The sequence below is a fragment of the Urocitellus parryii genome, chromosome 11 (genome assembly GCF_045843805.1).
Source record: "Urocitellus parryii isolate mUroPar1 chromosome 11, mUroPar1.hap1, whole genome shotgun sequence".
Classification (NCBI taxonomy): Eukaryota; Metazoa; Chordata; class Mammalia; order Rodentia; family Sciuridae; genus Urocitellus; species Urocitellus parryii.
The window spans coordinates 7,886,928-7,959,016 of record NC_135541.1 but is presented as its reverse complement, the minus strand read 5'-3'; the positions used below and the strand labels follow the sequence as shown (position 1 = coordinate 7,959,016).

The 72,089-nt window shown below is 44.3% G+C and overlaps 1 protein-coding gene and 1 pseudogene across 1 annotated transcript; both read left to right on the top strand.

Annotated features, from left to right (window-relative positions):
- Window positions 1-20,640: 20,640 nt before the first annotated feature.
- LOC144249159 (PRAME family member 12-like) lies at window positions 20,641-55,306 on the top strand. Its single transcript, XM_077791365.1, has 6 exons — window positions 20,641-20,942; window positions 21,314-21,895; window positions 22,725-23,273; window positions 53,301-53,448; window positions 54,313-54,458; window positions 55,243-55,306. The coding sequence occupies exons 1-6, from the start codon at window positions 20,641-20,643 to the stop codon at window positions 55,304-55,306; spliced, it is 1,791 nt and encodes a 596-aa protein (XP_077647491.1).
- A 10,070-nt stretch (window positions 55,307-65,376) lies between these two features.
- LOC113178254 (PRAME family member 7 pseudogene) lies at window positions 65,377-67,272 on the top strand (annotated as a pseudogene).
- Window positions 67,273-72,089: the final 4,817 nt, after the last annotated feature.

Genomic DNA, 72,089 nt, shown 5'->3' with positions numbered 1-72,089 from the left:
CTGTCCTTCCTCCATATCATGCTTTTAGCCCCTTTGTCAAATATAAGATAGTTATAATTTTGTGGATTGGTCTCTGTGCCCTCTATTCTGTACCATTGGTCCACCCGCCTGTTTTGGTACCAGTACCATGTTGTTTTTGTTACTATTGCTCTGTAGAATAGTTTGAAGTCTGGTATCGCTATACCTCCAGATTCACACTTCCTGCTTAGCATTGTTTTTGCTATTCTGGGTCTTTTATTTTTCCAAATGAATTTCATGATGGCTTTATCTATTTCTACAAGAAATGCCGTTGGGATTTTGATTGGCATTGCATTAAACCTATAGAGAACTTTTGGTAATATCGAAATTTTGATGATGTTAGTTCTGCCTATCCATGAACAGGGTAGATCTTCTTCTATTTCCCTCTTTAGGGTTCTGTAGTTTTTAACTGTCTAAATCTTTCACCTCTTTTGTTAGTTTGATTCCCAAGTATTTTTTTTTTTTGAGGTTATTGTGAATGGGGTGGTTGTCCTCATTTCAATTTCAGAAGATTTGTCGCTGATATACAGGAATGCCTTTGATTTATGAATGTTGATTTTATATCCTGCCACTTTGATGAATTCATTTATTAGCTCTAGAAGTTTCTTTGTAGACCCTTTTGGGTCTGCTAGGTATAGAATCATGTCACTCGCAATTAGTGATAATTTATGTTCTTCTTTTCCTACTTTAATTTCTTGTGTCTGTCTAATTGCTCTGGCCAGTGTTTCGAGAACTATGTTGAACAAAAGTGGTGAGAGAGGGCATCCCTGTCTTGTTCCAGATTTTAGAGGGAATGCCTTCAATTTTTCTCTGTTCAGAATTAAGCTCCCTGAGGCTTAGCATAGATAGCTTTTACAATAGTGAGGTATGTTCCTGTTATTCCTAGTTATTCTAGTGTTTTGAACATAAAGAGATGCTGTATTTTGTTGAATGCTTTTTCTGCATCTATGGAGATGATCATATGGTTCTTATTTTTAAGTCTATTGATGTGGTTAAAAACATTTATTGATTTCCATATATTGAACCAGCCTAGCATACCAGGGATGAATCCTACTTGATCATGATGCATGATCTTTTTGATGTTTCTGTATCCGATTTGCCAGAATTTTATTGAGGATTTTTCCATGTATGTTCATTAGATATATTGGTCTGTAGTTTTCTTTTTTGAAGTGTCTTTGTGTGGTTTAGGAATCAGGGTGATGTTGGCCTTGTAGAATGAATTTGGAAGTTCTCCCTCTTTTTATATGTCCTGAAATAGCTTGAAAATATTGGTATTAGTTCTTCTTTAAAGGTTTTGTAAAACTCTGCTGTATACCCATCTGGTCCTGGGCTTTTCTTAGTTGGTAGTCTTTTGATGGCTTCTTCTATTTCCTCAATTGATATTGGTCTGTTTAGGTTGAGTATATCCTCCTGACTCAATCTGGGCTTACAATATGACTTAAGAAATTTGCACAGTCTGGTTGGGCACAAATCACGAGCCACTGAAGCAAGAACAGACTTTATTTTTTTACTGCAAGAGAAAAAAATCCTCACACACGCTCCTGGGGAATCCTCCCGAAAGCCACGAGGCTCCTGCAGGAATCCCCCGCCGGAAATATCTCCCCGGGAAATCCCTCCTCCTGCACTTCGCCAACCAATGGGAACTCCCGGGGAATCCCGTGAGAACTAAAAATAGCGTGAAAACTCAAAAATAGAGCTAGAACTCAAAAGTAGCTGCTGAGGCGGATATTAACGCCTTGCCTGTCAATCAATACTGTTGGCAAAATGCCAGGGGCCATACAGACTCAGCTGTGACTCTCAGCAGAAATTTATGGATGCCTTCACTAACTTCTATTTTATTAGAGTATAAAGATTCAAAATAATTTCTAATTATCTTCTATATTTCTGTAGTGTCTGTTGTGATGTTGCCTTTTTTTCATCCCGTATGCTAGTAATTTGAGTTCTCTCTCTTCTTCTCTTCATTAGCATGTCTAAGGTCTGTTGATCTTATTTATTTTTTCAAAGATCCAGCTTTTAGTTTTGTCAATTTTTTTCAATCGTTTCTTTTGTTTCAGTTTCATTGATTTAAGCTCTGATTTTCATTTTTTCTTGCCTTCTACTACTTTTGTTATTGTTTTGCTCTTCTATTTCTAGGGTGTTGAGATGAAGTGTGAAATCATTTATCTGTTGGCTTTAGCTTTTTTTAAAGAATGGATTCCAAGCAATGAATTTTCCTCTTAGAACTGCTTTCATTGTGCCCCATCGATTCCGATATGTTGTGTCTGTGTTTTCATTTATCTCTAAGAATTTTTTAATTTCCTCCTTGAAGTTTTCTGTAACCCATTGATCATTCAGTAACCTATTGTTCATTCTCCAAGTGATGCAGGATTTTTCCTTCCTTCTTTTATCATTGATTTCCAGTTTCATTCCATTATGATCAGGTAGGATGCATGGTATTATCTCTACTCCTTTATAATTTCTAAGAGTTGCCCTGTGACATAATATATGGTCTATTTTTGAGAAGGATCCATGTGCTGCAGAGAAAAAAGTGTAACTGCTTGATGTTGGGTGGTATATTCTATATATGTCAATTAAGTCTAGGTTATTAATTATATTATTGAGTTCTATAGTTTCTTTATTCAACTTTTGTTTGGAAGATCTGTCCAGTGGTGAGAGAGGTGTGTTGAATTCTTCCATAATTATTTTATTGTGGTCTATTAGACTCTTGAACTTGAGAAGAGTTTGTTTGATGAACATAGCTGCACCATTGTTTGGGGCATATATATTTATGACTGTTATGTCTTGTTGGTGTATGGTTCCCTTGAGCAGTATGTAGTGTCCTTCTTTATCCCTTTTGATTAACTTTGGCTTGAAGTCTATTTTATTTGATAGGAGTATGGACACTCCTGCTTGTTTCTGAGGTCCATATGAGTGATATGATTTTTCCCAACCTGTCACCTTTAGTCTATGTATGTCTTTTCCTATCAAATGTGTCTCCTGTAGGCAGCATATTGTTGAATCTTTTTTTTTTTATCCATTCTACTAGCCTGTGTCTCTTGATTGGTGAGTTTAAGCCATTAACATTTAGGGTTACTATTGAGATATGGTTTGTACTTCCAGCCATATTTGTTTATTTATGTTACTTAATATGATTTGTTTTTCCTCTTTGATTATTTTTTCCTTTACTGCACTACCTCCTGCTTTTGGTTTTCATAGTTATTTTCCATTTCCTCTTCCTATAATGTTTTGCCAAGGATGTTTTGATGAGCTGGTTTTCTAGCTGCAAATCCTTTTAACTTTTGTTTATTGTGGAAGGTTTTAATTTCATCTTCAATCCTGAAGTTAATTTTTCTGGATACATGATTCTTGGTTGGAACCCATTTTCTTTCAGCATTTGAAATATGTTGTTCCAGGATCTTCTATCTTTCAGAGTCTGTGTTGAAAGATAAGCTGTTATACTGATTGGTTTACACCTAAATGTGATCTGCTTCCTTTCTCTTGTAGCTTTTAAAATCCTCTCCTTATTCTGTACATTGGACATCTTCATTATAATGTGTCTTGGTGTGGATCTCTTATGATTTTGCACATTTGGTGCCTTGTAGACTTCTAGGATTTGGAATTCTCTTTCATTCTTCAAGTCTGGGAAGTTTTCTTGTATTATTTCATTGAACAGATTACTCATTCCTTTGGTTTGGACCTCTATACCTTCCTGTATCCCAGTAACTCTTAAGTTTGGTCTCTTTATGTTATCCCATATTTCTTGGATGTTCTGCTCATGGTTTCTTAACAGTCTTGCTGAGCTGTCTATCTTCTTTTTAAGTTGAAATACTTTGTCTTCATTGTCTGATGTTCTATCTTCTAAATGTTCTACTCTGCTGGTAGTACTCTCATTTGAGTTTTTAATTTGGTTTATTGCTTCCTGCATTTCTAGGATTTCTGTTTTCTTAACACTCACCATTTTGTTTTGAACTTTCCTATTTAGTATCTTTTTCTGATTTCTCTACTCTTATTCTCTGAGATGTAAACCAGGTTCTTGATCTGCTGCAGAACCGAGCTGGTAGCCACACCCACCAGTTGGTGTGTTTTAAGGGTTGATGGGATTTTCCAAGATGAGTTCCATCAGTTTTTCTCATAAAGTGTTTTATGAGGAAGGGGGTGTTGGGGAAACCTTATGTTTGTCTAGAGCTCTGTCAGGCGACCACATGGGCCAGCGGCTTGGCCCCTCCTCCAGTTGGGGTGGTCTATCTACCGTGCCGGTGGGTGGCTGTGTCCCTGTAGTCTGTTTTACCTGACAGGAGTCTAGCCATTCCTGCTCTAGGTTGGTTCCTTCATGTGGAATATCTTTTTATCCCTTCACTGTCACTCTGTGTGTGTACTGAGGTGAAGTGACTTTCGTGTAGACAGCAGGTAACTCAGTCCATTGAAAAAGAAAATATATTGGGGAGTTTATTCCCTTTAAATTCATGGGTTTTTTTGAAAGATACAGAATTATTTCTGACTGGTCTTATTTGTTTTTAGTATCTTTTTCTGATTTCTCTTTAGTTCTTTTTCTCTCTTTTCCTCCCTACTCTCTAGTCTGTTTCTGTGGGTTGGTGTTTTCTTCTGGGATAAGTTTGGATTTCCTTCTTTGTCCTTTGTGTACATGCTGTCATTTTTGGTTTTTCCTTTGGGCTTCTTCTGGGATTTAGAAAATTTTTATAGTTACCAAAGAGCATTTTAACCTGAACAGAACCTCCCTCTGATACCAGTACTCTGGATTCCGTCTTTTTCCTTGTAACTTGTGCTTTGGTTGCCTTGGTTTCTTTCTCCTGATTTCATGCATTCCTTAACCTCTTACTGTAGCCATGCTTAACACTCACCATTTTGTTTTGAACTTTCCTATTAGTTATTTAAAAGATTAAATATACCTGTTATGTAAGCCAGGCACACTTCTGTAAACATGTAAACCCTCAGGAAACTGTGGCAGGAGGATTGCAAATTGAAAGCTATCCTCTGCAACTTAGCAAGGCCCTAGACAACTCCATGAGACCTTGTCTCAAAATAAAATATAAAAAGGGCTGACTTCCCATTAGATCCAACACCTTCAAGAGCCTGTACTCTTGCCTGTGGCCTGCACTGCCAACATATGCTGTGTTCCCTTCCTGCAGAAAGCTGGCTGTGAGACACAGCAAGAAATCACACAGCACAGAAATAATTTTGAAATGCAAGTGTTGGCCAGCTCTGAGATATTAAGGGTGCTGCTTCCACACTGGAAGGAGAGAGAGAGAGAGAGAGAGAGAGAGAGAGAGAGAGAGAGAGAGAGCATTTTTTTTTCCCATGGGGTATACACAAAGGCTTTTCCATAGAATATGCTTCACCAAATAAAGCAATGAGTGGGTTGTCCCAGCTTGACAGGTAACACCCAACCCCAGAGCCACAGAGCAGTCTCTATAACTGAGGGAAGACTGAGGTCATGTGCTTTCTGTAATAAGCCATGGAATGACTTGCAATGCCAAACCAAAATCTCCTTGGTTTCAATGCTGAGTAGAGACTATGCAAATGGCTCAGAGATAGCCCCCTACACTGGCCTTTAGTGCAACAGTACTGGCTGGAGTGGGAGGACAGCCTGGGAGAGTTAAAAATGGATATGCACACATAAATATGTGGAGAGGTCTGTTCCTGTACATCTCCATCACGTTACCCTTCTCTGAACTCTCAAGAACTCTGGCTAGGGAGGACAGCAGGACACTTCAGGGGTCATAGAATAGGTTAGAGATGGTGCATACATGCATGTATAGATAGGAAATACGTGTTAGGTTTTGTTTGTAGCTGAGGTGTAGTTTAGTTGGCCTCTAAATGAAAGCCCTTCCTGTGTCAAGGAATTCCCCACCCAACATGGGAGTCTCCAAGTAAGACAGGGTCCACCATCATTTGATAGGAATGAAAAAAGTCAATTTTATTTTTCTTCCTCCTGATGTGGTTTGGGGTTAATGCCTAAGATGTGGCCTGTACCCTAAATGTGCTATGTCACCTGGCAGCAGGTCCTAATCAGGGTGTGTGTGGGGGGTCCAAGCTGTGGTCCAGGCTGGCTGTAAGGATGGCCTTAACCTAAGAATGGCCTCAGCCTAAGTAATTCCAGTTGAAAATGAACTTGCAGGTCCACCAGGCACAACCTCCAGAGCCCTCTAGTATGAATCAGGCACAGCTGATAAAGACAAGTCTCTTTCCACAACGCCATTAAAACTCAGAGTGAAGTCACGGTCATTTGTCTGCACCCTGATGGGAGTCAGAGGTGAGAGGTCAGGGCAGAAACTGTCAAACCAGAGGTCATGACCTCAGAATGTAAGATGTCACTAAGAAACAAGGTAATAGCTGATAGGGACTGAAAGGGTGAGCATGTTTAAGGTCAGGTGTAAATGATGCAGTGTTTGCATATAACCTATGCACATCCTCCTGTGTGCTTTAAACCATCTCGAAGTTCCTTATAACATTTAATACAATGGGAACTACATAGCTGTTTACACTGTGCTGTTTAGAGAATAATGACAAGAAAAAAGTCTCTACACATACAACCCAGATGCACTTATTTTCAACCATGTTCAATCCAAGATTGATTGAGTCCAAAGATGAAGAGCCTACAGCCTCAGAGCCCAGACAAGAGACGCAGTAGCACAGAAGTATGAGCAGAGGCCGAAGTGAACAGAGACATCAGTTACAGAAGATGACAAAGAACCAGGAAGAGCAGCCTTAAGAATTAGAAGCACCACAGCTCTGACATCTGCTTAGTGTCGGCACAAAGACACCTGCACCCCTGGGGCCACTAAAGGCATTTCTGAGAGACAAATAAGACTAGTAAAATGCAACTGGTAAATTTCATTCAGTGCCTAGGGTTCAGTAATGCAGGAAATTGTGTCTCTATTAATTTTTCAATGAAACAGTCCAATGTTTCATCTTATCTCAAAGCAATAAGCTTCAGGAATCAGGAAACTGAACTAATAGAAAAGGCCTAATTGCCCAACATTTTGTATAATTAAACTCTTCATTTCCTATAACTTGTATTACTGAACTTAAAAAAAAATGCTAGAACTGTGGCTCAGTGGTTTAGAGTCCTTGGGTTCTACTCCTGGTACAAAAGGGGGCGGGGTAAGAAGAGAGGTACAAAACAAAAGTACCTTGTTCTTTGCTGAATAAAATTTTGGGATGGGGAGTTTTAAAAAATGTGGATTGTAGTGGACACAGTGGCACAACCTCTAATCCCACCAATTCAGGAGCTGAGGCAAGAGGGTTGCAAGTTCACGGACTTCCTGGTCAAGTTAGCGATAACCTCTCTCAAAATAAAAAATGAAATGTACTAGGGAGGTGGCTCAGTGTTAAAGTACCCCTGGGTTCAATGCCCAGTTCCTCCAAAAAAGGGATAGTTGGGGATGTGGTTCAGTGTGTAACAGGGGTTTGCTTGATGCTTTCACTAAATCCCTTGTGGCTTTGAATCTTACATATTTTTTCCTTTCCCCCAAATCTTCTCCCTAACGTCCTCCTCCGTGATCTTCTTGTCCCTGATGTTCTCCTTCCTGGTTTCTGCTCTCTAATCTAATTTTATCAGAATCATCTCTTTCAAAACAACCTGTTCAGCAGTAATCTCTAGGGTATATAAAGAACTCAAAAAGCTAAGCACCAAAAAAAACATGTAATCCAATCAACAAATGGTCCAAGGACCAGAACAGACACTTCTCAGAAGAGGATATGCAATCAATCAACAAATATATGAAAAGATGTTCATCATCTCTAGCAATCAGAGAAATGCAAATCAAAACTACTCTAAGATATCATCTCACTCCAGTCAGAATGGCAGCTATTATGAAGACAAACAACAATAAGTGTTGTCGAGGATGTGGGGGAAAAGGCACACTCATAAATTGCTGGTGGGACTGCAAATTGGTGCAGCCAATATGGAAAGCAGTATGGAGATTCCTTGGAAATCTGGGAATGGAATTACCATTTGAAAAAGCTATTACTCTTCTCAGACTATTCCCAAATGACTTAAAAACAGCATAGTACAGGGATACAGCCACATCAATGTTATAGAAGCACAATTCACAATCACTAAACTGTGGAGCCAACCTAGATGCCCTTCAGTGGATGAATGGATAAAAAAATGTGGCATATATACACAATGGGATTTTATTCAGCTTTAAAAGAGAATAAAATCATGGCATTTGCAGGTAAATAGATGGTGTTGGAGTAGATAATGCTAAGAGAAGTTAGAAAATGCCCCCGAAAACAAATGCCAAATGATTTCTCAGATAGAAGGAGGCTGACTCATAGTAGGGTAGGGAGAGAGACCATGGGAGGAGTAGATGAATTCTAGATAGGGCAGAGGAGTGGGAGGGAAAGGGAGGGAGCAGGGGATTAGCAAGGATGGTGGAATGTGATGGACATTATTATACAAAGCACATGTATGAAGACACGAATTGGTGTCAACATACATTATATACAAGCAGAGAAATGAAAAATTGTGCTGTATGTATGTAATAAGAATTGTAATAAATTCTGCTGTCATTTATTTTTTAAAAAAATCAATTAAAAAAAAAAACCCTGACAGCCTTTGGGACAGAAGACCCTCTGTTTTTTATTTATTTATTTATTTTGCTACCAAAATAGTAAACATTCCCTTTCCTTTTTCTCAAAACTGTGTCCTCATTATTACATTAGCATCAGGGATGAGAACAGAGCATTTGGCACATGTGGTGTAGTGGTGTAGGGCAACTGAGCTCAAAACAGAACCTTTAGAGGGTCTACACTCAGACAGTCTTCCCTAGTGACCTACAGCCAAGGAGTGGCAGCACATGCCTGCAAACCCAGCAACGCTGGAGGCTGAGGCAGGAGAAGCACGAGTGGGAGGCCAGCCTCAGCAAGTTAGCAAGATCCTGTCTCAAAATAAAAATAGAAGGAGATGGAGATGTAGCTCGGTGGTAGAGCACCACTGGGTTCAGTCCCCAGGACCAAAAACGAAACCCAACATTGTGGCACATAGTTTGTGATGCAAAGAGAATATCACATTTCTTTCTCTTCAAATGACCAGAGGTTCAGACTTAGTGTCTCTACATGCAGTTTCCCATCATCCCAATAGTTTTGATTTCTGCTTTGGTTTAGATCATATGAAACTTCTTTCCTTCTGTTTTTCTTTTCCTTTTCCTGTTGTATTTTTTGTTTTGTTTTTGTGCACTACACCACAGAGCTATATCTCCTTTTCATTTATATATTTTCAGTTTGAGACAGGATCTTACTAAATGGATTGGGGTCTCACTAAATTACTGAAGCTGCCCTGGAACTTGTGATCCTCCTGCCTCAGCCTCCTGGGTAGATGGGATTAGAGGTGCAGGTCACCAAACCTGGAACCACACAATATTTTTCATAGGCTGGACTCTATTCTGATCTATTTCTTTCCCAGGACTCCACTCCAAAGTGGCACGTGGTCACGTGTACAAGATACACATGACAATCAAGCCTCATCTCAGAGTTAGCATTTTCCATCTCTTACTTGCAAATGTTCTCAAATAGTATATGTGGCTTTTAGCATTGCTTACATTTAAACTGAGCATGGTGGTACATGTCTATAATCCTGCTATTTAAGAGGCTGCAGCAGGATGATCATGAGCTTGAGACGAGTATGGAGAACAAAGTGAGATCCTGTCTCAGCATAAGATAGGGCAAGGAGCCAGATATGGTGGCCTATGATTGTAATCCCAGCAGCTTAGGAGGCTGAGGCAAATGATCACAAGTTCAAAGCCAGCCTCAGCAACCTAACAAGGCAATAAGCAGCTTAGAGAGATCTTGCCTCAATAAAAATAGAAAAGAGCTGGGGATGTGACTCAGTAGTTAAGTACCCTGAGTTGTAACACCAGTACCAAAAAAGAAGATGAAGAATCGAGAGGAGAAAGAAGGGTAAAAGGAGAATAAGGAGGAGGAGGAGGAGGAGGAGGAGGAGGAGGAGGAGGAGGAGGAGGAGGAGGAGAAAGATAGAAAGAAAATAAAAACAGCTAAGGGGAAATGGGCAACCCTGACCTAAGGCAGAGTCCACCCACAAGCTGCCCATTCCCTCTACTGGGCACAATGACATCTGGCTCCAGAACCCAGCAGTAGAAAGTTACTTGATAGGAAAGGAGACACACTGGGACAAGCCTGCCCTCTACTGGGTCATTGGACACTGATTTCTAGGTGGCTCTTGCTTCACATTACACTTTTCTGTGATTGGCGCTGACTGTGGAGAGCAGCCATAAAAATTAATTCAAAACAACCTCAAAAGTGATTTCCTGTTTATTTTTGTTACTGGACGGTGTGTAGGGGCTGGTGGTGCACCTGGGTAGAGGCATCCTGGCGGGCCCTGGGGAGAAGAAACTAGAAAACTGGACCCTGGCTGTGTGTGAATCTAGCTTTCCTGCTGGGTGTTGTTTCTTCCTGGACTAGAGCTCCTGAGACCCCTGGTGCAGGCAGAGCCTGGCTGCCTGTGGCCCCTGGGAACCCAGGGCCTCAACTCCCCAACTCCCCCAAGGCCAGTCTTACCACCCTTGCCACTGCAGGTTTCTTCCCTGCCCAGGAGAAGCTTTACTCCTCTGTGTGGTGCAAAAGGGCAACCTCGGGTCAAGTTGCCCAGGGCCACCTCCAGGGTCTGCCAAGCTGCCCAAGGTCACTCAAGTGCAAGCCAGTCTTTCTCACCTTGGTGGCAATGATTCCTCTGATGGTGTCTCTGTTTCTTGTTGATTCCCTCTGGGGAGCATGGTCCTCTCAACAGCCTTCTGGAAATGGAAACAGAGCTCAGGCCATGTTCCAAGCCTGCCCAAGCCTGCCACTTGCCACGTAGCAAGCCCTGCCTGGGGCCACCTCTCCAGCCCCAGTTCCCTGCTCTCCCCTAGTTCCAGGTGATGAGTGGTCTCCTATGTGCCTTCTGTGGGAAGCTCCCAGCCAGACATTCTGGTCATCCCCCGACACCTTTTATCACTCCAGTGGCTTGGGTCATAAGGTAATCTAGAGAGTCCTGACAAGGTATCAGCCTGAAAGACTGTAAGACAGAAAGGACAGGACTCTTGGAGTTTGGAAAAGACATTGGCCAAATAAAAGCTCTGGAAAAGACCCAGGAAGACCCCTGAGGAGGAAAGTTGAACTGTGTTCTGGTTGGAATGGCACCTCCCTGGGTTATGGAAACCCAGCTAAAACCAGTCATTGTCAGAGGACCTCAGCAGCCAGAGAGGGCTTCTGAAACTGCATTTTGTCAATGGTTATCTAGGATTGAGGAAATGCTAATTATCAGAATACACAGAGAGAGAGAGAGAGAGAGAGAGAGAGAGAGAGACAGAGAGAGAGACAGAGAGAGAGACAGAGAGAGAGACAGAGAGACAGAGAAAGAGAGAAAGAAATATACCCATTTGATGCATTAATCCACTGATTGGATTAGATCTCTCATGATCTGATCATGTCACCTCCTGCATTAACACAGAGGCTTTTGGAGGACACCTCATATCCAAACCATATCAGAGACACTTGCCTTTGACTCATATCTTCTGCTCCCCAACTTCCCAAAGAGTTCACAGTTCCCACCCTCAGTGGATAGTGGAGACTGGACTCTCATATGTAACCATACAATGGGACCCCAACCTGGGTGACTCTCCTGAGGAGAGCAATGGAGTTCCTCTTTGGGAAGTTCCTTCAGGGAGGAATAAGGCCCTGTCATTTGTCTATGTTCCCTGAATTCTTTTCACCTTTAATCAGCAGGACCACCTCTGGAAGAAGGCCAGGAAGGTTTTTGAAGGTCCATATTTGTTAAATTCATAATTGTGATCTGATACGCCTAGGTTAATATGATTTTCTGATTACATTCTGCCTTGTTCTAAGGCCAATTGACAAGGGTTTATTCTCAGTCTAATAGGTTTTTAACAAATAACCTACAAGGCTTTTGTCGGTCTGTTTTGTGTAGGTGCACCGGTGTACTCTCCGTCTACATGTATTGCCGTGTCTACATATATTTGATACTAAAATTTGACATATGACCTCATAAATTAAAATTTTAAAAATGGATCCAAATACCTTTGCTTCATACGATTTAAAATGTTCAATTGAAATTGGGTAAATAAATAAAGGTAAAAACGTCTTTAAAGTTACTAATGCAACTTAAACAAGTTACAGATTTGTTTCTAGGTGGTCAAACAATTGTTAATAAAATGTTAATGTCTATAAAGTATCTAATATCGATTGTCTCTAGGATTTTTCTTCAATGGGAAAAAATTACAAATGCTATTCTATGCACTTCTCTTATACCTTTTAAAAAATGCAAATAACATCTGACCTATATGAAATTAATCATGGATGTGTTGTTAGAGACATCTCATTGGTTTACAAAGTTTAAATGTTAACTGTTAAATATGATATCAAGTAATCTTAACTCCTTAAATTCCATAAGGTAAAATATTTATGCACTGTTGGTGTTTCCATATATTGGTAAATTTAAAAAATTTAAAATTACTTTATGTTATCACAAAAACAAGGTTACTAAAAGTTAAAAGTCCCAGCGGGTATAATTCTATATACAAAAATGTCAAGAGGTTTCAACTGCATTTCAATTAGAGTACTGTAAATATATTTCCTATTATTAAAATGGATTAATTTATCTAAAGTCAGAAATTGATAAGAGTTATTTTAAGGTATAAACAAAAAGAGGGATCCATGGATTAAAAATTATTAAAAGGTTCTAAATATAAAAAACATATTTAGTAAAAAAAACATGTTTCCAGGTCAGAAAATCTTTATGTGGTGATATATAATTATAATACATCTAAGTAAACAATAGGCTCTAAGTAAGGAAAATAAACATATATAAATAAAGCTTAAATATTACAATGTTTCTTTATACTAAGTTGTTTATATATGTAACAAAAATAGTTAAAAGTATTCAGGATTATTCCCTAAGAGCAAATATTAATATGCTGATATAAATCAAAGTTTGATTTACATATTAAAATGACAAACACTTCTTAAAATATTAATTACATTGTATCTGTTAAGTTTTACTCTCTAGGGCAACTATCTGGACAAATGAAGGTTTGGACATCTCTGGTGAAACAGCAACTGTTATTTTAGAGCATTGTTCCACCTTACAGAGTCTAAAACCTGGTTAGTATAAAAACATCAATAAAATTATAGTGCCCTGCTCTTCTTTTCATACTCTATGTGCTTGCTTACATTGGCTAGACCCCAAATCTCCCTTTTGTGGCTTTTGGCTTAAATATGAGGCATCACTGAAGGTGGTGTGCTACTCTGACCATCTTGCTTTTAGAGACTAGAGTGTCTGCTGCTGGCCAGCAATAAAGGCTTAATTGGAATGGCAATGTGTGGTCTGAGAGTTATTTGAGGGTCTCCGTATTGGTGTAACATTCATCGAGAAGAATTTTGAGTCTGAGGCTATTATTCTCCTTTTAGTTATGGCACTTGTTCCCTGATGCAATGTAATCTCTTGAGAGTTTTTAATGCTCAATGGCCAGGTACCGAGGTGCACACATACAATCCCAGTAACCTGGGAGTCTGAGGCAGGAGGATCAGAGATTCCAAGCCTGCCTGGGCAACATAGTCAAACCCTGCCTCAAATAAAAATATAAAAAGTTTTGGAGGGTGTAGCTCAGTAGTAAAGTGCCACAAGAACACAATCCCTGGTACTACACACACACACACACACACACACACACAGTCCAGCAACCTCATGCATGCCAAGTGATTGCCATCAGATTTAGACAACTCAAGGGAGCCAATACTGACCATGTAATGGCTTAGAATATTCTGTGGCCACAGTGTCCCAGCTGATGATGCTACTGTGAAAGACTGCAAAATCAAAATGGAATTATTTGTACCAAAACCTCACAAAAGTGGAGGGCAGGGGACCATGCAGGAGAAGGTCCTTGAGCTTGAAAGTTTGATAATAGACTTACAGGATGACTCTGACAAAACCACAACATTACACACACAAAAAAAAAATTGCTTCTAAACTCCTTACTCTCCAAACAAGATCATAGGATTTTTATCATTGGCTCTCAAGAGATTAATAAAACACAGAATGGGACCTGCAAATTCCAAGAAACTCCAGGAGAGCCTTTCTTCTGCACTGCAGAGGAGTCTATTATGGTTCCTTCTCAAGCACATTTTGAAACTGGTGGGCAAATGATTCCAAAGACAATTCAAAACAGTAATGGCTTCCTCCTGGAATGTTCCAGTTGAACATCCCTCAAACAGCTGCTCTTTAAGAAGTACATTTTAAACCAGGTGAGGTGGGCCATGCCTGTAATTCCAGATTCTCAGGAGCCTGAGGCAGGAGGATGGCAAGATTCAGGCCAGACTTGGCCATTTGACAAACCTGTTTGAAAATAAAACAAAGAGAACTGGGCAGGTAGCTTAGTGGTAGAGTGCCCCTGGTTCAATGCTCAGTACTGGAGGAGGGGAGAGTAAGTTTTAGGCTTCAAGTTGTTTTTATCAAGTTCTCTGATTACATGGGAAAAGGAAAACTGAATCATCTCCGTTAAAAGTTGAAATATTATTTCATAGGACATAACTTTCCTTATTCACTTTAAATATCTTTCATGACTCTGGTTAAATGACTTATCTTTTATAATGATCTAGGACCCCAAGTTTCATGAAGTGCTTTAAACCTTTGGAGATTATTTAGTAACTTCTCTAGGATCAAAGTCTAGATTGTCACTTGACCTTGAGCTAACATTGGTATGTTCTAGAGAATTCCATAGTTGCTCAAGGGATTTCTAGAAGAGAGACATTAAGGTAATTATCCTCATTTGATGTGATGGGAAGTCCTGTCAAATATGAGATAACATTTTCAAGTTATATTTATTTGGATATTTTATTAATATTTGCTTTAAAATGGCAAAAATTCATAAAATATCTCATATGTTCTCAGACATAATTCTGGACAATATATTAAAATGTATGCCAATCAAATCACCTTGTTAATAGCTGGTTATAGTAAATTCCCAACAGATTTTTAACCATGTTAAAAATCTAAATTTTTATCATCAAGAGCTATCATTTGGATTTTTTCCCTGAATATAACTAAAAATCAGATTAATTGATTAAGAAGAAAAAAACCTCTAACAAGTTTACTTGAACACAGGTCTCTCATCTATATATCTATGTATTTATTTATTCAATTCTTTATTGATTGTTGGTAGGGATCAAACCCAGGGCCTCATGAATGCTAGGCAAATTGTCTAACTTTACAAATTATAATTTAAAAAAGGTGTGGTGGTTAATACTTGTAATCCCATCTGCTATGGTATGAACTGATAAATATAATCAATACGTGTGTCAATTATAGGTTCTAGATTAGTAAAAAAAAATATGGATGATGGATATAAAGTTTTGACAAGTGAGACAAGACAATTATAAGGTAAGAACTGTCATAGGCATGCCTGAGACTCCATTTTGCTGCCTCCTATGAACACCTGTTACAAGAGCTGTTTCTGAGAAACTGAAATGACTGCTGTTTTTTTTTTTACTTTAAAATAATTGCCTTTCTGTACTTTGTACCCCACAGATTGTACCCTACTCAGGATGCAGTGGTGGTCATGGAGAGCTACATCCAGGGCTTGAATGCTATTGTGGGTCTACATGACTTTGAAGTACATTCTCGCCCTGCTGACCCGCTCCCCCCAAAAAAATTCACAATGTGATGGTCTAGCTCTGCTTGAACCCATGACCCTGCTCAACTGAACTGCAAAGCTAATGTGCTGGCTTGCTGACTGGAAAATTCTGGTCCTGCCTAGAGCCCAGAGGCCCCACTTATTAAGTTTTAATATCTATGATTGGTTGCTTACGATAAGCAAGTCACTGAGTTGTGGATTTTGTGCTTATATTGTCTTTGGATGGACCAGGAGGCTGCTGTCCTCTCACAGAGCCTGAGTCTCTGTGGTGGGTGACAGTCCCTAGTCAGGTAAGTAAAGCTCTCTTTTGATTTCAAATTCAGACTTAGAGTGCTTTCTGGAGGGACTCCCCATAACACCATCTACTTAGCAGGCTAAGGCAGAAGGATCTCAAATTCAAGGCCTTTCTCAGTAATTTAGTGAGAACCTGTCTCAAAACAAAATTTTTTTTTAAAAAATGGGCTGGGAATGTAGCTCAGTGTGTAGTTCCCCTGGGTTCAAACCTTGGCACCCAAACAGAATAAATGAATAATTTAATTAACTAAGTAATGAATTAAAAAAATGAAAAAAAAGCTGAGGATGTAGCTCAGTGGTAAAGCTTTCCTGAGTCCAATCCCCAATGCCAAAATATAAAAAATAAAAATAAATAAATTCTAGGCCTAAATATTTTTTAAAAATGAACACCTGTACTCATAAAATTTCTGCAAAAGTCTAACTCTTCATAGAATAATAAAGGCTGGAACTTGGAGATGAGATAGCCAAGGCCTAATGAACAGGCAAAATTGAATTTAACAGTGACTTCCTGGTGGAGAGCCACTCCCTCCAAACCCACCTTGTTCAAATGTGGCTCAATGAGTTTCAGCATTGATTCCTACTCATCTATTCATTCCCTCCAATGGGAGACTGGACCAACCAGGACAAGTCCATCCTGGCACCAAGAGAGAATCAAACCCTAACCATTGTGTGATGCATCCAGAGGAAAAAACTTCATCCCAAGGGGGAAACATAATGGTGCTGAAATCAACAGGCAGGAACTGTGTCAAATCCTGATGAAGAGGAAGCAGGGTGCTGTGAAGGGAGGGTCCCTGGGCAGCCCTGCCTGATGGCAGGAACTATCACAAACCAGTCAGCCACAACCTCAGCTGTGCAAAAAATCTACCCCAACCTGTACCCCCATGTTTTCTAGGAGGACACCTGGCCGGTCACTGCCTGTTGTCCTTGAACTGAGGCCACTCTTGGTACTGAATCTGTGGAGCCAGTGGTAATTGACTCAAAGCTGCCTCTGACACCCTGTCTCCCTTTGCCTCCTGGATGGGGCTCTGACTCATCTTTCTTTGGGTGTCCTGCATTCCTGCCCTATTATGTCTGACTACCCTTGTTCTTTGGAGAGCCACTGTCTGTTGTGACTCAGGTTGACAGTAACATCTACCTGCCTCCTGCACCAAGTCAAGGGTGGTAAGAGAAGGCAGGGCTGTGGCGTGAAGTCACCCTTTCAGCTGGCTACACACAGACAAATGGCAGGGAAATTTAGAATTCAGTCAGAAACTAGATTTCAATTGTTGTGGAGCCTGAAGAGCAATAACGGTTTAGATTCTGTGTTTCCCAATAGCTCACATATGACACTGTTTTCCAGGAGAAATGATTGGTTTAGAGCCTTCACCTACTCAGTGAATCAATCCCTGATGGGATTAGGGATAAGTGGGGGTGGGTAGAGTGTGGCTGGAGGAAGCTGATCATTGGGGTGTGAATATGGGTGTATATTTTGTATCTGGCAAGGGGCCATCTCTCTCTCTCTCTCTCTCTCTCTCTCTCTCTCTCTCTCTCTCTGCTTTCTAATGATGTGAGCCACTTCCCTCTGCCACACTCTTCCACCATGATGTTCAGCCTCACCTTGGAGGTGAGGCCACAAGCAATGCACTGCAGTCTGTGGATTGAGACCTCTGAAACCATGAGTCCCCAGATAAACTTTCCCTCCTCTGTAGTTGTTGGGGTTGGGTGTTTTAGTGACAGTGTGAAAAAGCTGACTAACACAAAGAGAGAACAACAAAGCAGAAATGCAGTTCTGTAACTGCTGCCAATCAAACCATTCCTTCTACATCTTCCCTGTAAGTCCTCCGCTCACATGGCTCATCATCCAAGCACTCCCTCTCTTTCTGTCTCTCTGTCCTCAATTCATGAATTATGCTTTTCATACTCCTCATATTTTCCTCTGTGTACTTCTCACAGCCCAAAGGGCCCTGGAAACTGCCTGGGGCCAATTTTACCTGAGAGATGTGTCCTGGGGGGTCCCTGATTCTAAGGGAATGCTCTCAGGTGGTGGCTGTCCTGAAGTCAGGGACACCTGGTATCCAAACCTGTGTCTTTCTGTCCAACGTTCCAAGTTGCCCACAGTTTCCACCCTCTCTGGATTTCAATTTTTCCATCTGGTGGGGCATGGTGGCCCATGCCTGTGATCCCAGTGACTCTGGAGACTGAGGCAAGAGGATGGGAAGTTTGAGGCCAGCCTCAGAAACTTAGTGAAGACCTAAGCAATTTTGTGAGACCCTGTCTTAAAATTGAAAAAAAAAAAGAGAGAGAGAGAAGCACTAGGATGTGGCTCAGTGGTAGAGCACCAACGGGTTCAATCCCCAGTTCAAACAGACAAACAGGACAAGTCTTCCCCCAAGTCTAGAAGACTGATTTCACCCTTGGTGTCCATTCTTCCTCCTGAGTGGCCCTGATCTACTGCAACGTAATGTCACACCTATGTGACTGTTGGACACCTGGTTTCCATCTGTTTTCTTCGTGAATAACGCTAGTATCTTCAAAAAGCTGTTTTTACTATGGAATCTTTAGGAAATATTTAAAAAAATATTTTGGATATGGCAAAGATATCACAATGATATTTGGGGTGTTTTGTTTTTTCTTACTGTAGGGATTCAGTGCTTTTCTGTCTTCCAGGCAGGATCAGGAGAGTCACATATGGGCAAAATTCAGTCCATCGTGTGGAGTGCATGGAAGGCGGCAACCCTGGCCCTCACTCTCCCTGATTCTGCCCTCCTGCAAAAACATGGGATTCAATCAATTAATCTGGAGAAAGAAAATCCGATCAGGATTACGTGGGTGGAGATTGGGGAATGTGATTAGATACTGCTTTCTGATTGGATACTAGTCAAAAGGTGGAGGTGGGGGCGTGGTCTGGGAGGTCCATAAATGCTTCTGCGGAGTCAGAGGAGAAACACAAGAGTCCTGGAGCCCAGGGAGAACCATCACCACATGCTGAGGCTTTGAGCACCCTGCACACCTGGAAAGATCCCGTAAGTCCCACACCGCCCTGAGCACCACCGAGTCACCTCCTCACCTGTGCGGATTCAGGAACAATTTTCTGTTTTTTCTCAAGAACCAATTTAGGACTTAGGGTTTGCCTCTCAATGTAGTTTTTCGTTTATCCTGAATATTAAGATTTCCATTTTAGTTTATGTCTCTTTCAATTTTCATTATTTCTTTCTTTTTTTTTTTTTTTTGGTTCCAGGGATTGAACTCAGGGACACTCAACCACTGAGCCACACCCCAGCCCTATTTCATATTTTATTTAGAGACAGGATCTCACTAAATTGCTTAGCACCGCTCTTGCTGAGGCTGGCTTTGCATGCATGATCCTCCTGTCTCAATCTCCGGAGCCCCTGGGATTATAGGCTTGTGCACGCATGTCTCGAATTTAAAAAAATAAATAAATACATAAGTTTACATGGACGGCATTCTTTTATCTATCTATTTATTTGGAAGTGCTGGTGATTGAAACCAGGGCCTTATGCATATGAGGCAAGCATATACCAACTGACCTAATGCCCAGCCCACCATTTATTAATTTTTATGTGCTGCTGAGGATCAAACCCAGTGCTTCACACGTCCTAGGCAACTGCTCTTCCACTGAGCTCCAGCCCCACCCACTTTAAAACTACTTAAGTAGATTGCAATCCTGTTACAATCTAATTGATTAGAATTATATTTTCTTTTATTTAAGGAAGATTTATTTATTTATTTTTATATAATATTTATTTTTTTAGGTTTAGGTAGACACAATATCTTTATTTTTTATTTTTATGTTGTGTTGAGGATCGAACCCAATGCCTCACCCATTCCAGGCGAGTGCACTACTTCTTCAGCCATATCCCCAGCCCTGGAATTCTATTTTCTGACAATAAAAATATTTATATTGTGCATCCTTAAAATTATACTTTTTGCTGTGCTTGGTGGCACATGCCTATAAAACCAGCAATTTAGGAGGTTGAGGAAGCAGGAGGATTAGTGTTCAAAGCCAGCCACAGCAAATTAGCAAGGCCCTAAGCAGCCTCAATAGAAAAAATAATAAGAGCTGAGGATGTGGTTCAGTGGTTAAGTACCCAGAGTTCAATCTTTGGTATCAAAAACAAACAGGGCTGGGGATATAGCTCAGAGGTAAAGCACCCTGAGTTTAATCCTGTGCCACAAAGTTAATATATACCAAAAAAAACCCAAAAGGGGTAAGGGTGTAGCTCAGTGGTAAGCTACCCCTTGCTTCAATCCCTAGTATCACCAAAAAAACGAAAGAAGAGTATAAGTAAGCAAGTAAATTAATTAAAAATTGCTCATTTTAAAAATGAAAACCAATGACACCCACTTTAGTTATTTATTGACTGAAGCTAGGGATTGAACTCAGGGGCACTCTACTACTGAGATACATCCCCAACCCTATTTTATTTTTCATTTTGCTACATGGTCTCACTAAGTTCTAGGCTGGCCTGGAATTTGTGATCCTCCTGCCTCAGTCTCCCAAGCCATGAGGTTATAGGCCTCAACCACCAGGCCTGGTTTGCCACCCAAAGAGTAAAATTGGATCAACCTATTGCCAAAGCATCCACTTGGCTGAGTGGTTTCCTCGGGTGGGTATAAGGTAGAGCTATGGAGCTTGGCTGTGAATGATGTGTTTGGGTGGGGCATCCCCCAGGATCCTACCATGCAGACTCCAGAGGATGAGCAGCGGACCCCACCCACACTGCAGGAGCTGGCAGGGCGCAGCCTCCTGAAGGACAAGACCAGGGCCACCCTAGCTCTGGAGGACCTGCCCATACAGCTCTTCCCACCACTCTTCATGGAGGCCTTCAGCGGGGGACACACTGAGGTCCTGAGGAAAATGGTGCAGGCCTGGCCCTTCACCTGCCTGCCCCTGGGGGCCCTGATGAAGAAGCCACAGCTGGGGATAATCCGAGCGGCACTGGATGGGCTGGATATGCTGGCTGCCCAGCAGGATCGCCCCAGGTGAGGGGGACCCTGGAAGGCAGCGCCTGGGCTTCCAGGGAAGTGATGGCTGTGGGCAGGGAGAGTAGGTGCTGAAGTGTGCCCCGCAGGCTTCCTGTGCTGCCAGCAAGGGGGGGGTGGAGAGGCCTTGGCCATGCTGAGCCCCACCTGGGAGGGGCTTCCAGATGTGGAGGTGCTTGTGGCAGCTGTGCTGACCCCTGAAGGAGGTTGTGCTTGCCCCTCCCTCAGCTGGTACAGGTGGGGGCACCAGGCTGGATTGCAGGGAAGTGGGTGGAGAAAAGCAAGACAGAAGGAAGAGGTGGAGCAGGGAGCAGCAGCTGAGAGGGGAAGGAAGGGGCCTCAGGGCTGAGACTCTGCTGTGGTCCCCGCAGGAGGTGGAAACTGCAGGTGCTGGATTTGCGGAATGTTCATGGGAACTTCTGGAGGATGTGGTCTGGAGCCGAGGTTGATGCCTGCTCACCAGGAGTCATGAAGGAGAGGCAAACAGTGAAGGCCTCTCCAGACACAGGGCCTACTCTGCCCTTGAAGGTGTTAGTAAACCTGTGCTTCCAGCGAAGATCCCTGAATGCATTCTACTCCTTCCTCTTTCGCTGGGTGGATGAGAGGAAGGGTCTGATACAATTGTGCTGCAAGAAGCTGCAGATGTGCCCTTTGCCTGTCCGTACCATTGAGAAGATCTTGGAGAGGTTGGATCTGGACTTCATCCAGCAGTTGGACGTGCAGTGTCTCTGGAGCCTATCCACCTTGGCTACTTTTGCTACCTATTGGGGCCAGATGAGCAACCTGAGGCAGCTCTTCTTCTCCCAAGTCTATGTGTCTGCCTGTGCTTCCCAGGAGGAGAGAGATCAGTTGATGGATGACATAACCTCACAGTTTGCCAAGATGGACAGCCTCCGGAGGCTGTACCTGGATGGTGTCTTCCTCCTAGAAGGCCGTCTGTGCCAGGTGCTCAGGTGAGGAAGCAGAGGGATCTGTCCTAGGACATCAGAGCAAACTCTTTGTCACATGAAACTTCAGCTGGCACCTGCTGTGTGCCAGCCATGGTGACTTAACATTGATGGAGATGTTAGAAAGTCAATGAAGTGTTTGTTTCCCTCTGTCCTGAAGCCAGGTCTCACCTAACCCCCCACACAGAAGCAGATCCTAAACAGGGTCCGTGGTCTGGGGAGCAGAACTCTGCTGGGGAGCCCGTGGGGGGAGAGGAGCTAGTGAGTGGGTGTGAGGTTCCTTCCCTGGGAGGCCTGTCCAGCAAAGGTGGGGATAAGCAGGGTGGAGGGGAGGGCGCTGGAGGAGGGAAGCCCCCAAACCTGCACCTTTCAACAGAGAAGCTCTGTGCTCTCCAGCGGGGAGCAGAGGAGCTGCTGCCAATGCCCCCCATGGGGAAGGCTGCTCTGAGCCCTGGGTGGTGATTCTGGACTGGAGGGTGAGGAGCAGGGGTTGAGGGTACAGGTGTGAGCCCCGCAGGAGAGCAACCCCAGTTTGTGCGGCTCCATCTTGCCTGGGTTTGTTATTTGTGCATGTCTCACCCTGACCCCCTCTGCTACAGCTGTGGCTTTCTGCTTGGCAGCCAGGAGGGGCACCTTAGAGGTGATGGACCCACCTGGTCACACAAGTGGGGGTGAAAGGCTCAGCATGAAACAGGGTGATGGGAAGGAGCAGATTCTGCAACAGGCAGAGTCCTGGATGGAGACCATCATCAGAAGGTCAGGGTGACCTTGGGCCAATTTGTCTTCTTCCACCTTGACATCACTCCTCAGAACTAACTGCTTGATCTTTGCTTAGGCTCCTGAAGACCCCCCTGGAGACCCTCTCAATAACCGACTGCCTGCTCTCAGATCCAGACTGGAATGATCTGTCGGGGTCTCCAAACCTCAACCAGCTAATACACCTGACGCTGCGGGGCAGCAAATTGACGAGTTTCAGTCCTGAGCCCCTCGTAATTCTGCTAGAGAATGCTGCAGCCACCCTTGAGACCCTAAACTTGCAGGACTGTGGGATCACCAACTCCCAGCTCCAGGCCATCCTACCTGTCCTGAGCTGCTGCTCCCAGCTCAGGGTCTTGAGCTTCAATGGGAATGACATCTCCATGTCAGTCCTGAGCAACCTGCTGCTTCACACTTCCAGGCTGACCCGGTTGAGCCTAGAGAAGTACCCTGCCCCTCTGGAGAGCTATGATGCCCAGGGTGCCATCCACCCGGGGAGACTTTTCCAACTCATCGATGAGCTGATGGAGACACTGAGGGATGTGAGAGAGCCAAAGAACGTCCTTTTCTATACTAAACCCTGCCATAGATGTGGCAACTGGTTTATCTATAACCTGCCCTCCAGTCCGTGTCACTGTTGGCTGCCTGCCTAGTGGGATGCATATATGAGAAATGTTCTCCTGTGCACTTGAAAATAAAGATAAGACATGAGTGTCTCTCCAAGGGGAACAGGATGCCAGGGCACTGCATAACATGAGTGGGTACAGAAAAGCTGATGCAGGAGGCCTGGGTCACAGAGGCTTGATTCCCGTTGGGAGACTTGGAACCCATGGGGACATGTGTCTTAGGAGTCAGAAACAGGAATCTGAATTTCTGGAAATACATTTGTGCTGAGAGATACACAGGGCATGACCCCCTGCATGGATGGCTGCAAATGAGCGACTTGCAAATGAGCCCCTTGGGGAACTTGTGGCAGAGCCTCTGCTGTCCTCCATGGTTTTCAGCTTAAAAAAGGTCAGGAAGCTAACTCAGTGGCTGATCAGTGCTGATCAGTGACACTGGAGCCGAGGACCTCATGTCATCACAATAGTGCAGGGCCATTCTGAGTATACCCTCCATTCTTTACTTCTCTCTGGGTGTCATTCCTTCCAATGCATGTGGCTGTTCGATGGGGTAATGTGCCTGTGGTTCCCCATGGAACTGAGAACACTAACCTGCTCTCCAAAGGAGTTCATCTGAGGATAGTAGGAGACTTCCATCTGAGTTATTCAGGTCATAGTGGACCACAGCTTTATCCACAAGGGCTGAGGTTCTTGGAAAAATAGTCTGAGTCTTTGTGTGTGTGTGTGTGTGTGTGTGTGTCTGTGTGTGTGTTGGGGATTGTACCCAAGGGTGCCCTACTACTATAGAGAACTTCATAGAATACAACTTATAAATCCTTGTACGATTTAACAACCCATCAGTCAAGAAACCTAAAGGGAGGTTGGACATGTACACAAGAGTTAGGTGCAATAGATAAAATTATAAATGCAAGATTTCCTGCAATTCCAAACCCCAGCACCTGTCATCTAATGGGTCTGCAGACTCCAAATGGTTCGCAGCAGACACCTTCACTCTGCTGTCTCTGGTACCCAGTTGATAAGCAGAGCCAACACTGTTGCCTTCTGAAAAATCAGCAATAAACCCAGACTGGGAATCTACACATGTGCCCTGAAACCCCACATCACCCCTCTCAGGCATCACGCCAAGACCTCTCAACCATACAATGTCCTAGAAATGCCTCTCACTCAATTTGCAAATGATTTGTTTTATGGTCTCCTACTGCGCAGGATTCTAAAATAGTTTTTCTTCCCCTTTGAGAGTGGGTGGCAAATGAGAGCAATAAGACCTCCTTGGATAAACTTGTGTTCTCTGCAGAAGAAATCCATTATGCCTGGAGCAGTGGCACATGCCTGTAATCCCAGCAGCCCTGAGGCAGAGGGATTGCAGGTTCAAAGCCAGTCTCAGCAAAAAGTGAGGCACTAAGCAACTCAGTGAGACCCTGTCTCTAAATAAAATACAAAATAAGGCTGGGGATGTGGCTCAGTGGTCCAGTACCCCTGAGTGAAATCCCAGTACACCCCCCCCCCAAAAAAAAACAAAGAAAAAGTCTATTACTTAGGTTATGCTCTGATTATGCAGGAAATTTCCCTCTTACCTGAAGAAGAAAAGACATCCCAGGTCTCCCTAAACCCAGAACTGAGATAATTAAGAGGTTTCCCTTCCATCTCTAAGATTCAAATCCTCTACGATATTGTAACCCAGCTTTTATAATTTCTCTCTAAAAGTTTTTTTTTTTTTCAGTTCTTGGGTTGGAACCCTGAGGCTTTCTAGCACTGAAATACAATCTCAGTCCTTTTAATAATTTTATTTTGAGGTAGGGTCAGTTGCCTGAGCTGCTCAACACAATGGCACAGAACTAAAAGCCCAGCAACTCAGGAGGCTGAGGCAAGAGGATCATAAATTCAAGGCCAGCTGCAACAATATAGGGAGACCTTGCCTCAAAAAAAAGGGCTGAGAATGTGACTCAGTGGTATACCCCTGGGTTCCATCCCCAGCACCATAAATGAACAAATAAATTGCACTTGCTATACCCCGGCCACTGGTGATGTCAGGGAAGGAGATGCTGGAGAGTGACCGAGGGACCTCAGGGTCTGGTCCCCTGTTTAGTCCTGAAGGATGCACTCATCACCACCCACACAGAAGCAGAGGGCTAAACAGGGGTCTGTGGTCTGCAGAACTCTGCTGGGAAGCCAGGTGGTGGGGACAGGAGCTAGTGAGGTGGGTGTGAGTTTCCTTCCCTGGGAGGCCTGTCCAGCGAATGTGGGGAGAAGCAGGGTAGAGGGGAGGGTGCTGAAGGAGGGAAGCCCCCACACCTGCACATTGTAACAGGGAAGCTCTGTGCTCTCCAGCAGGGAGCAGAGAGCCACCTCCAATGCCCCCCTGGGGAAGGCTGCTCTAAGCATCATGTGGTGATTCAAAGTCGAGGGTGAGGAGCAGGGATGGAGGCCTTGCAGATGGTGGACCTACCTGGTGTAAGGCTTACCCTGAAATGGGTGATGTGAATGAGCAGATTCTGCAACAGGCAGAATCCTGGGTGTTGACCATCATCAGGGGTCAGGGTGACCTTGGGCTTGGGCCAGTTTGTCTTCTCCTACCTTGACGTTGCTCCTCAGAATTAACTGCCTGGTGTCTCCTTAGGCAACCCTTCCCACCAGATGCTCTCAATTACTAACTCGCTGTACTTAGAATCAGAGTTGAAGCATCTGTCCCTGGGCCTGGGTATCAGAAAGAGAACTGCAAATTCAAGGCTGACCTCACCAATTTATCATGGCCCTAGTAATTTGGCCAGAACTTGTCTCAAAGTAAATGAAAGGACTGGGGAGGAAGTTAAGTGGTAAAGCATCACTGGGTTCCATCACCAGCATTTAAAAAGGGTGGGGAGAATGAAGATGGCAGGCCAGAGGGAGGCAGCATTCTGTGTTGGTCCCTGATCCAGATCTCACCTAGTTGGAATACTGCATCTCAGAGAGTGTTAGTGAAAAACCAGCCTCTACCTCAGAGCAAAGCCTGTCCAAGGAAGGGACATCACCTTTGCCCTTGGAAAAACCCACAGAGCACTCCTAGGCACATTCCCACCCTGCTAAGTTGTTTATCTACAAATAACAGGAGAGATCTGCTGAACCAGGTGTCCCTGACTCAGTCAGGCTAGATGGGGAAGCATACCAACCCCCTAGCAGCCACCAATCAGCATGAGACAGGGAAATACCTGGGATGCCAGTTGACCCTCCCAGTAGTTTATGGTGGTTGATAACATGTTGGGAAACCATTTAGTTCAGCAGGTACACCCCTTTGGGCTTAAACCAATCAGTTCAAATGAATACCCCTTTTGTACTGACCAATCACCTTTACCCAACTTGTTCCCTCCAGTGAATGTGCTAATCATGTTTTAGAATTGTTATTTGATTTTTCCTCCGTGTGTGATGATTGGCTTAGAGATGCTATGATGTATGTGAAGTCCCTGCCTTCTCCAAAGAATGCATAAAACTGTTGCAAACCCTGGGCTCAGGGCCTCTCAGCTTCACCAGTTGCTGTGTGTGAGCGGAGGACCAAGCTAGCTCGCAATAAACACCTCTTTGCTGTTTACATCGATCTTGGGTCTCTGGTGGTCTTTGGGAGTCCTGAATTCGAGCATAACATTTGAGGACTCCTAAACAGCTGCTTTCCACAGAAATCACCAGCGCTGTGACCCCGCACAGGGCTCCAGGCCTCAGCATTGGAGCAGGAATGAGTTAAAAAAAGTGCCCTATATACACAATGAAATTTTACTCAGCAATAAAAGAGAATAAAATCATGGTATTTGCAGGTAAATGGACGGCATTGGAGAAGATAATACTAAGTGAAGTTTGAAAATCCCCCAAAAAACAAATGGCATTCTAGTGTTTTCTGTGATATAAGGTGAGACACTCATAGTGGGGTAGGGAGGGGGAGCTTGGGAGGAATAGATGAACTCTACATAGGGCAGAGGGGTGGGAGGGGAAGGGAGGGGGCAGGGGATTAGCAAGGATGGTGGAATGTGATGGACATCGTTATCCAAAGTACATGTATGAAGACATGAATTGGCATGAACATAATTTATATACAACCAGAGATATGAAAAATCGTGCTGTATATGTGTAATAAGAGTGGTAATGCATTCTACTGTCATTTATTTTGAAAAAGCCAATTAAAATAAAAGAAGAAAAAAAGGGTGGGGGCTGGGGAGGCAGAGCCAAACTAAAAAAGCTTGGTTTCAAATGCCAGTACCATAAGTAAATAAATGAATCTAGTTATCATGGAGTTTTAAAAAGTAGTTACTATTATATAATATATGTTAAAAACAGTTTTTGCCAGGTGCTGTGTCTTATGCCTATAATTCCAACAGTTTGGGAGGCTGAGGCAGGAGGATCACAAAAATGATCATCATTACCTCAGTAATTTATCAAGGCTCTCAGCACTTAGTGAGAACCTGTCTCAAAATAAAAAATAAAAAGGGCTAGGGTTGTAGCTCAGTGGTAAAGGCCCTGGGTTCAAACTCCAGTACCAAAAATAAATAAATAAATAAACAATGGTTTGTGTGGGTCTTGGTGGTGAATGCCTATAATCCCAGCTACAGAGGCTAGGGCAGGAGAATCCAGAGTTCAAAGCCAGCCTCAATAAAAGTGAGACACTAAGCAACTCAGTGAGATCCTGTCTCTAAATAAAATACAAAATAGGGCTGGTTATGGGGCTCAGTGGCTGAGTGCCCCTGAGTTTAATCATCAGTAGTCCCGCCCCGTTGCAAAAAAAAAAAAAAAAAAAAAAAACCAGGCCAATTTGGGCAACTCAGTGAGATCTTGTGACTCGGTGTTAGAACACCCTGGGGTTCAGTCCTTGGTAGAGCAAACAACCAATCAGAACCAAACAAAGATGAAATCAATTTGTTCTTGTACTGTATTTTATGAAGTTGTTTTTTAAAGGCTCAAACAGAAGTGAATATGTGAGAGAAGGCTGGAGACTGTCGGGAGCAATTATCATAGACCTTTCTCACTGCTTTAGTACTTAGAGCCAGTACCCCTGGTGGGGAGGGTTTTTTCCTTTCTTTCTTTCTTTTTGCTAAAACGTTTGATATTCAATGTACCTGAGCATGCCTCCTGCTTGCCCTGCTTCCAGAATGTTCTCAACTGAAGTCTTCCATTTCCCCTAACGAGGGCTAAACCTGCGAGGGAGATCTAGATGAGCTGCACAGGGGAAGCCACCGTGATCTCAGCAGCCGGGGACATGGCACCCTGTGTGTGAAGAGGAGTCCACTGTGGAAAGACATTGGTCTTCAAAAGAAGGTGGGAAGGGGAGGGCGGGGGAGGGGGCCAGGGGGTAGGAATGATGGTGGAATGAGTCAGACACCATTAGCCCAAGTACATGTATAAGACACGAATGGAGAGAAAATACTCTGTGTACAATCAGTGTCTTGAAAAATTGCGCTCTATATGTGTAATAGGGAATGACTGCATTCTGCCATTGTGTATAACAAAATAGAATTAAAAAATAATAAAATAAATGAACTAGACATTCCCTCAATATTTTCAAAAATTGTTCATAATATTAGCTTATTTAGAGAGTCTGCTGGGATTACGAGAGTCTGTACCTCAAGGTACAATTGACAGATATTTCTTTATAACTCAGGTTAAATATGCACAACTGGCTGAAATGCTATGAAATCAATTTTAAAAAGGCAGATCCGGGGGGAAACAGCAGAAGCAGCAGAGGCTGCGGCTCTGCAGAGAAAATAAATGCTTCCAAGGAAGGTAGCAGGAGCTCTGTGCCACCTGGCAGGACACTGTGGCTATGCCTCTGGTGGACAATGTGGGCTGCCACTGGGAAGGTTTCACATGGATTGTCCGAGGACTGGGGTGCACCAGAGATTCCCAGAACTGGCAGTAAAGTGGATGCCAGCCCCAGAGGCCGACCAGAGCACCCAGATATTTTCTGTAGTTCATTCAGGACATAAATTGTGATAAGGACCCATAGTTCCTGAGTTCCGCCCAGGTCCTTGAGCATTTTAATAATACTTTGGATGCTCTTCCAGCAGTGTGATCTGAGGTGAATAAATTGGGCTCATAGTATTTTTTGCTTTCTTTTATTTTATTCCATTCAACAGAAAGAAACTTGTACCCTAATTGATGAAAAGTAATGTTTTCCTGTCAACAAAGCAAGCATTACTACCCTCAATTTTATTTTATATTTTATTTCTTTTTTTTTTTTTTTGTACTAGGAATTGAACTCAGGGGCATTCAACAACTGAGCCACATCCCCAGCCCTATTTTGTATTTTATTTAGAGACAGGGTCTCTCTGAGTTCCTTAGCGCAACAGCCTCCTTGCTGTTGCTAAAGATGGCGTTGAACCCATGATCCTCCTGCCTCAGCTCCCTGAGCTGCTGGGATTACAGGTGTGTGCCACCATGCTCAGCTTTTATTTTTTATTTTAAGACAGGGTCTTGCTAAGTTGCTGAGGGCCTCGTTAAGTTACTGAGGCTACCCATGAACTTGTGATCCTCTTGCCTCAGCCTCTCCTGTCTCTGTGAAAACAGGCATGTGCCACCATGCCTGGCATCACCCCAAATTTAAACACCTTGAAGAACAAACTCGAGGTTTTGATCAGATAAGCAGGCCTCCACCATTGATTTATTAGTTGGTTAAATCATGTCATTTTTTTAAAAAAAATTATAAAGTTGTATTTATTTGGGATATATTTTTTTTTTCTTTTTTGATATTATGGATTGAACCCAGGGGCTTGACCACTCTGCTACCTTCCCAGCCCTTTTTGCTTTATTTTGAGACAGGCTCTCACTAAGTTGCTTAGGGCCTTGCTAAATTGCCCAGGCTGTGATCCTCCTGCTCAACTTCCCCAGTTGCTGGGATTACGAGTGTGTGCCATCGCACCTGGCCAGGGAATGTCTTTCAATGTGGAGTTCCCCAGTTCATGGATTGCTTTTTACTCGAAGAAAGTTTTTTATCTTGTAAATGCATTCGATTTTAATATTGAACATTATGGCTTTAGGAATGTTCTTTCCTGAAACAAGAAAAGAGTGTTCATTAGATTAAAAGAAAATACCCATATTGGGTGGGGATGTAGCTACATTGTAGAGGAGTTGCTCACTGCAAAATAAAACAGAAAACTGAGCCTGATGGCGCACACCTCCCTGTAGTCCCGACCACTTTTGGAGGCTGAGGCAGGAGGATCACACACTCAAAGCCAGCCTGGGCAACTTAGTGACAGCTTTTCTCAAATAAAATTAAAAAGGATTGGGGATATAGCTCAGAGGTAGAGCACTCCTAGGTTCCACAAAAAACAAAACAAAACAAAACAAAAAAAAAAACAGTACCACAAAAACCCCCAAAGGCAGCAAGAGCAGAGCTTGAAGTAGATTGACAGTTTCAAACTTATTGTCCCTGTAAGGAGGGGCAAGAGGTGGAGCAAGAGAAAAATCACTGATTGGTTAACCCCAGACTACTTCAAGACACTTTTTTAGGGGTTAAAAGATGAAGTCTCATACTCCCATACCCTAGACACCTCTTTTTCCTGTAGTTAAATGGAATTAAAGGTGTAAGGGTTTTCACACTTCTGCTTTTCTTAAAGCAATGAAGGTTTTCTAGTTTTGTTTTATTTTTTTTTCTGTTTATTTAGTTTACAGTGCTGGGGATCCAATCCAGGAGTGCTCCACCATTGAGCTCTCTATGCCCAGGCTTTAAAAACAAAACTGTTGTTGTGGGACAGGGTCTCCCTAAATTGCCCAGACTGTCCTGAAACTTGATATCCCCCAGTCGAAGTCCTCTCCCTGGACACCAATCTAATAACAAAGATAAGGTCTTGAGAAAAATGAAAAAGAAAGTTTATGGCTGTGATTTTACCTATTCACAGGAAAGGGGTAGGGGATATAGGTGATTCAGAGAAAAGGAGATTAAGGAGGAGAGATCAGGAAGAAGAAGGTCAGGGAGAAATTAAGGGAAAAAAAAAACATGTAGGTTTCAAAGCCCCAAGGGCTATATAGTCAAAGCATCAAGTGAGCCCCTGTTACGCTCCTGTATAATTTAATGTGGCTACTTTGTGTCCTTCCCATATTTTCAAATAGAGACTGATGCAGTGGTGCACATCTCTAATCCCAGCAAACTGGGAGACCAAGGCAGGAGAATTGCAAATTCAAAGTCAGCAATTTAGGAAAACTCTGTTCAAAAGAAAACAAAAAACAAACTAGAAAAGGGCTGGGGATGTATCTCAGTGGTACAGCACCTGTGGATTCATTCCCCAGTATGAAAAATAAAAACAAACAACAAACAACAAAAAAGAATGAAAGGAAGGAAGGGAGGGAGGAAGGAAGGAAGTGGGGAGGGAGGAAGAGAGGAAGGAAGGAAGGAAGAGAGGGAGGCAGGGAGAGAGGGAGGGAAGAAGGGAGAAAAGGAAGGAGGGAGGGAGGGAGAAAGGGAGGAAGGGGTATAACATTAAACTGAAGTCAGGCATGGTAGCCCAGTCCTATAATTTGCTCCCCCGAGGCTCAGCAGAAGGATTCCAAGAACACTGCCAGCCTGAGCAACATTGTGAGGCCCCTATCTCGAAACAAATTAAACTTAAGAATAATTGAATTATTTAAATGTGTTCGTACACATGTGCACCATTTTTAATGATTCTAGACAGATGATTTTTCAGAATTTTTTTTTAATTTTAAATTATCTTTACATCTAGAATCAAGTGAAACATAACTTATATCCTGGACTTAGTTTTATTCCATCTGATAGGGCTTCATGAAACAAGTTGATCTAGTTAAAATAAACCTTAAATATTTCTGAGTGAGGAAGACATGGTAAAAAGAGTAGTTTGTTGGTTGGGCACAGTGGCACATACCTATAATCCTAGTGACTTGGGAGACTGAGGCAGGAGGATGGCAGCTTTGAGGCCAGCCTGGACAAGTTAGACTGTCTCAAAATATGCTAAGAGCCACAGCCAAGTAATATGATGCATGGCATTTTTGGTTGAAAGGTGACACCAGCTAGCCATTGAGATGATATGATTATGTTAAGATTTGCATTCATATGGCTATTGGACTCCTGCTCTTCACCTTGGCCTGCTACGGGACTCCTGGAGAGTTCCCATTGGTTGGGGAAGTACAGTAGGAGAGAATCCCTGGGGGAGGAACTTGCTCCGGGGTGGTGGGAGAATGCCACATGGGTCTATCGGGATTGTTCCCGGGGCGTACGGGGTACTGGCGGCATTTTCAAATAATAAAGTTTGTTCCTGCTTGAGTGGCTCCTGATTTTGTGTCTAGCCAGACTGCGGCAAAAATAAAAAATAAAAAAGGCTATGAATGTAGCTTAGTGGTAGAGCACCCCTAGATTAAACTCTAATAAAACACACACACACACACACACACACACACACACACACACACACAGAATGATTTCTTTATCCATGTTCTTCAGTTATTCCCCTGCAATAGGTAATCTGTACATAAATGGGGTAGGAGACTAAATGTTCCCAGGAAACTGTGTTCCAAAATAGTGTGGAGGACCAGAGGGCTGCTGCTCTCTGAGTCTGGGCAACACAAGAGTGGTCATCAGTTTTTAAGAGTAGCCCTCACAATCCACAGAATTCTATCACAGAATATACCATAAAGTTATGTGGCTTTGGGGGAGGTACGGGAGATCAAAACCAGGACAGCACACATGCTAAGCACATGCTTTACCACTGAGCTATACCCACAGCTCAAAATACTCATGATGTTGGTCAAAACTTATGAGACAAAGCCAGGCATGGTATCACACACCTATAATCCCAGCTTCTTAAAGACTGAGGCAGGAGGATCATAGGTTCAAGGCAAGCCCCAGCAATTTAGCAAGACCCTAAACAACGTTCTGAGACCCTGTCTCAAAATAAAAAATAAAAAGAACTCGGAACATGGCTCATTGGTAAAGCACCCCTGGGTTCAATCCCCAGGATACATTAAAAAAAAAAAGATAGTAATTTTGCTAGCAGGTTTTTGTTTTGTTTTGTTTTGTTTTGTTTGGTACCAGGGATTGAATCCAAGGTTTTACACACGCTGGGCAAGCACTGTTCCACTGAGCTTTTTCCCTAACCCTGTTATTGATTTTTTAAATTTATTTTTTGGTACTGGGGATTGAACTCAGGGGCACTCGACCACTGAGCCACATCCCCAGCACTATTTTGGTATATTATTTAGAGATATGGTCCCACTGATTGCTAAGAGTGCCTCACTATTGCTGAGGCTGGCTTTGAACTCAAGATCCTCCTGTCTCAGCCTCCTGATCCACTGAGATCATAGGCGTGCGCCACTGTGCCTGGCTTCCCCAGTCCTTTTCATTTTTAAACACGAACTTGATATGCTGCCGATGGTCTTACTAAATTCAAGTGCTGAGGCAGGCTCAAACTTGCAATCCTCCTGCCTCAGCTTTCCCAGTTTCTCAGACTACAGACCTGTACCACCATGCCTCGCTATTATCGAACACTCTTTAAAATGTCATTGTTCCTTAGACTTTGCTTTTATAGGATAAAGGACCCTGACACTGTGTGGGGCTCAGCATTGCCTGGGAAATGCCCCTGTAGGAAGAACCCTGACACTGAAAGGCTCCAGGTGGTGGCTGCCATGATGAGAGGGACCCACACTTTGACCTTCATTTCTTGCTCCCCAACATCCTGAGAGGTACCCACAGCTTCCACCCTCAGTGGCTTCAGACATGGAAAAGTGGCCTTCCCAGGGCTGGTAGTCGAAGCTGCTCTCTGGTCTCAGGTCCCAGCTCATATTTGGTGACAATATTCTCAAGCCAGTTTGCTGAGCTGATCCCCCTGAAACACCCTTTACCTTGTAAGGGAACAAAAGACTGCTTCTCCCTCCCTGTCCTCCAGGGTAGCCAGAGCTTTTAGGAGTCTCTGTTGTGTCTCTAGCAACTCCTTTCCAATTTCTTTTCTACTGAGCCACTTTTTGTATTTTATTTTGAGACAGGGTCTTGTTGAGTTGCTCAGGGCCTCGCTAAATTGCTGAGGCCAGCCTTGAACTTGCAATCCTCCTGCCTCAGCCTCCAGAGCTAATGGGATTAGAGGTGTGTGCAGCCATGCCCAGCTTCATAAAGCATTTTTGTTTTTGTTTTTGAGATGGGTTCTCACCCTGCTGACCAGGCTAGCCTGGAGCTCCTTGCTTTAGGGATTGCCCTCCTTCAGCCTCTGGGGCTGCTGGCATAGATGGGATTAAAGAAGTGAGCCATCACACCTAAGAGGTTTTAACTCTAGAACATGTTCACAATATCAGTGTGGCCTGAACAATGAGCTTTAAGGTCTTTCTCTGTGTCCAATATCAGATGAAGTCCTTTGGTATCTCATGCTCAGAACTGAGAGTGACCCTGTGAATGAAGCTCTGTGAAAGAAATACAAGAGAGGATCTCCACCCCACCCAAAATCCTTTCCTCTTCCTGCCTGGAGATCTGCTAAAACCAATCAATAAGCTGAAAATCCAACCAGGATTAATTGTATGAGATTCAATAATCTAGTCAGATATGAGCTTCTGATTGGAAGGGAGGGGTTTGGAGAGGAGGAATAAGAGCTTCAGAGCAGCCAGAGAAGGTTCCAGATTTCCTGGACCAAGAGTCACTGCCTGGATCTGTTGACACTTGGAGAGCCAGACTGTTCCATCCAGACGTGCAGAGAGGGTAAGGGACAGCCCCCCTAAGGATGCGCCACCCTGTCTACCACAGCCAGTTTGCCCTGGTGACTGCAGCCCAGGTTGCCTCCACTGCTGCTGCCGAATCTTAGGGATTGAACCCAAGGATGCTTTACCACTGAGCCTCATCTCCACAGACCTGTTTTTTATTTTGAATCAGGGTCTACCTAAGTTGGTCAACATCTTGCTAAGTTGCTGTGGCTGACCTGCAACTTGACTTTTTGGGCACTGGGGATTGAACTCAGGGCTGCTTAACAAATGAACCACATCTCCAGCACCTTTTACATATTTTTTGACACAGGGCCCCAACAAGTTGCCTAGAATCTCCCTAAGTTGCTAAGGCTGGTGTTAAACTTTTGATGCTCCTGCCTAAGCCTCCTAAATCGCTGAGGTTAGCAGCATGCACCACTGCACCTAATAATTTTTTTTTTTTTTTTTTTTGGCACCGAAGATTGAAATCAGGGGCACTCGACCATTTGAGCCACATCCCCAGCCCTATTTTTGTATTTTATTTAGAGACAGGGTCTCACTGAGTTGCTTAGTGCCTCACCATTGCTGAGGCTGGCTTTCAAGATCCTCCTGTCTTAGTCTCCCAAGCTGCTGGGATTACAGGCGAGTGCCACTGCACCTGGCCCAGTGCAAAATTTTTAAATGAGAGCTATCTATTTGATTTTGAATTGTCTTGACAATTTTCATATGTAGTCTATATTCCTTTAAATGACAGTTCATGGAATTTGTGGTATTGGGATTTTACAAGTTATTTTATATTTAGAGCTTAAAACAGGGTGAGGGTGTTGCTCAGTGTTTTTTAGAGGACTTGCCTAGTACGAGGACCTGGGTTCAAACCCCATCACCGCGAAACAAAAGGATATGTGCGCATGTATGTGATGTATACATTTCATATCAATGTTTTATTACTGGTTTCTTGTGTCACAGTTTGGATAGGATGTATTCTCCCAAAGGTTCAAGTGTTAATGCAAGGGATGAGAAAATTGGGTTATAAGATCCATAATCAGTACATTCAATTATTTAAAGGATTTGATAGGACTGCATACTGGGTGATAAACTCTAGGCAGGTGAGGTGTGGCTGGAGGAAATAGGTCCCTGTGGGTGTGTATTTGGGTTTATATTTTTTATAGGTTGCTCAAGACAATACAATGACCTTGACATATTATACATTTGATTCAAATAGGGTATGAATTCTCATTTTTCCACATGTACAGATTGCAGGATCACATTGGTTATACATCCGACCAAAGGCTTGATCCCCATCCTCCATGCCAATCCAATAGCAATGACAAGATATTGAGAAAAAGGTAAAAGGTTTATTGTTTTGCTAGCAAAGAAGAAATACAGGGACTAGTGTCCCAAAGCCTGTGCTTCTGCCTACCCTCAGGAACAGGGGGCTTTTATAGAGGTGATTCAAGAAAATGGGATTAGGAAGGAGATCAGGAAGGACATCAGGGAGATCATGAAGGAGAAGGTTAGAGAAAAGAAGATGCGGGGGTGGGGGGAGAAACATGTAAGTTTCAAAGCCACAAGGGATATAGTGAAAGCATCCCGTGAACCCCTGTTAAAGTTTCTTGGCACCGTGCCCACCACCTCCAGGCTGCCCTGTACTGATCAGCTTTTCTGAGGCTCTGTTTGGTCATGTTCTTCTGCCTCTTGAGCAATGGAGCTGGCTGTCCATGGAATGAACCTCTGAAACCAGGAACCCCAAGTAAACTTCCTCTAAGTTCAGCAACCAAAAGTTCTGATTTTCATTTTTGGGGTCCAATGGGGATCTAACCCAAGGCTATATGTGGGCTCAGTAACCTCCTATATCACTGAGCTACCACCCTCAGTACAGCTCCTAAGCTATAGCTATATCTAGATTTACATCTGTACATGTCCACATATGTATATAGTTTTGTGTGTGCATGTGTGGTACTGGGAATTGAACCCAGGGCCTCACATGCTCGGCAAGCATGCTACCACTGAACCACATCTTGAGCCTCAGACAAGGTCTTCCTCAGTTTCCCAGTCTGCCCTCAAACTTGAGGTTCTCATTTTTTAAAAAATCATTTTTTGGTAATGGGGATTGAACTCGGGGTGCTTTACCACTTAGCCACATTCCAGCCCTTTTAATTTTTTTTATTCTGATTGGGTCTCTCATTAGTGCCTTGGGTCTTGTTAATTTGCTGAGGCTGAACTTGAACTTGTAGTCCTACTGCCTCAGTGTCCCAAGTTGTTAGAATTACAGGCTTGTGCCACCAGGCTGGGCATTGGCCCTGTGAAATTTCTATTCTCTTTAAGGGGGGTCCTAATTGAGGTTTAGGTTTGGGATGTGGATCAGTGGTAAGGCACTTGCCTGGCATGCATTCAGCCCTTGGTTCACTCCCCAGGATCTCAAAAGTGAGGATGAGTCACCTGTCCATAGGGGGACTGGTGAGCCTTCAGACTCCTTGATAACCAGTGGGATTAGAGTTGGGAGGACCAGAGGTGGATCTGGGTACTGGGGATTTGATCCCCACCACCACAGAGCTATGGCTTACCAGGATTTGAACTTCAGCTGGTTGAGGAGGGGTTTTTCAGGCTTGGCCTGAAAGGGAGCCTCTCTTCCCTGCAGATTCAACAGGATGAGCATCAGGACGGTACCCACACTCCAGGACCTGGTGATACAGAAAGTACTGCATAAGGAGGCCTTGCCCATCCCCAATCTGGAGTACCTACCCAGGGTGCTCATCCTGCAGTTGTAAAAGGAGGCTATAATGAGAGCCTCCTTCATAGATTTCGATCTGGAGATGCTAAAGAAGATGGTGCTGTCCTGCCCCTTGGCCTGTCTGCCTGTGGAGTACCTGCTGAAGACAAGAGATGTGAAGGCCTTAAAAACCCTACTGAATGGGCTAGACTTGTTGATTTCCCAGAACGTTTACCCCAGGTTGGGGGGGCGGGAAGAGACATCTGGGGGAGGCAGGGCAGGGTGAAGGGTGGACCAGGTGGTGCCAGGGAGGAGGCTGCCCTGCCCCCTAAACAGGAAGGGTCCCTGGCTGGATTCAAGGAGAGAGGACATGGAGAAAAATAGGAGAGCAGAGGAGCAGCCACCCAGAACAAGGGGTTCACTGGGGTCTAATGCACAGGTTGAAGTCGGCGGGTCTTTGTCTATTTTTTGAGCCTTCATTCTCCAGAAGTAACTCTTTGCTTTCTCTCCAGGAGTTGGACCCCCTTGAAAACACTCTCGCTGAGAGGTTGTCCGCTCAAGGAGAAGGATTTACAGCACCTGTCCATGTGTCCGAGCACTGATCAACTGAAGTGTCTGGATCTCAGCTCTTTTTGCATGAAAGGTATGAGTCCTGAGCCCCTCCAGGTCCTGCTGGAGAAGGTGGCACACACCCTTGAGACCCTGGTCTTAGAGTTTTGTGAGATAACAGAGTCCCAGCTAAATGCCATCTCACCAGCCCTGGGTCACTGTTCCCAGCTCAAAACCTTTAGTTTCTATGGGAACCAAATCCCCCTGACTGCTCTTAAGAACCTGCTGAGCCACACTGCTAGCCTGCCCCTGGAACAAGCGAAGTACCCTGCCCCTCTGGAGAGCTTTGACGAAATCCTCTGGGGTTTTTGGACTGAGATCAACCCCATGAAATTTGACCAGGTTCAGAAGGAGCTGATGCGGCTGGTGAAGGACATCAGTCCTGTCCATGACATACAGATTTATTGTTACGATTGTGTTCTTCACCTCAAACATACAGATTTTTTGCCTGAAACCCAGTGGCAATTCAGTAGACAGGGGATTATTCACATTCACATCAGATTATCTTTCTTGGGCTGGGGGTGAGGCTCAGGTAGAGTAGTGCCTTCAGGCATGAGGCTGTGAGTTTGATCTCCAGAACCTCAAGAAATGCTTTTGATAAATTTCTGATGGGGTTCATGTGTGCACATGGCCTCAAGTTTGAGTCCAGTCTTGACAACTCAAGAAGACCGTCTCACAATAAGGGCTGGGGATGTAGCTCTGGTCAAATGCTCTGGCGTCAATCCCCAGTATCCCTGAAAAATGGGTTAGGGTTGGCCTTCAGGAAGATAGGTATAAGTGTCTTCATTTAACTATGATACTTGGTTTTGGGCTCTATTATTCCATAATAAAAATGTACTAAATTTTCACTGATATGATGATTTGTGTGTGTGTGTGTGTGTGTGTGTGTGTGTGTGTGTGTATTGAATTAAAGGGTGCTCAACAATTAGGCCACATCCCCAACCCTTTCTCAGACAGGTTCCAAGTTGCATAGGGCATAGTTAAGTTGCTGAGGCTGGCCTTGAGCTTGATCCTCCTGCCTCAGTCTCCCAAGCTGCTGGGACCACAGGTGTGTGCTACCACACCCGGCTGCTCATTTGAAATCCTTTGGAAGCATGGGACATAACTGCCATACCTGCCTTGCTAGATTTGAAGCCCTGCTTTTTTTCTGTGCCTCTGCTTAGGGCAAAGAAGCAAGTCTGAGCTACCAAAACAGACCAGCAGTCCTGTAAACCTGGTGCTGCCCGCAGATTTGTTCAGGGAAGTGAAGGGGTGTGGTGAGCTGTTTCTGTGTACTGTGGCCGCCATTACAAGATGGTGCTGGTCTCCGCTGTAGTCTGTGACAAACAACTCCTTATCAGAATGAGTTGGCACGCTGTGACTTGGCACCCTATGAGAAAAGTCCACGTGGCAGTAGTGCATTGGGGCTTTATCTGCTTTATTAAGGCTGGGGCACATGGGAGTAGAGAGAGAAACAAGCTAAAAGACATGTCAAAACAAAGGCCTGAATAAACTGCTGAAGGAAGAATCCTGTGTCGTGTTTCCTTTGCTGGCGACGGGTCGCGGCAGTTGGTGGCCCGGACGGGGACACCTCCTCGAACCCAGGATCCAGAACCTTCAGCAGTCAGGGTGGTGCACCGGTAAGTTCCCGAGTAAATGGGAATCCGCAAATGAAAGCGGGGCGCTCCTCTGTAGATAAAGAGAGAGCGGGGAAAAATAATAAAATAGGACGCTCCTCTGTAGATAAAGAGAGAGCGGGGAAAAATAATAAAATAAAAGGCTCCTCGGTAAATGAAGAGAGAGCGGAAAAATAATTAAACGGGATGCTCCTCTGTAGATAAACAGAGAGCGGGGCTTTGTACTTTCACTTTCTTCATAGTTTTGAAAACATCTTCATAGTTTTCAAAACATTATGGGTGTTAACTCCTCAAGCCCAATTTTGCTGGCCTTGGATGGGCTGCTGCGTTCTAAGGAACTTAAAGTGAAACAGAGCACATTGCAGATGTTTTTGAGAGAGGCTGATATCGCAGCTCCTTGGTTTGCTTTTTCAGGGAGTCTTACAATTCCCAGCTGGGACAAGTTAGGAAAAGACCTTGACTTTGCTTATAAGCAGGGAACTTTAAAAGATGGCATTATTCTAATATGGAAGCTGGTTAGAGGATGTATAACAGATGGTAACATAACCTGTAATGCCACTCATTTTAAGGCCTCTCCTTATTGTACCCCGGATTATGCCTTCCCCCCAACTTTCACGCCTTGTCAGGAACATTCTTGGGAGAGACAATCAATGGCTAAAGGTTTCTCTCTCTCCCCCTCTCTCAAGAGGTACGTGTATAATGCCAGCACAAACAATTCCTCTGTAGGATCCAGTTGGTCTTGGTTTCAGTGGCTTATTTCAAATGAGAGGGGGGCCACGGCCGATATTTCGGCAGTGGCTCAATTGCTTGGAGCCAAAAGTTGGCTGCTTAATGTTTCAGGCTCTATATATGAGATTACAGGACAAGGTCGTAGGCTTGGAAATATCTCCCACAATTCTCAACTGAGCAATGCGACACTGCCCCCTGCAGGGGTGTGTCTTCAATCCCCGTTCCTATTCTTATTAGCCAATGATACCACGGGGGATATGCTGGATTGTACTAATGTTACTTGTTATCTAGCAGAGTGCTGGAATGGCTCCTGGTCTTTAGCAGTAGTTATGAAAATTCCAACTTTTATCCCAATTCCAGTTGAGGCGGACCCGGAGAAGTTCCCTCTTATGGAGCTGCTAAGAGTCCGCAGGGATTTTGGAATTACAGCAGCTATAGTGACAGCCGTAGCAGTGTCTGCTGCTGCAGCAGTTACGGCTGGAGTAGCCATGACCAGCCAGGTACAAACTGCTGTCACTGTTAATGAAGTTGTTCAACAAACTTCCACCATACTTGAGTCTCAAAATAAAATTATTCAACATGTTTTGTCAGGGATTTTAGCTGCCAACCAAAGAATAGATTTACTTCAGGCTCAGGTGGAAGAATTGACTAACTTGGTACGTTTGGGTTGTGTTGACTGACGTGAACATTTATGTGTAACCTCTGTCAGATTTAATGATTCCAGGAATGCTTCCCTCATCATCGGTGCTTATTTGGCCGGAAATTGGTCCATGACAGCGGAAGAGATGATCCAGTCTCAACTAACTCAGATAGCTGCCTTAAACAACACCCGTGTCGATCCAGTGACCTTGGGTCAATTTACCAATTGGTTGTCATCTGCCTTTTCCTTTTTTAAGGAGTGGGTGGGAGTAGGCATTTTTGGTACTATGTGTTGCTTTGGTGTGATTCTTTGTTTGTGGCTTCTCTGTCGTCTCAAGGCCCGCAATGCTCGGGACAAGGCAATGCTCGTCCAAGCTCTTGCTGCTTTAGAAAATGGCAACTCACCATAGGTCTGGCTTGCACATCTTAAACAGTAAACTTTGACATGGTCGTTGCACCCCAAGTTATTATAACATTGCACTGGGATCGACATGTCCTTCTTTTGTCATCCTTCTAGTGTTGGAAAGCCTTTGCACTCTGCGGGTCTTGTCACCATTGCATGCAGGTGGGTTTCCACACTGGTCTTTATCTTTTGCTTTACTGTCCGTGCCTTTCTCTTGGGGTGTTGCCAACTTAATTTTGTCTGTACTACGAAGGCAGCCTCAGCTGTCCCCCTTCGTCCACCATCGTCATGATACAGGATGCAAGGCAAGGCACTGCACTTGAGTGATCCTTGAAGTGGACCTCAAGGAGAGCATGTCCTATTGCATGTGGGTTGGACGTCCACACCCCACCCCACGAAAAAAGGCGTCGGCTGATATGGAGCCAGATCTGGGGAAGGCGCCTCCTTAGGGCTGGACCATACTATGCAGCCACTTCTGCACAGTGGGATAGGACCTCTACTCTCGCCTGTATTGTCTTAGTAAAACAAAAAGGGGGAACTGAGGTGAGCCGTTTCTGTGTACTGTGGCCACCATTACAAGATGGTGCTGGTCTCCGCTGTAGTCTGTGACAAACAACTCCTTATCAGAATGAGTTGGCACGCTGTGACTTGGCACCCTATGAGAAAAGTCCATGTGGCAGTTGTGCATTGGGGCTTTATCTGCTTTATTAAGGCTGGGGCACACGGGAGTAGAGAGAGAAACAAGCTAAAAGACATATCAAAACAAAGGCCTGAATAAACTGCTGAAGGAAGAATCCTGTGTCGTGTTTCCTTTGCTGGCGAGGGGTCGCGGCAAAGGGGGAGGTTAACTCAGAAAGATCAGACAACTGTAGCCAAGGTCAGAGGACAGAAACCCCAGGTACTTTAGAATTTTAGTCTGCACCATGTGACCAGGATATTTAAAAGGACTTCCAGTTGCCTAATTCAGAAACCACTGGAGGTTCAAGGCTACCTTCTGGCATAACTGAGGAACAGGATTCAAGACTAGGATTGTTTTCTGTTTGGTGGGAGCTCAAAATAGATTTTTTTTATTTGGCCATTTGCTGACAATCTGCCCAGTGTGATCAATAAAGCAGGACACTCCTGGACCCCCTTCCTGTGGATTTAACCAAACCATTTCTCGACTGTTCTTTTTGCCATCAAATAACTCTCTCCTTGCTCCAAGCATCTGCAGCTTCCAGAACGAGTGGATGAGTGTTCTGAAGGGGCTCAGATCTGCAGAATTGTGGCCAGGCCGCCATTTGGGAGGAGTGTGGAGAAAGATCAAAGTGCTGTCACCTTCTGCAGCCGCAGCATGTTGCCGAGGTCACTCTCCTTCAAGCAGACTGGCTCTCTCTCCCTCTTGGGATGAGAATCTGCTACTTGCCAGGCAGGAGCAACAGCTGGAGCAGGGGTTCAACTGCCGTGGTGACAGGCTCTGGTTATGGAAGGGGAGGCAGGGGGCTCTCTGCTGTCCCTATATGCCCCCTACTCCCCAATACTAGACTGGCTCCTCCTCCAGGTCTCAGTTGGCATCACCTCAGAGGCCCTCCCTGAACACCCCGTCAACCACACCATGGTTGTTCCATAGAAGGAATGGATCACAGTTGGCCACATTGCACATTCTTGCTTCTTATAGGTGGCCAGCCCCAGAGACAGGGACTCACCTGCCATCTTCATCCATGTGGACCCTTCCTGACCCCCTGCCTAGCCACACAGGTGCTTAATACATAGAGTTATGACTGAGCTACATCCCATTCCTTATTTTTGATTTTGAAACAGAGTCTCAAGTTGCTAAGGCTGGCCTGTAACCTGTGATCCTCCTGCCTCAGCCTCCTGAGTTGCTGGGTTTACAGCTATGTACCACAGTGCCCTCTGGTCTTCTCTGTATGTGGCCTGTTGCCCACCAGGGCCACCCCCTGTTGGGTGCACTTCTCAGCCTGGTGGTCTCAGGAGGGCTGAGCTTCCTACATGACAGTGGCTCCCAAAGGACAGGAAGCACAGCCTGCAGGGGTGTTAGGCTCCTCTCCAGGGCCCAGTTCAGCAGCACTCTGGCATATTCATATTCTATTCCTCAGAGCAGGGCTGGGGATGTAGTTCATTGGCAAATGCCCCAGTCTCACTCCCTTATAGCAAGCTCAATCCCTTATAAATTAATAAATAATAATAATAATAATAATAAGGAGCACTGGGTGTGGTTGCACATGCCTGTAATCCTAATGACTGCTGAGGCCAAGACAGCAGGATCTCAAGTTCAAAGCCAGCCCCAGCTATTAGCATGGCCTTAAGCAACTTAGGGAGATCCTATCTCATTAAAAATCAAAAGGCCTGGAGATGTGGCTCAGTGGTAGAGAAGCCCTGGGTTCAATCCCCATTACAAAAAAAAAGTCAAAGTCCTGTGGATGCCAGGGAACCACTGTGAAGCTTCCTGCCTGTCCCATCCAGAGCCCTTGGACTGGCTGTGTCTCACTGGGCACATGACTTCCCATGTGAGCACCAGTGTCCACGAGGGAAAAGCAGATAGTAGGACGAGTCTGGCATGGAGATTTGAAAACCATAGAAAGTACTTGGTTATGGAAGGGGAGGCTAGGAGCTTATCGGGTCACCTGGTCACCAGGTCATCATCAGCCTGACTCTCTTCATCCTCCATCCTCTCAAGTTTGGAAAGACCCCAGGGCACATCTGTAGTCACTTTCCTTGAAGGAGCCAAGGGTTCAAAGCCATCTGGGTGACACAAGTGCAGAGACCAGGATCTTACCCCCACTCGATGTGGACTTCTAACACTGGGCCCAAGGACCTTGCTCCCTTGCAACCTAAAGCTGCGGGTGCTCTTGCAGGAACCTGAACTCATGGCTAATCACTAGTGGCTATTTCCCTTGCCTGGGGAAACTCAGCCCACTCACTTCCAATGGTTAGAAATACCTAGAATCAGTCTGCACCACCTTGTGGGCAAGGAGGGGGAGGGGCTGGAGATGGAGCCCAGGCCTTATGCAGGCTAGGCAGGTGCAGCATCCCTGAGCTCTGCCTGCAGCCCGGAGCCCTCATTTGCTACTTTTGGTTCTATTCTAATTTGTCTTCTGTGTCAGTGTGTCTTTCTCTTTTTTTTTCTTTTGAGGTGCTGGGGCATGCATGTCACTGCTGGACTGTGTGTGTGTGTGTGTGTGTGTGTGTGTGTGTGTGTGTGTGTGTGAAGTGCCAGGGATTATGTTCCTGGGACACTTTACTACTGGTGATGCAAATCAAATCAAGATGGCGTCTGGCAGTTTGCCAGGAGGAGTGATTTGTGAAGTAATGCCAGGGAGCCATTAAGATGATGAGGATTCCCTAATGACTGACTGCTGTATCTAGATGATGTTAATTAAGTTAAGCTGTATGTAATTAGTTGGGTATATGTACTTCTGCTGTCCTGCAGAGAAGCGGCTCCTGCTACCTTGGGTGCCCGCCACTTTGAGTTTTTGCTCAGTTCCTACAGAGTTCATTCTCAATAAAGTAGTTCCCGTTTCAACCTTCAAGTCTCTTGTCACCTCCCAGTTATTTGTGCCCAGCCGGACTGTGGCATATGGTGGCCTGAAGCTTGGGGGTAAGTAACAAGGTAAACTACTCGCCCCTGAGGGCAGGGAGAGAGGATGAGTGACCATTTCAAGAAACAGTGTATTCTTCTAAATAGATATATTATTGGATTCCTCTGCTTTAAGCTGCTTACAGAACTTACCTGGACTGCGTATCACTTATATGCATTATTAACTGATATAATGAATTGTAATTAGTACCAGTATCTTTGCTGATGGTGTCATCTGTGGTACAGTTTTTCCAGGGGTTTCACACTTGGAGCAGTCAATGGCTTGATACCATGGCATTTTGTATCCTCCTCCCTTCTGCTTGTGGCAGGTTGTTTATGGTGTTTGTTAAAAACCACTATGGTCATTATCCACAAGTATGGCTAAGTGTATGGGCCAGTAGTCATAGACGGGTAAGATCCAATTACAATGGGACCAACCTAAGATAGGAGGCTGACGATTTGAGTTCAGACCATCCAATGATGGGTAAGAACCATATGGAGTATTGGACACACTAAAACAGGCACAGTCCCTAAGCCACATAGATGTTGTTTAATAAAACAAAAGGGAGGAGATGTTGGGGATGCAAATCAAGTCAAGATGATGCCTGGCAGTTTGCCAGGAGGAGTGATTTGTGAAGTAAAGCCAGGGAGCCATTAAGATGATGAGGATTCCTTAATGACTGACTGCTGTATCTAGATGATGTTAATTAAGTTAAGCTGTGTATAATTAGTGGTTATATGTACCTCTGCTGTCCCGCAGAGAAGCGGCTCCTGCTACCTTGGGTGCCCACTACTTTGAGTTTGCACTCAGTTCCCGCAGAGTTTACTTGCAATAAAGTAGTTCCCGTTTCAACCTTCAAGTCTCTGGTCACCTCCTGGTTATTTGTGCTCAGCTAGACTGCAGCACTACACACCCAACATATTTTATATTTTTATTTGAGACAGGGTGTAACTATGTTGCCCAGGCTGGCTTGGAATCTCTGATCCTCCTGCCTCAGCCTCCCAAGTTACTGGGATTGTAAGTGTGCACCTCAGTACCTGGCCATAGAGCATTTAAACCCTCAAGAGATTACATTGCACTGGGGAGCAAGTGCCATAACTAAAAGAAGAAAAATAGCCTCAGACTGCAAAATTCCTCTGGATGAATGTTATACTGATACTAAGACCCTCAAATAACTCTCAGACCACACATTGCCATTCCAATTAAGCCTTTATTGCTGGCCAGAAGCAGACACTCTACTCTCTGAAAGTGAGAAGATCAGAGTAGCACACCACCTTCAGTGATGCCACATATTTAAGCCAAAAAAAACACAAAAGGGAGATTTGAGGGTCTAGCCAATGTAAGCAAGCACAATTAACATGAGAAGAAGAGTAGTATAGTACAATTGTATTAATGTTTTTTATATTAACCAAGTTTTAGACTCTGTAAGGTGGAACAATCTCTAAAATAACAGTTGCTGTTTCACCAGAAATGTCCAAACTTTCATTTGTCCAGTTAGTTGCTCTAGAGAATAAAACTTAACAGACACAATGTAATTAATATTTTAATAAGTGTTTGTCATTTTAATATATAAATCAAACTTTGGTTTATAGCAGCACATTAATATTTGCTCTCAGAGAATAACCTTGAATAGTTTTCACTATTTGTGTTACATATATAAACAACTTAGTTATAAAGAAACATTTTGATATTTATCCTTTTTTAAAAAATATTTTTATTAGTTGCTCAAAACATTACAATGATCTTGACATATCATACATTTGTTTCAAATGAGGTATGTAATCTTATTTTTCCACGTGTACAGATTGCAGGATCACATTGGTTATACAGCCACTTTTATACATAAGTTAACTCTGAGCACAGCAAACACTTAATCATGCCAGACACATTACAGACATTCCCTCTGCATGGCTCTCAAGAGATTAATAAAACACAGAATGGGACCTGCAAATTCCAAGAAACTCCAGGAGAGCCTTTCTTCTGCACTGCAGAGGAGTCTATTATGGTTCCTTCTCAAGCACATTTTGAAACTGGTGGGCAAATGATTCCAAAGACAATTCAAAACAGTAATGGCTTCCTCCTGGAATGTTCCAGTTGAACATCCCTCAAACAGCTGCTCTTTAAGAAGTACATTTTAAGCCAGGTGAGGTGGGCCATGCCTGTAATTCCAGATTCTCAGGAGCCTGAGGCAGGAGGATGGCAAGATACAGGCCAGACTTGTCCATTTGACAAACCTGTTTGAAAATAAAACAAAGAGAACTGGGCAGGTAGCTTAGTGGTAGAGTGCCCCTGGTTCAATGCTCAGTACTGGAGGAGGGGAGAGTAAGTTTTAGGCTTCAAGTTGTTTTTATCAAGTTCTCTGATTACATGGGAAAAGGAAAACTGAATCATCTCTGTTGAAAGCTGAAGTATTATTTCATAGGACATAACTTTCCTCATTCACTTTAAATATCTTTCATCACACTGGTTAAGTGGCTTCTCTTTTATAATGATGTAGGACCCCAGGTTTCATGAAGGGCTTTAAACCTTTTGAGATTATTTACTAACTTCTCTATGATCAAAGTCTACATTGTCACTTGACCTTCAGCTAACATTGGGATGTTCTAGAGAATTCCATAGTTGCTCAAAGGATTTCTAGAAGAGAGACATTAAGGCAATTAGCCTCATTTGATATGATGGGATGTCCTGTCAAATATGACATACCTTTTTCAAGTTATATTTATTTGGATATTTTATTAATATTTGCTTTAAAATGGCAAAAATTCATAAAAAATCTCATATGTTTTCAGACATAATTCTGGACACTATATTAAAATATATGCCAATCAAATCACCTTGTTAATAGCTGTTTAGAGTAAATACCCAACATATTTTAACCATGTTAAATATCTAAATTTTTATCATTGAGAGCTATCATTTGGATTTTTTCCCTGAATATAACTAAAATCAGATTAATTGATTAAGAAGAAAAAATCTCTAACAAGTTTACTTGAACACAGGTCTCTCATCTATCTATCTGTGTGTTTATTTATTCAATTCTTTATTGATTGTTGCTAGGGATCCAACCCAGGGCCTCATGCATGTTAGGCAAATGCTCTACCTTTTTAAAATTGTAATTCAAAACAGAGTGTGGTGGTGAACACTTGTAATCCCATCTGCTGTCCTGGGAACTGATACATACAATCAATAAGTGTGTCAGTTATCGGTTATGGATTAGTAAAAAAAATATAGATGATGGATATAAAATTTTGAAAAGTGAGATCAGACAATTATAAGGCAAGAACTGTCATAGGCAGGCCTGAGACTCCATTTTGCTGCCTCCTATGAACAACTGTTACAAGAGCTGTTTCTGAGAAACTGAAATGACTGCTGTTTTTTTTACTTTAAAACACTTGCCATTCTGTACTTTGTACCCCACAGATTGTACCCTACTCAGGAGGCAGTGGTGATCGTGGAGAGCTACATCCGGGGCTTGAATGCTATTGTGGGTTTACATGACTTTGAAGTACATTCTCGCCCCACTAGCCCCCACCCAAATTCAGGGTGTGATGGTCTAGCACCTGCTAGAACCCAGGACCGTGCTCAACTGCACTGAAAGCTAATGTGCTGGCTTCTGACTGGAAAATTCTGGTCTTGCCTAGGGCCCAGAGTCCGCACTTATTCATGTTTTAATTTCTATGATTGGTAGCTTACATGACGATAAGCAAGTCACTGAGTTGTGGATTTTGTGCTTATATTGTTTTTGGATGGACCAGGAAGCTGCTGTCCTGTCACAGAGCTTGAGTCTCTGTGGTGGGTGACAGTCCCTAGTCAGGTAAGTAAAGCTCTCTTTTGATTTCAAATTCAGACTTAGAGTGCTTTCTGGAGGGACTCCCCATAACACCATCTACGTAGCAGGCAAAGGCAGAAGGATCTCAAATCCAAGGCCTTTCTCAGTAATTTAGTGAGAACCTGTCTCAAAACAATTTTTTAAAAAAATGGGCCTAATGAACAGGCAAAATTGAATTTAACAGGGACTTCCTGGTGGAGAGCCACTCCCTCCAAACCCACCTTGTTCAAATGTGGCTCAATGAGTTTCAACATTGATTCCTACTCATCTATTAATTCCCTCCAATGGGAGACTGGACCAACCAGGACAAGTCCATCCTGGCACTGAGAGAGAATCAAATCATTGTGTGATGCATCCAGAAAAAAAGTCTTCATTCCAAGGGGGAAACATAATGGTGCTCAAATCAACAGGCAGAAACTGTGTCAAATCCTGATGAAGGGGAAGCAGGGTGCTGTGAAGGGAGGGTCCATGGGCAGCTCTGCCTGATGGCAGGAACTATCACAAACCAGTCAGCCACAACCTCAGCTGTGCATAAACTCTACCCCAAACTTCAACCCCCCAAAGTCTAGGAGGACACCTGGCCAGTCACTGCCTGTTGTCCTTGAATTGAGGCCACCCTTGGTACTGAATCTGGGGAGCCAGTGAGAATTGACTCAAAGCTGCCTTTGACACCCTGTCTCCCTTTGCCTCCTGGATGGGGCTCTGACTCATCTTTCTTTGGGTGTCCTGCATTCCTGCCCTATTATGTCTGACTATCATTGTTCTTTGGAGAGCCACTGTCTGTTGTGACTTAGGTTCACAGTAACATCTACCTGCCTCCTGTACCAAGTCAAGGGTGGTAAGAGAAGGCAGGGCTGTGGCGTTAAGTCACCCTTTCAGCTGGTGACACACAGACAAATGGCAGAGAAATTTAGAATTCAATCAGAGACTAGAGTTCAAATGTTGTGAAGCCTAAAAAGCAATGAGGTCTCTGAAATGGCCTTAGCCCTACTCCACTGCACACATAGGAGATAAAATGTGGGTCATTTGTGGTAAGTCATTATGTGAAACAGAAACCAAAGATCATCTCAGCCAACTGTAAGTATCCAACTGTGATGTGAGCAGGGATATTTTCCAACAAGATACCCAAGAAGTCTATCATGGTTTAGATGCTGTGTCTCCCAAGAGCTCACCTGTGAGACAATGGTTGGGAGGAGACATGATTGGTTTATAGCCTTAACCTTGTTAGTAAGTTAATTCCCAATGGGACTAACTGAGTGATAACAGGGAACAGCTGGAGTGTGGCTGGAGGAAGCTGATCATTGGGGATGTGAATGTGGTGTGTATATTTTGTATCTGGCTAGGGGCCATCTCTCTGCCTCTCTTTTCTCTAATAATGTGAGCACCTTCCCTCTGCCACAATCTCCCACCATAATGGTCAGCCTCACCTTGAAGTGAGGGCCCAAGAAATGGAATCTGCTGTGGTGCATTGCGACCTCTGAAACCATGAGTCCCCAGTTAACTTTTCCTCCTCTGTAGTTGTTGGGGTTGGGTGTTGTAGTGACAGCCTGAAAAAGCTGACTAACACAAAGGCAGAACAACAAAGCAGAAATGCCATTCTGTATCTGCCGCCAATCAAACCATTCCTTCTACATCTCCCCTGTAAGTCCTCCCCTCACATGGCTCATCAGCCAAGCACTCCCTCTCTTTCCGTCTCTCCTTCCTCAATTCCTGAATCACTTTTTACTCAGGCTCTTCAAATTTTCCTTTGCCTATGAACTTCTCACAGACTAAAGAGCCCTGGAAACTGCCTGGAGCAAAGGCTGCCTGGGAGATGTGCCCTCGGGTCCCTGATTCTGCAGGAAGAGTCTCCAGTGGGTGGCCTCCCTGATGTCAGGAACACCTGCTGTAAAACCCTGTGTCTTTCTCTCCCATTCCCAAGTTGCCCACAGTTTCCACCCTTGGTGGATTTCAGACTTTTCCAAGTCCCCATCAGGGGCATGTTGGCCCATGCCTATAATCACAGCAACTCAGGAGACTGAGGCAGGAGGATGGCAAATTTGAGGCCAGCCTCAGCAACTTAGGGTCTCATGAAAATGCTTAGGTCCTCACTATCTCCAAATAAAAGCAAAAAATAAAAAGGGCAGGGGATGTGATTCAGTGGTAGAGAACCAATGGGTTCAACCCCAGTACAGACAGACAAACAGGAGAAGTCTTGCCCCAAGTCTAGAAGAGTGATTCCACCCTCCTTGTCTGCTTTTCCTCACTAGTGTTCCCAGATTTGCTGCAAGGTAACTCAACACTTGTGTGACTGTTGTAAACATGGTTTCCATTTTGTGGTCTTCGTGGTTGTCACTACTGTCTTCAAAAAGCTGTTTTTACTATGCAATTTTTGGAAAAAAAAATTTCAAATAATTTTGATATGTCCAAAGATCCCTTTGAAAGATATTTTCAGGTGTTGTTTTGTCTCAAAGTATTCAGTGCTTTTCTGTCTCATGGGAGGAACAGGAGGGTCACTTATGGACAAAATTCAGTCCATGGTTGGAATGCATGGAGGGACGCATCCCTGACTCTCATCCTCTTCCTGATTTTGCACTCGTGAATGAGCATCAAATTCAATAAGTCAATCTGGAGGAAGAAAATCCAATCAGGATTAAGTGGGTGGAGACTGGAGAACCTGATCAGATACTGCTTTCTGATTGGATGCCAGTCAATCAGATGGCGGTGAGGGCGTAGTCAGAGAGGTCCATAAAACTTCTGTGGAGCCAGAAGAGAAACACAAGAGTCCTGGAGCCCAAGGAGAAGCAGCCTGACCTGCTGAGGCTCCAAGAACCCTGCACACCTGGACAGATCCCGTAAGTCCCTCACTGCCCTGAGCACCACCCTTGTTCCCGCCTCACTTGTGCAAATTCAGGAACAATTTTGTTTCTGTCTTTTCTCATGAACCAATTCAGAACTTTCATTTTGCCTCTAAGTGTAGTGTTACCTTGATTATGAACACTAGGATTTCCACGTTGGTTTATGTCACTTTCAATTTTCTTTCTTTCTTTGGTATGGGCTATTGAACCCAGGGGCACTCAAACACTGAGCCACATCCCTAGCCTTATTTTATGCTTTATTTAGAGACAGGGTCTCACTGAGTTGCTTAGTGCCTGCTCTTGCTGAAGCTTACTTGGATCCCATGATCCTCCTGTCTCGGTCTCCGGAGACCCTGGGATTACAGGCTTGTGCACACACGCCCCACACTTTTTCTTTTTCTCAATTGTTGTTTTCTAAAGTTTATATGGACAGTATAATTTATTTATCCATTTATTTATTTGGTGGTATGCTGATTGAACCAGGGCCTTGTGCATGTGAGGCAAGCACTCTATCAACAGAGGTATGTCCCCAGCGAGTCATTTAATAATTTTTACCTCCTGCTGAGGACCAAGCCCAGTGCCTCACATGTCCTAGGAAAGTGCTCTTCCACTGAACTCCAGGCAAAGCCAATTTAAAATTAGTTAACCAGGGAAGTGGATAGCAATCCTATTTATTCTAATTGATTGGAATTCTATTTTCTGATAATAAAAATATTTATTTTGTGTGCCCTTAAAATTATACTGTTTTGCTGGGTGTGGTGGCACACACCTGCAATCCCAACACCTCCAGAGTTTGAGAAGGCCAGAGAATTAGAGTTCAAATCCAGCCACAACAGCAGGAGGTGCTACACAAATCAGTGAGACCCTGTCTACGATTAATATCCAAAATATGCTGGAGCAGTGACTTACTGGTTGTGTGTCCTGAATTCAATCCCCAATATTGCCTCATGCCCCAGATTATACTTTATGGCTTATGTAGTTTTATAATTTTATTATTTGTTTCAACAAACAAAACAAAAAGCTTCAAACTATCTCATGCAACAGTTCACAGACTCTGTTCTGATCTGTTTGTTCTCTTAAACTTCCCACTAGGGTGGCAGAATCTCACATGTGTGAGAGACATCCATGAGACTCTCTTGTGATTTCCAAGTGTTTTATAATATGGGCATATGCTTTATAATTGCTCATTTAATTTTTTGAAATTAAAAATAACATCACCCATTTGAGGGCAACTCCTTTCTGAGCCACTGTAGTTATTGAATCAGAGGATCCTACTGCATTAAGTCACATGACACTCCAATTTCCATTTTATAAGGAAAAAAGTAATAAGCAGAGGCTATCCCCTTTAAGGATGGGGTGAATTTTTGGACTCCCCAGTACCCTCTTTCCAGTGGCTGGCACTGGATGGGATAGTGGCCTTTTCTCTGGACCATTTTCCTGGATCCTTCTTCTTTCAGACTCCTCAGGATGAGCATCCAGTCCCCACCAACGCTGCTGGAGCTGGCAGGGCACAGCCTGCTGAGCAACAAGTCCAGGGACATCCTGGATCTGGAGGACCTGCCCCTGGGGGCCCTGATGAGGCAGTCACAGCTGGAGATGATCCGAGTGGCCCTGGATGGGCTGGACATGCTGCTTGCCCAGCAGGATCGCCCCAGGTGAGGGGGACTTAGGTGGCCTGGAAGGGAGCACCCTCAGTGCCAGGGAAGGGATGGGTATAGGCTGAGAGAGTGGGTGCTGAAGTGTGCTCCACAGGCTTCCTGTGCTGCCAGCAAGGAGGGGTGGAGAGGCCTTGGCCATGCTGAGCCCCATCTGGGAAAGGCTTCCAGATGTGGAGGTGCTTGTGGCAGCTGTGGTGACCCAACCAGGAGGGTGTCCTTGTCCCTGATTCAGATTGTAAATGGGGGGGGAACCAGGCTGGATTGGAGGGAAGTGCATGGAGAAAAGTGAGACAGAAGGAAGAGGTGGAGCAGGGAGCAGCAGCTGAGAGGGGAAGGAAGGGACCTCAGGGCAGACACTCTGCTGTGGTCCCCGCAGGAGGTGGAAACTGCAGGTGCTGGATTTGCGGATGGTTCCACGGAACTTCTGGAGGACGTGGTCTGAGCCGTGGTCGATGCCTGCTCACCAGTGGACATGAAGAAGAATCAAACATTGAAACTTGGTCCAGCAATGACAGCTAAGATGCCCCGGAAGATATTCATAGACTTGTGCCTCACAGAAGGACCCCTGGATGAATTTCTGACACTCTTGTTCCTATGGGTCACACAGAGAAGGGACAGGCTGCATCTGTGTTGCAGTTGGCTGAAGATCTTATGAAAACCCACCCGCCACACCAGGAAGGTCCTTAGACTGCTGCAGCTGGACTCTGTCCAGAAGGTGGAAGTGCACTGCACATGGGCGCCCTCCACCTTGGCTGCTTGTGCTCCTTTCTTGGGCCAGATGAGGAACCTGAGGAAGCTGCTTGTCTCCCAGGTCCACGTTCCTTCCCACACCTTCCCAGAGGAGCAGGAGAGGCTGCTCTTGAAGCTCACCTCGCAGTTCCACAGGATGGACTGCCTGAGGAAGTTATGTATAAATGCTGTCCTCCTCCTCGAGGGCCACCTGGAGCAGGTGCTGAGGTGAGTAAGGGGGTGAGCATCTCTGCAGACCAGTATCAGTAAATATGAAAGGCCACCTACTATGTGCCAGCCATTGACACTCTCGTGGTGAACAAGACACTGGAAGGTAAATAACCCATCATCTGTTCCTGTTGTATCCTGAAGCTCCATCTTCTAACTTGTGTTAGAGCAAAGGGCTAAACCAGGGACCATGGTCTGGGAAGTGCCATGATGCTGGGAAACCAGCCGATGGGGACAGGATTTAGTGAGATTGGTTGAGGTTCCTTTCCTGAGAGGCCTGTCTAGCAACAGGGGTGCAAAGCAGGGTAGAGGAGAGGGCAGTGAAGGAGGGGAAGTCCCTACTCCTGTACCCCCAACAGGGAAGCTCTGTACTCCCCAGCTGGGAGCAGAGAAACCCACCTCTTACACCCATGTAAGGAAGGCTGTTCTGAGCTCCAGGTAATAATTCTGCAGTCCAGGGTGAGGAGCAGGGATGGAGGCCTTGCTGAGGGGGGTTAACCTCAGTAGTTTTTGTTACATCTTGCCTGGATTTGAACTTCCTACATGACTCCCCTTGACCTCCTCTGACCAGAGATGTGGCTTTCCCTTTGTTATTGAGGATGGGGTTCTTAGAATTGGAGGATCCACCTGGTCAAAAAGTGGTGGTAAAAGGCTCAGATGGAAATGGGGTTACCTGAACGGGCAGATTCTGCATAATGTCAACCATGTTCTAATGGCCATGGTGACATTGGGTTGGGGCTAATTCATTTTCTCCCTCAGAACTAACTGCCTTATTTCTCCTTAGGCACCTGAAGACCCCCTTGGAGGCCCTCTCAATAACCAAATGCCCGCTCTCAGATTCCGACTAGAATTATCTTTCCCGATGTCCAAACACCAGCCATCTCAGACACCTGGATCTAAGGGGCAGCAAACTGACCAATTTCAGTCCGGAGCCCCTCCAAATTATTCTGGAGACTGTTGCAGCCACCCTGAGGAGCCTGGACTTGGAAGCCTGTGAGATCACAGACTCCCAGCTCCAAGCCATCCTGCCTGCCCTGAGCCACTGCTCCCAGCTCAGGATCTTGTGCTTTTTGGGGAACTGCATCTCCATGTCAGCCCTGAGGGACCTGCTGCTTCACACTGCCAGGCTGAGTCAGTTGAGCATAGAACTGTACCCTGCCCCTCTGGAGAGCTATGATGCCCAGGGTGCCATCCACCGAGGGAGATGTTCCCAACTCTGTGCTGAGCTCACAGCAATAGTGAGGGACTTTAGGCAGCCAAACGTCCTCGTGTTCTGTACTGTCTCATGTCCTCAATGTGGCCGCATGTTCCTCTACAACCAGGGCCTCATTCACTGTTCCTGTCCAACAGCTGCCTAGTTGGGTGTGCATAAAAAGCTGTCTTCTAGGCAACTGGAGGGATAACCGTGATGCAGTGTGATTGTGAAGGAAACTGAGAGCCCAGCATTTCAGACACTGCTTGAAATGTGGATGGGGAAAGGAAACTGAACCAGGGGGCTACATTGGAAAAAGCCCTTGAAGATTGAAACTTCTGTATAGAGCCATATGTGTCTGTATTGGGTCATAACTAGGGATCTGGATTTCTAGAATGGGATTTAGGCTTCATGCACATACGAAGCTATTTTTTTTTCATGGATGGTCCATAAATACATACTCAGAAATGAACGGAATCTTGAGGTTAGTCTTCTCATGTCCTGTGTGATGGATTTACCTGGATTTCTAATTTAAACCTTGGGATTCTCCAGGTGCTTATGGAGAAAGGTGGCCCTGGATTCTTGGTGTTCAATGAGGTTCAGCCCCGGGAACTCAAGGTATCAAACTGAAATTTGCTCATTATATGTGGCAGCTATTCTGTGGTTTAAGGCATACAGGTGCCCACAGCAGGCCTGGAACATTCTAATTGGTCAGTGGAATTGGAAGAAAACCATTCCTCAGGCGACTTCAGTGCCATCCAGACACTCAGCACTGGCTCCTCCTTGTGGGTCTCTGTGTAGACCCAGAAGCCTTGGTTCCTGGGCTTTGGCTGCACTGGCAACAGGCCAGAGCCTTGGGCCTCACCAAACCTTGCCTGCCATCCTGCTGAGTAGTCTTTCCTCAATTAAACTAGCAATGTGTACCAATACAGGTATCCAGATTACCTTTCAGCAAAATCGTAGAATCATATACGTAGATGACACTTGCAAACATTCCTAACTCAAACTGAATAAATTACAACCTCTGGTGAGGTGGGGGCTGCTCATGACTGGCAGATCTTCCTGGAACACTTCTAGTGTCTCCCTACCCAGGGACACAAGATGGCCTCTTTAATCAGCAGATGGTGAGAGGATGAGTAAGGATAGGGTAGCTCTGGGGAAATGCGTGACCCTGACTTACTGCCTGGTCTGAGACCAAGATCCCCTAAGTGATGGCTCCTGCTGAGGACTCACGCTGGTGAGGTTGTGCAGTGACCTTAGCCTTAGCTGCCCATCTGAGGAGAAGGAAGTCACCCAATTTTTATTTGAGGTTTCCTAAAGCTGCCTGTGTGTGTGTTTTTATTTGAACCTGAAGGCTTCTCCACACATAGTGAATGGGAACCCAATTTGATGTGTAAGCAGACTGCTGCTCCCTCTAGGAACAGTCCTGGCCATGCACAGCCAGCCCATCTGGCCCCCACACAGTGATCTTTGTGCTTCACCACTCTTATGACACTTACTTTCCTAGGGCTCTAAGTCTAGCTTTCACGTGGGGCAGGTGGAAAGTTCAACAGCATTCATTCTGCACTGCTGCTGGATTTAGGATCAAATAAAGACAAGGAAGATCTGCAGTACGAGATTTGTCATCATTTGTTCTTTTAAGGATCTTCATGACCAAAAAGGGACTTGAAGGTATTCTGGTGTGTGCAGACTCCGTGAATTGTATAAGGACTGCGAGGTCCATGTGTCCCCACACAGCTCTGGGGATAAAGCACCCAGAATGCTCTTTGAGCTCCTCATCATTTGACTCTAGGTTCATGTGTGATGTGAGAGAGCACATGACTGTAGGATGTCATGAAAAACAGGATGGGTGTTTAAGGGTGGTTGGGTCAGAAGGAGACTGGGTTCCACTCCGTGGAGTGCTATTATAAGGTGCAAATTCCTTTGTACATCTGCATCAAAAGAGTCTAGATCCCCTTATGGAACACTGGCCAATTTCACCTGTACAATCTGGGATCCCGGAACCCATTCTTTTCTACAGAACTGAGTGAACTTCATAAAAATTAACTGAGGGCCTGGGGACATAGCTCAGTGGTGGAACACTTGCCTAGCATGTGGAAGGGCCTGGGTTCCATCCGCAGAACCACAAAAGTACATGAACAAATAAATGAAAAAATAAATCCAATATTGATGTGACTCCAGAGGGAAGTTTTAATTTGAAAAAAATTATATGTGAGGAGTACTTGAAAAGAAAGAACCAGAACCCACATGAAAACAATCAAATGCATTATTTAATTAGTATGCACAGGCATGTGAAATTGATGTCCTTAAACATTCTTTTTCAAAACAATAGAAATCCCAGGTTGGGGGTGAAGGGAAAGTGAAGGATGAGAGAAAGATAAGAAAGAAATGAAAGACAGAGACCAGGCAGAGATACACACAAGAGTTGATTTTTCACACTTGACAAGTAAAGGCCATCTCTCTATGAGAGGCGGGCAGAACAGGCTTTAGTTCTAGGACTTTTATGGGGGAGGATCCTGAATCAGAGCCCAGTGTGTCCTCATGTAGATGGTTAATCTTTGGGTTGGTATGGAGGAGTGATGAGCCTTTCCCAGAAATGTCCTTAGGCAGGAAATTGAAATGTTTTACTTAATATACCATGGTCATTTAAGATGGCCATCCAGGTGCTAAGCAAGGACCTTATAGTGAGAAAGTGATGTGACTCCATTTTTGAAATAACCAGCCTCTACCTCAGAGCAGGGCCTGTCCAAAGTAGGTGGGAGGGAATGATCCAGCATTGCTAGGTGCATAGCTACCCCTAACAGCAGTGACCAGATAGCCTTGTCTCAGCAATTCAAAGAATTCTTGAGACCTGATTTTGGACCATAGCAACAACCAATCAGAGTGAGACAGGGAACATATCTAAAATGCCAGGTGACCCTCACAGTAGTTTTGGTGATTGATAACATGTTAGCAAACCACATAGTTTAGCGCATACATGCCTCACAGCTTAAACCAATCAGTTCAAATGTACCCACCTCTTGAACTAACCAATCACCCTTACCCAACTTGTTCCCACCAGAGAATGTGCTAATCAATGTTAAGAGTTTTTGTTTGATTTTCCCACAGTGTGAAATGATTTGCTGTCTAATGTTTAGATATATAGAGTATCCCAAGAAAACTCCCTGGGACTGCTGCATCCTAAGTTGTTGTGAGTCCAGGCTCGAGACTATAATAGAGTCTTGGGTGACTGCATCAGATTTGGCTCCTGGACCTCTATTGGGGTCCCATGAATCTGGCATTATAATAGGTACTAAAAAGAAAAGAAAAATTAGAAGGGAGTTGTTAGAGACACAGCAGAGACTCCTAAAACCTTACACTACCCTTGGGGACAGGGACAGAGAAGCAGGCTTTGTTTCCCCTACAAGGTAAAGGGTGTTTGGGGGGAAATTGGCTCAGCAAACAGGTTTGAGAAGTATCAGATTCTTGCTTAGTATCTGGATGGCCATTTTAAGTGACAGCAGCCATTATAAGGAAAAACTTTTGCGTTACCACCCAACCCTAACCACCCATATTAGAACCCACCTGGCTCTGATTCCTGAGCCTCCCAAGATCAGGTTCCCTGGTGTGCCCAATCTCCCCTTTGAGGTTCACTGAGTTTCCCCGGGGCCCCAATCTGGATTCCATCATGGAACCCGCTTCTCCATTCTGCCACAGCCCTCTGCACCCACCACCAGACATTTCATCTCCAGTCAACCTAAAGGACCTACAGTTCCTGGAAAGTGACAGTTGTTCGTCTGGCACTCTATGTGGTTCAGGGCACCCCCAGGCACAACATTACAGCTACTGCTGATCCCTCCTATCGACTCAGTGTATAAGTGGTCATTTATTTGGGTCCTGGGTTTTGAGACAAAACCACAGAGGATGATTGGGAGCTGTTCCTGGTGAGACTATCTCTCAGCCTTGGGTTAATGTCTATGGACTTTTCGCCCATCTATGGGTATCTGTACCCCTTAGGGGCTTTTGCCCCTACTACATTGTCCTGGCTGGGTCCTAAGTACCTCTATGGGATCCTGGTCTTATGCTTACCCAGCTGGGTTGACAACCACTTGAGCATAACCATGCTCTCAACTAAGTGATACTCAAGACTGGGGGATGGCCCACATTTAAATTCACATCCTGTGTCTCATGGGTTGCTCCTCATGCATTCCCTCCCAGAGTCCTCTAGGCTTCCTCCTGGCTAACCTAGGGTCTCTCTCACCCCAGATCTAAACCCCGCAAAGCTTATCTGCTTGTGCAATCAGATCTGGCTTCAATATCCTTTAAATAATGACTCTTAATTGCCACTTGAGGGCACTCTAGACCCCAATGTCATCAGGGATCCCTTAAACTATTGTGAATGTTCTGGAAAATGAAAGAGATGTCATATGCTCAGGCCTTCTCCTTTCCATGTCCTAATCCCACTCTCTCTAGCTCTTGCTCTCCCACACAAGTCCTCTCAGCCCTCACCTCCTCTACACCTCCTTTTAAAAGGACAGAGGATTCTACCCAGCACTCCTCCTCTTTGACCCAGTAATGAGACACCCACCATGCCACAGTTCTCTTTCTGATGAAGTTACCACAACAACTGTCCCCTCGGCCTCTCCAACTTCTCTCGTCCTGCCACATCCTCACAGGCTACCACTACTCAAACCACATCTCTGTATCTGATACACAAGGTGGCTATGGTAGATGGTATAACCCGGGTTCATGTGCCTTTCTCTTTGTCAGATGTTTCCCAGACAGAAAAGTGGACTTGGTTCATACTTCAAGCCCCACCACATATATCAAATATATATCACAAACATATATCACCACATATATCAATATCTGACTCAGTCATATAATTTGACCTTCCATGGTGTCCATATGTTCTTGCCTGAGGATCACAGGTGAGTTTGGAAGCAAGCTAGAAATTATGCTGATGAGGTACATCAGACCTCCCCTGCCCATCTGATTGACATTGAATCAGTCTCTACTGGGACCCCAACTGGGATTAGAATTTTCCTGAGGAATAACTAGTAGAAACCAATGCATTACTTGCCTCATGGCAGGACTTAGAAAGGCAGCCATAAGGTTTTCAATTATGAAACACTCCAAGAAGAATTCCAAGATAATAATGAAAACACTTCAGCATTTATATATTGCTGACTAAGGCTTTATTGCAATATATTAATCTGGACCCTGAGGCTCCAGACGGGAGACAACTACTGAACACATAATTGTTCTCCCAGATTTTCCCTGATATTAAGGCCAAACTAAGGCACATTGAGAGGAGGCCCGTAACTCCCCAAGTGAGGTTCTGGAAGTGACCTTTAAGGTGTACAATGAGGGAGATGAGAAGGCCTGAAAGCAGAGATACCAGATGCTCACTCAAGCCAACTATCTGGCCTTAGGAGCTATGCTTGTTTCCATTGGCCCAAGAAAGTGTCCCTTGGGTCTGCTTAGACCCTGTTTTAAAGGTGGTCAGATGGGTCATTAGGCTTGTAAATGCCCTAAACCTTGTACGCCTCTGGGTCTTTGTCCTAAATGCCATCAAGAAGGACACAGGGCCATTGACTGTCCCCAAGCTCATAGGAGCCCCTGGATATCCAGCCCTCCTGGAGTGGCTGCAGAGGATTGACATGACCAAGGTCTCCATCACCCAACCACTACCATCACTCCACGGAAACTCAGGGCACTCTGGATCCCAAGGTTATCAGGGATCTCTTCAATTACTATGAGTGTTAAAGAGATAAATTCATGGTAACTCTGCATATGTCAGGTAGGCCCATGTCCTTCCTCCTAGACACTGGGGCTACATATTCAATCCTCAAGGTGTTCTGGGGGCTGACTACAAATCCTTACAGACACCTAGCATTGTTTGTGCTTGTGGCATTCTAATTTTTTCTCATTCCTTTTTGGTCAACCCACATTGACCTGTTCCTCTTATGTGAAGGGACTTCCTCACAAAGTTGGGGGCTATGCTGTCCTTCTCCATCACAGTCGCTTCCATGCAGACTCACTTAGAACCATCTCCTACTCTGTTCGCTAGTTCCTTCACATGACCCACTTCTAAGGTAGATGTTTCCAGTCATTTTATGACCTCACACCATGAGCCCATTCACATCTGTCTCAAAACCTCCTCCATTTTCTGCCCAATAACAACACCTGCTCTCCCTCCTTGCTGATGCTGTCCCTCTATTTGCAGAGCAGACTTGATCACATCCTTTCAACAGCTTGCTCTTTCATCTGGGTATTTGGGTTGCTTTGCAACCTGGCCTGAGGGCCCAGGACAATGACCACACACCTTCTTCCATTCACCTAGGACTCTTCTTTACCACACACTGGCCTCCGTTTGAGAAATGACTTTGCTCTTCCTCTACCTTCCTTCTCACAAGTCTACTTCCTAGACATAGCACTGACAAGTCTCCACTCTAGAGATAAAAGTTAACTTAGATCTTGGCCCACCACCAAGATTCTCAATGTTCCCATCCCTTCCCCTTGGCGAGTTGACTCTTGGGTCATGGTTCTCAGCTCCTTGGTGGAGCTCATGAAAGCCCTGGCCAGGCACCAAGACTCTTTATGGCAAATTCTGGAACTAGGGAAGTAGTGGGTGAGGACTCCCTTCTCTAAGTCCCAGGAAGGCTGTGGAGCCTAATCCCCTGGAACCTCTTTCTACAATACGACTGGAAAATTCATCATGGAGGCTGGGTATTATTAATAACTGTGCTATTCTATCTCCTGGTGAAATTACTGATATACCTCCTGGAGAACTAGCTATAATTTTTATTTCACCTACATAATCAGGATCAATTACCTCAGGACTTATCATAAGTCCTTTTAGTGTAGAAGAACTGTGTCCCAATAATTAGTCTACTGTGCCTTGGGAAGAGGTCCTTTTACTCCTGTGGGAATGATTTGAACTCCCATCTCTGGAGTTAGTATTGCTCTGGTGGAGGTGCAGATGTCCAACCCTGTGCTCCCTCTGGTTTGTCTGATGATGGATTTAATGGATAATGTGCCCTGGGCACTACCCTGATGGTTTTGCTGGGTTCCTCCATTGCCCAGTATATTTGTGCTTGTGGGCCCTGGAGCATTGGACGCCCCAGTCTGTTTTTTGGCAATGGAGCCTGATGCCTTTCTTCATGATATTGTGGGTAAACACCTGGTCCTTGTCCATTTTTTGATAACAGAATACCCTCTATGGTGGTTTGAGAATGGCATTCATTAGCCCAATGTCTCCCTCTACCACAGTGTGTCCAAATGCCCAGTATTCTATTCCTTTGATACCTAGTTTTGTTAAACCCTCCTCCTATGGGGCAATTCCTTTTAAAATGTCCTCTTTGTTCACAATTGTAGCACGTTTTTGGCATGGCATCTAAAGCCTGTTGTACTGCAGTTGCCAAGACTTGCCCTTGTTCATTAATGTCTCTACATAATTTTATATATGTGTTTAAATCTTCATGTTTCCATGGTCTAATGACCTCTCTGCAGCAACAATTTGCTTGGTCATAAGCCAGTTGTTTTATTAATGGCATTGCTTGTTCTGTATCCCCAAAAACTCTGGTAGCTGTTTGAATAAGCCTATCTACAAATTCAGCATAAGGTTTATTTGTTCTCTGTATTACCTTAGATAATTGACCTTGTAAATCTCCATGTCCTTGTGAAGTCTTCCATGCCCTAACTGCATCTGCAGCAATTTGTGAATATATAGCAGGATCATATTCAATTTGTTGCCATTGACCCTCATGAGGTCCATTTCCTAACAACATATCTAGATTTCTTTGAGGGTAACCGGCTGCTCATTTCGCCTAGCGGTCTCCATACAAAATTCTTCATTGGCAACCTTCCATAATAAATATTGTCTTCCATTTAGCACAGATTGACACATGCTAGCCCAATCTGCTGTTGTCCTGTCCAAGTTGGTAATGGATTCGACCATGCTTACAGTGAAGGATGCTTGGGGACCATAGGTTTTTACGGCCTCCTTTAACTGCTTCACTGTTTTGAAATCTAAAGCATGTTGAATTCGCCACCCTCCTGCCTGCTCAAGTACAGGGCATGCTAATCTTTGAGGTCCTGTCTCAGGATTCCATCTATCAACTATGGAGTTTGAGGGCCATTCAGCTGTCTCTATAGGTGGAGCTGTTGGTTGAATTACACCCTCTGGTGATAGAACAGAGTTAGTAGCATCCTCCAGTTATAGCTTCCCCCCTGATAGCTGTTTCTCCTCTAGCTTTATTCCTTTAAATTTTCTTCCTCTATCTTACTAGCTGGAGAGAACTTCTCTTTTGCTTGATCTAACATGTTTTCTACCATAGTCTAGACCTCTAACAATTCATTCAAAACTTTTTCAGTTTGTTTTTTACTAATTTCTAATCTACTATAATGATAATGCAACCCAAGAAGATAACACAAAACAAAACCGAAACAGAATGAAACAAAAATGAAACAAAAAATTATTGTATCAATTTTCTCTTCCTCAGGGCCAAAAAACTTCAAACCTTGAGCCAACCATTTTTCCCAGTTTTTCTGAGAAAGTTCTAGGGATAGGCAGCTTGAAACAAAAACAAAATAAATCAAAACCAGAACACATTGTTTTTTGAAATGGTCACTCATTCTCTCGCCTTCCATCAGGGGTGAGCAATTTCACTTATTTCCGAGATTCAGGCGTTCCCTGCATGGGCTGCCAAATGCCGCAGTCTGGCTGGGCACAAAATCACGAGCCCTTCAAGCAGGAACAAACTTTATTTCCAAAACTCCCGAGAATGCCACTCATGTGGCTGTATCCCGGGACACACTCCACAAACAGGAAATCCGTCCTCCGGAATTCCCTCCTACCGCACTTCCCCAACCAATGGGAACTCTCCTGGAGTCCAGGGAGTGCTCCAAAGTAGCAGGCCTAGGCAGACAGCAGGGCTCTAATCTCCAATTGAATGCACTTCTTAACATAATTATTATCATCTTAATGGCTTGCTGGGGTCACCTTTCAACCAAAAATGTCATGCATCATTCCGACTTGGCTATGGCTCTGAGCACGGGGCCAACCTAGCTCTGGAGGACATGCCCATACAACTCTTCCCACCAATCTTCATGGAGGCATTCAACCAGGGACACACTGAGGTCCTGAAGAAAATGGTGCAGGCCTGGCCCTTCACCTGCCTGCCCCTGGGGGCCCTGATGAACACGCTATAGCTGGGGATGATCCAAGTTGCACTGGATGGGCTTGACATGCTGGCTGCATACCAGGATCGCCCCAGGTGAGGGGACCCTGGAAAGCAGTGCCTGGGCATCCAGGGAAGTGATGGCTGTGGGCAGGGAGAGTAGGTGCTGAAGTGTGCCCCGCAGGCTTCCTGTGCTGTCAGCAAGGAGGGTTGGAGAGGCCTTGGCCATGCTGAGCCCCACCTGGGAGGGGCTTCCAGATGTGGAGGTGCTTGTGGCAGCTGTGCTGACCCCTGAAGGAGGTTGCAACTGCCCCTCCCTCAGCTGGTACAGGTGGGGGCACCACGCTGAATTGAAAGGGCCAGGTGTAAAGAAAAGTGAGACAGAAGGAAGAGGTGGAGCAGGGGGCAGCAACTGAGAGATGAAGGAAGGGGCCTCAGAGTTCAGACTCTGCTGTGGTCCCCGAAGGAGGTGGAAACTACAGGTGCTGGATTTGCGGAAGGTTCATGGGAACTTCTGGAGAATGTGGTCTGGAGCCGTGGCGATGCCTGCTCACCAGGAGTCATGAAGGAGAGGCAAACAGTGAAGGCCTCTCCAGACACAGGGCCCACTCTGCCCTTGAAGGTGTTAGTAAACCTGTGCTTCCAGCAAAGATCCCTGAATGCATTCCTCTCCTTCCTCTTTTGCTGGGTGGATGAGAGGAAGGGTCTGATACAGCTGTGCTGCAAGAAGCTGCAGATGTGCTCTTTGCCCATCTGTACCATCGAGAAGATCTTGGAGAGGTTGAATCTGGACTTTATCCAGCAGTTGGACATGCAGTGTTTCTGGAGACTGTCCACCTTGGCTACCTTTGTTACCTATTGGGGCCAGATGAGAAACCTGAGGAAGCTCTTCTTTTCCCACGTCTATATGTCTGCATATGCTTCCCAGGAGGAGAGAGGTCAGTTGATGGATGACATTACCTCACAGTTTGCCAAGATGGACAGCCTCCAGAGGCTGTACCTGAATGGTATCTTCCTCCTAGAAGGCCGTCTGTGCCAGGTGCTCAGGTGGGGAAGCGGAGGGAACTGTCCTAGGACATCAGAGCAAACTCTTTGTCACATGAAACTTCAGCGGCACCTGCTGTGTGCCAGCCATGGTGACTTAACATTGATGGAGATGTTAGAAAGTCAATGAAGTGTTTGTTTCCCTCTGTCCTGAAGAAAGGTTTCACATAAACCCCCACACAGAAGCAGAGTCCTAAACAGGGGCCCATGGTCTGGGGAGCAGAACTCTGCTGGGGAGCCCGGTGGGGGGAGAGGAGCTAGTGAGTGGGTGTGAGGTTCCTTCCCTGGGAGGCCTGTCCAGTGAAAGTGGGGAGACGCAGGGTAGAGTAGAGGGCACTGGAAGTGGGAAGCCCCGACACCTGCACCTTTCAACAGAGAAGCTCTGTGCTCTCCAGCGGGGAGCAGAGGACCTGCCTCCAATGCCCCCATGGGGAAGGCTGCTCTGAGCTCTGGGTGGTGATTCTGGACTGGAGGGTGAGGAGCAGGGGTGGAGGGTACAGGTGTGAGCCCCGCAGGAGGGCAACCTCAGTTTGTGCGGCTCCATCTTGCCTGGGTTTGTTATTTGTGCATGTCTCACCCTGACCCCCTCTGCTACAGCTGTGGCTTTCGGCTTGGCAGAGAGGAAGGGGCACCTTAGAGGTGATGGACCCACCTGGTCACTCAAGTGGGGGTGAAGGGCTCAGCATGAGACAGGGTGATGCTAACAAGAAGATTCTGCAATAGGCAGAGTCCTGGGTGGAGACCATCATCAGAAGGTCAGGGTGACCTTGGGCTTGGGCCAATTTGTCTTCTCCCACCTTGACATCACTCCTCAGAACTAACTGCTTGATCTTTGCTTAGGCTCCTGAAGACCCCCCTGGAGACCCTCTCAATAACCCACTGCCTGCTCTCAGATCCAGACTGGAATGATCTGTCGGGGTCTCCAAATCTCGACCAGCTAATACACCTGACGCTGTGGGGCAGCAAATTGACGAGTTTCAGTCCTGAGCCCCTCGTAATTCTGCTAGAGAATGCTGCAGCCACCCTTGAGACCCTAAACTTGCAGGACTGTGGGATCACCAACTCCCAGCTCCAGGCCATCCTACCTGTCCTGAGCTGCTGCTCCCAGCTCAGGGTCTTGAGCTTCAATGGGAATGACATCTCCATGTCGGTCCTGAGCAACCTGCTGCTTCACACTTCCAGGCTGACCCGGTTGAGCCTAGAGAAGTACCCTGCCCCTCTGGAGAGCTATGATGCCCAGGGTGCCATCCACCCGGGGAGACTTTTCCAACTCATCGATGAGCTGATGGAGATACTGAGGGATGTGAGAGAGCCAAAGAACGTCCTTTTCTATACTAAACCCTGCCATAGATGTGGCAACTGGTTTATCTATAACCTGCCCTCCAGTCCATGTCGCTGTTGGCTGCCTGCCTAGTGGGATGCATATATGAGAAATGTTCTCCTGTGCACTTGAAAATAAAGATAAAACACCAGTGTCTCTCCAAGGGGAACTAGAAACAGGATGCCAGGGCACTGCTTAACATGAGTGGGTACAGAAAAGCTGATGCAGGAGGTCTGGGTCACAGGGGCTTGGTTCCCTACAGGAGACTTGGAACCAATGGGGACATGTGTCTTAGGAGTCAGAAACAGGAATCTGAATTTCTGGAAGTACATTTGTGCTAAGAGGTACAGAGGGCATGACCCCTGCATGGATGGTTGCAAACGAGCGACTTGGGGAACTTGCAGCAGAGCCTCTGCTGTCCTCCACAGTTTTCAGCTTAAAGGTCAGGAAGCTTACCCAGTGGCTGATCAGTGCTGATCAGTGACATTGGAGCTGAGGACCTCATGGCATCACAACAGTTCAGGGCCATTCTGAGTATACCCTGCATTCTTTATTTCTCTCTGGGTGCCATTCCTTCAGATGAATGTGGCTTTTCAGTGGTGTAATGCGTCTGTGGTTGCCCACAGAACTGAGAACACTAACCTGCTCTCCAAAGGAGTTTATCTGGGGATAGTAGGAGACTTCCATCTGAGTTATTCAGGTCATAGTGGACCACAGTCCTCAGCTTTATCCACAAGGGCTGAGGTTCAGGGAAATATAGTCTGAGTCTTTGTATGTGTGTGTCCGTGTGTGTGTTGGGGATTGAACCCAAGGTTGACCTACTATTGTAGAGAACCTATAAATCCTTGTACAATTTAACAACCCATCAGTCAAGAAACCTAAAGGGAGGTTGGACATGTACCCAAGAGTTAGTTGCAATGGATAAAATTATAAATGCTAGATTTCCTGCAATTCCAAACCCCACACCTGTCATCTAATGGGCCTGCAGACTCCAAATGGTTCGCAGCAGACACCTTCACTCTGCTGTCTCTGGTACCCAGGTGATAAGCAGAGCCAACACTGTTGCCTTCTGAAAAATCAGCAATAAACCCAGACTAGGAATCTACACTTGTGCCCTGAAACCCCACATCACCCCTCTCAGGCATCACACCAAGACCTCTCAACCATACAATGTCCTAGAAATGCCTCTCACTCAATTTGCAAATGATTTGTTTTATGGTCTCCTACCACACAGGATTATCCAGCCAGTCAGTCCTTTGTATTTCAATGTTATCTTCAGTATGGCCTTGGCCAGGGACATTGCTGCCCAGGGCTTTGCAATGTTCAATGCCAATAGAAGAAGGGAGAAGGGTTCTGTGTCCTTGTTTGTCTAGAAGGAGGGTCTCTGGAGGAGTCCAGAGGTTTAGTGACAAGTAGAAGCTGGGCAGGGAAGCAAGAGGACCCAAGGAAGGCTTAGATTGGACAGAGGACAAACCTGCATAGAAGGGATTTCCTTCCATTTTTCTGAGTGCTTTCAAAAGTTATAAAGATTCCATAAAATTTTGGGCACCAAGCTGCCATTAGGTGATCATTGTTCAAGTCATAAAAGGGTCATGACTGAATGGAAAGTTGAATTATTCAGGAGCCAAATGGAGTGGGGCTACATGGGTGAGGAGGCATCCCCAGCTCTCGGACAAACCAGAGTTAAAGGGGGGACAGAGTGAAAAGGGGTCACCACCACACAATTCTCTGGCCCCACAACTGATAGATTGGGCTATGCTGTCTTTAAATTTAGATTCTCGCCCAATGCTAAAACTAAGTATTCAAGGACATGAATATTATGGGCTACTTGTTACAGGTCCTGACCTTAGCATAATATCTCATCAAGAATGGCCAAAACATTGGCCATTACAACCAGCCACTCAAATGCTTCAAGGCCTAGGAGTGGCGACTAATCCCCATAGAAGTGCAATGGTATTAGATTGGAAGGATCCTGAAGGATGTGAAGGAACTATACAGCCATATGTATTGGATTATCTTCCTATAAATTTATGGGGACGAGATTCCTAGATCAATTAGGTTTGACATTAACAAATAACATCAATCCTAATGTGCCCACTACTAGGGCTAGGCAAGGCTTTAGGAAAGAAAAAAGATTAGGAGAACAAGAAGAAGGTATAGCAGCACCAATTCAAATAGATCAAGGAATAAATAGACATGGATTGGGTTTTCAGAAGAGGCCACTGAGACAATCAAAATTACTTGGAATTCAGAAAGACCAGTATGGGTTCCTCAGTGGCCCCTTACTAAAGAAAAGATACAAGTAGCCCATGGCCTGGTCAAACAACAATTAGTGGAGGAACATATACAACCTTCCGTATCTTCCCATAATACTCCCATTTTTGTCATTAAAAAGAAATCTGGTAAATGGAGATTATTGCAAGATTTAAGAGCCATTAATAATGAGATGGTTATTATGGGACCTGCTCAACCAGGGATTCCTCAATTGTCTGCTTTGCCAAAAACCTGGTATGTTTTAGCTATAGATACTAAAGATTCTTTTTTTTTTTTCAATTCCAATTCATCCTGAGGATAGTCCACGTTTTGCATTTACTTTCCCTGCACTGAATCATGAAGGTCATGATCAGAGATATGAATGGAAAGTACTCCCTCAAGGGATGGCTAACAGCACAACTATGTGTCAAATTTATGTTAAAAAAGCAATCCAGCCACTTAGAAATCAAAATCCTGAACTACAAATATTTCACTATATGGATGATGTATTATTAGCACATAAAGATAAAAACATTGCTAGAATGTTATGCCACACTTACAAATTTATTAAAAAATATAATCTAGAGATAGCAATAGATAAAGTACAATTAAATTTTCCAATTAATTATTTAGGAGTTCTATTATCCTCAACCATGGTCCATCCACCAAAAATTCAAATATGAGTATATCAACTCAAATCAATTAATACTTTCAAAAGTTATTGGGAGACTTAAATTGGATAAGGCCTTATCTAGGCATACCAACAGGAGAGTTGGGACCTTTATTTGATATCCTAAAATGTCCGTCAGATCCAAATTCACCCCGAATGTTAACGCCTGATGCAAGGAAGGCATTAAAAATCATTGAAACATATATGGAAAATATGCCTTTGGATAGAAATGATATAAGTTTGCCTTTATTATTTATTATACTACCAACAAAAAATATTCCTACAGGAGTATTTTGGCAAGAAGGTCCATTATTGTGGATACATTTATCTTATTCTCCTAACACTATTCTTAGTAGGTATCCTGAGGCTGTACAACAATTAATACTCAAAGGAAAAAAAGCAGCAAAGGGAGTGTTTGTAATTTCTCCCAATAAAAATATTACTCCATATACTATGGATCAAATTGATGAGTTAGCTAATGAGTTAAATACTTGGGCAATAATCATGTGTAAATCTAATGGTTTTTTTTTTTTTTTGATAACCACTTACCATCTAATCCTTTGTTGTCTTTTTGGTCTTCGCATCCTGTAGTTTTTCCAAAAATGACAAGAAAAGCACCTATCATGAATGCTCCAAATATATTCACTGATGGGTCAAATAATGGTACAGCAACAGTAGTTACCCCTGATCAAACTTTTACATTTTTAATACCCAAACAATCAGCTCAAAAGGTAGAGCTTAATGCAGTTTTACAAGCTTTTGTGATGTTTAAAGATTCTGTATTTAATTTATTTTCTGATAGTCAGTATATAGTTAATGCTAGAGTATCCCTTGAAGATGCTGGTAGGATTTCTCCTTCCTCTACTGTTTTCTCTTTGTTTTCCACTATACAAAGTCTAATCTGGGACAGAAAAGATCCATTCATTATAGGACATATCAGGGCACATACAGGATTGCCTGGAGCCCTTAGTTTGGGCAATGATTTAGCAGATAAAACTACACATGACATACATATTTTCTCTACATTAGAAGAAGCTGCAATTTTCCATAAAAGGTTCCATGTCAATGCTAATACTTTACAAAAGCGCTTTAAAATAATTAAGGAACAAGCCAGACATATAATAAAACAATGTCGAAATTATGTGACCTTCTTACCACAAGTTAATCTTGGAGTCAATCCTAGAGGACTGATACCTAATCATATTTGGCAGATGGACGTCACACACATGCCAGAATTTGGAAAATTAAAATATTTGCATGTTACAGTTGATACTTCTTCCAGATTTTTGATGGGCTTCCTTCAGGCCAGAGAAAAAACTAAAGATATTATAGCTCATTGCTTACAAAATTTTGCCACTGTGGGCATTCCAAAACAGTTAAAAACAGATAATGATCCTGGATATACCTCTACATATTTTAAACAATTTTGCTCATCATTTGGCATTACTCACATAACAGGAATACCATACAATCCACAGGGACAAGGCATAGTTGAAAGAGCTCATCAAACTATTAAAATGTACTTCTTAAAGAAAAAAGAGGGAATTGGAAAGGGGTATATATCCCCCAAAGATAAACTTAAAATAACCCTTTTTACTCTAAACTTTTTAAATTTGGATTCATCAGGACTTAGTGCTGCAGAAAGGCATATGTATCCAAAAATGTACACAAGCCTAAGGTAGGATATTCTAACAGGACAATAGAAAGGTCCTAACCCAGTGATTGTCTGGAGGCGGGGTTCCGTTTGTGTGTTTCCACAGGGAGAAGAGCAGCCGATTTGGATTCCAGAGAACCTAACGAAAGTGATTTGTACAGACCAAAAAGAAGATGATTTGACTCAAATCCATAACAGCTGATATCCAGAGCTCCAGCTTGGCTATTCTTATATCTGTGACAGCGATTAACCAGGATGCTTTTTTCAATATCTATTTTATTATTGCCTTTTTCCTCATCATAAAGTTCTATTTCATTTTTTGAGCTCATACAG

Excerpts from the sequence above, each read along its gene's own strand:
- LOC144249159 (XM_077791365.1), top strand. The coding sequence starts at position 20,641 with ATGCAGACTCCAGAGGATGAGCAGCGGACCCCACCCACACTGCAGGAG. Across the intron at positions 20,943-21,313 it reads GCCCAGCAGGATCGCCCCAG|GAGGTGGAAACTGCAGGTGC; the intron begins GTGAGGGGGACC and ends TGGTCCCCGCAG. Across the intron at positions 21,896-22,724 it reads CGTCTGTGCCAGGTGCTCAG|GCTCCTGAAGACCCCCCTGG; the intron begins GTGAGGAAGCAG and ends ATCTTTGCTTAG.